Below are 72,089 nucleotides of genomic sequence, written 5' to 3'. Positions count from 1 at the left end.
TTTATCGAACAAATTTTGAAAATCTAAACCATCTTTGAATCTTCTGGTTCTGGATAGCAATATGGTCGGACCCAAAAGCATGGTTTTTAAAATCAAACCAGACCAGATGGTTGGGCCAAAAATGGGAATAGATCAGATGATCGGTTCCATTTTATCCCACAATGGTTATTTCATTAAAAACTATTAATTTAATTAGCAAATCATTGACTGGTTGCGTTTTCAAAATCACTTTTTATTTAAAAAAAATTAAATTTTTATTTTTTGTCAGAATAGGCTGTCCCCACGTGTTCCTCTTCTTTGGGTAGGTTTGAACCTACAAGATTTGGTCATATATATATATATATCAAATGTCATTATTTTTTACTCATTACAGTCTTATTAACATCTGCGTCTCACAACGTTTCACAGCTCCTGTTATTTCTGATATTAGATATTTTCAATACACCGTGAGGATATAATATGAGACGTTGTGGGGCGCAGATTTGAATACATCAGTTTGAACCTATAAGATTTTACACTTTCCAAACTAAGCTTGTCATCGCACCAACTCATTGGTAACATCTCTGTATTTGTTGAAATTGTGGCAAATCCACATTATCCACAATAAATCATCTCTCACTTTCATTTATTTCTCATTAATAATGATTGATTTTACTTCTATAGCCCATAGCACAGCTACCAAGTTCAGCAAGTATACTCTTGTCCAATGAGTTACTCGCAATTTGGTCATCTAAGATGACTTTCACCCAAGCCTCAGCCAATTAACTGGTGTACCTTTCCCACACCATTATGAAAGAACACCCTCATATATATATTTAATTCGATATTTTATGGGGTCTGATCTAGTTGACTTAAGGCCTGTTTATTTGTATTGATGTTTGATTTTTGGAAAGCAAGTTGTCTTTGACAAAAGTACTATGAAAAGTTATGATTTTTTGTTTTTTTTTTTCTGAATATATATCTATGATATATATTCTGAAAAATGATAATTAATAATTTTATCCCTCGCAATATTATGATAAGTAATAATTGCTTTGTAAAGGTGAAGTGATTGGAGAAAGAATAAAAAAAATGAATTTATTTGTGAAGAAAATTACTAAAATACCCCATCCGCTAATAACTAGTCAATAATAATGTATATTTACATATTTATCAAATATTTATTTATAATTAATAAAAAATAATAATTAAATATTTATATGTGATTAAATATAACAATTACATAGTTAAATAAATAGATATAATTAAATAATAAAAATAATATAATTAATTATCTATTTTGTATGCAATAAAAATAATAATTAAATATACATATTTAATTAAACAATTAACTATAATAATTATGTAATAAATATAATAAAGTATAGAAAAATATAATGATTACATATTAAATATAATAAACTATAATAAAGTACAATAACTATATATTAAATGTAATAAAATATAGTAAAATATAAGTATTTTTTAAGCGAATAAGTATATCCCACATGCATCATTAATTGAAAGAAAAGACTATTGATCCACCACCCTTCAAAGGCAGTTTTAGCAAATAGTGATGAGGCTCAATTATCTCTGAAGCACGTGGCATGTAAGTCAATTCTGTTGATCAGGTGATGTGATCCTGAAGGAATCAGAGACAATAAACTATTCGTAACAAAAGTTGTTCGCCACATCACATAAGTTGCCACCTCAGACCTTGGTCAGGTTGGTAAATGCTTGACGAAAGGTCAGCCCTCCTACCAAGGTCCCTGGTCTGCTTCGACCGGGGTCTATACACCGTGTAAGGCTATGCCCTCCTCGACCCTTACTAAGGTGATGCTGCCCACGTGATGCTAAGGTGTTATACAATGATTCAAAAGTACGACATCACATGGCACGTTATGTAATTTTGTTGTATGACATGGGTGTTAAATAGTGACATTTTGTGTAATTTGTTCCCACAATAGGGTGTGGATGTGTTGGTATATTGCATAACTTTGAGAAACAAATAAGGGATAAAAAATAGTAATTTAACTCATTTAAATTTTAGACTTTTTAAGTTTTTGGTTGAATATTAGGGGTTCGATTATCAAGGCGCTGAAAAGAGATTAATTAGAGAACTAAACAAACAATATGAGCGCCTACTGTTTTTTAATTTTTTAGAAATTAGCAAAAATTGAATGACACGTTGAATGACTTTTGATTGATTGGTTACATAGTCTGTTGTACTGATGTTCACCCTGATTGATTACGTAGCCCATAGGGCTACACAACGGGTGTATCCAGCCATCCCCTATTTTTCTATTTATGTTAAGCATTATTAGGAGAATCAGAATGAGGGCTCAAATCACAAATGATAACCAATTGATGGTAAGTTGGTAACCAGGGGTGGGGGTTAGAGGATGGGCCACCCGCTGTTATATAACCCCTCAAACAACTTAAAAAAAAATGCTAAAATCTTATTTTATGGATACTATCCTGACTAATAAAAAAAGTATAAAATTGGATAACTACCAATTGAGAGAAACTCCAATACGAGTAGGGTATAGAGCTGATGTGGATTGGTGACTGGACAAGAGTGAATCCAAAAGATCCCCAACAGGATTGCTGGATGTTGCAGGACTAGCAGCACTGTGGAGTTCCTACCTTCCCATTTCTAAATTAAAACTGGATGGGCCTTATAAAGTCATTAACACCTGACCCACTTAAACCACTAAAGGAAAACCCTATCAAAATTTAAAATAATATTTCCATTAACACACTGGAGTCAACAACTTATATCACATCTCCATTAATGGATGATGATGATGATCAATGTTGCTGCCAACACACTGCCAATGCCCCCTGCTCATCCAACAAATTTGAACAGCAAATATAACATCCAAAACTGCATAAAGTTTGAAAAGAGTACAAATATAAATATTTAGATTGCAAAACTTTGTATTTTATATTATTTTTTATGTATTTGTGTTGTACATATTTATATTTATATTCTTAGACTTAATTGAATGTAAAACCTTACATTTTGTATGTATTTATACTCTATATATTATTTCTTCAAAACTGAACCTAAGTACAAACACAAATATATAGAATGTAAAACCTTATATTTTGTATTATTTGATATATATTTTAACATACATATTTATATTTATATTCTTACCAAATTAACCCTAATAGCCCACGAATAGATGCAATTTGAGATCAAGTTTAATAATTCCTTTTCTTCATATTGCATGACAAACATTACAGGGGAACTCATGGGTTAGGGAAAAACGCAGGTTGATCTTACCATGGAGAGCCTGTGATTATACAGGTTTGATCCCGCCATTCCTTTTTGAGGATGCCAAGTGAACCATTCAACCCATCCACTATTTTTAATATTTTATTTTGTACAATTTTTTACTTGGATGAATTGATGTTTGAATTGGACAGCTGAACCATTCAACCCATGAGCCAATGTTACCTGGTGATGTGAGTTATACCTAAGGGGGTGCTTGACAACATGGTTAGTTTTGTTTTCAAAAAAGGAAACAACTATCACATCAGTAAAATTATACTATTTTATCAAAATTAATCGATCAATGCTATCAAGTTTCCAATTACAAACTAGAGAGAGAATTTTATGCAAATACAGTGGCTATGGTGGTGGTACATGTCTGAAGACTTAGATTGAAGGGCCCATTTGGGAGGGGCTGAGCTGAATATTCAATTAAGCTGGTCCAACTGTTTAGAGTGCTCCGAATAAATTGTTCACAGAGATTAGAGTTGATGGCCTTTCAAATAACTGATGGAGTGACGGACAACTAATTTACTCTCCAAAATTTTCATCAAATGTATATCCATATGAAGCCCACCTTAAAAAGTCAGATGCCATTGTGCATCAAGTTCATCCTTTCCAAACGGGCACTTGGGGCTTAGGGCCATTTGAAAACAGCTGAATTGGCTGAATTACTGATATATTACTTTGCCTTTTAGCAAATAAAAGTCATTAGTAGGTTGTGATGTCTTTGAATGATGCACTGATTGCTAGGGCTTATATCTAAATACTTTATTTTGTGATTATTTATCTACTAAAAAAAGGCGTCCATCAAGTTAAGAATGTATTTTGCCATAAATAAACAAGCTTGTTTTGATTCACAGGAATAGGGGTCTGGAATCGGAATTGGAATGGGCTATTCTGATTCCAACTGTTTGGTTGAGCAGAATCGGAATTCTATTTCCATTTCTGCTGGAATGGCATTCCCCCATTTAAGGGAATGACCATTCCTTACAGTTCTATTGGAAATAAAATTTCATTCTTATTTATTCCAATTCTCATTCTTATTTCTGTCTGAATAAAAAAAACTATGGGAATGGACTATTCTAATTCCAACTGCAAATCAAATAGAGACACAGCCAATGGAAAATATTTTCAAACTGAAAAAAGGATGATAGCCGGAGTTTGTCTATGATCATAGTTACAGGTTTCTCCTAGAACCCAATAATCACAATAACACATGCTCCACCGAAAAAAAAAAACATGAATGAGCTGGCTCTATGGTTACTTGTAACCCTGATACGCGGAGTTGGTGGTTGATCATTGGTGATTCCCATACAGATATTACTGAAATCATAATACGAAAATAAGCAACTTCATTGAATATTTTAATCCATGTACTACGGAGTCAATGATAATACCTACTCACCTGAATTTTTACATTTCGACCTAAAGAAAGTTTCTCATTTGGCTGTTTAAAAGTTTTTTAATCTCAAAATTGCCTTATTCTTATCTAAGAAGTTGAAAACACTTCTCGTAGCTCTGATTTAATGGTTAAACACTTTGGTTCCTACTTTCTTCTCCTATGTTGGTGACGAAATAGAGAATATCTTCTTCTCCAATGATGGCATAAGAACTACAAAAGATACTTTTTATCAAAAAGTATGGACAGGCTTAATACAGATTTCTGATTTTCACTGCAGAGCTATAAATATTTAAAATGTCAAAAACCCCCATTTTATACATCAATGCCTACCGTGAATTAACATCAATTCTGAGCTGACACCTACCCAATTATACTTTGGGCCTAGAAATTCTGACCCTGGGCTGAACCGTCATTTTTCCTACTTTTTATTGCCAGAGATTTTTCCATATCCAGCAAAGACATACCGGAAAGTGATATAGGGTTCTCATGAAATTGGGTCTGACAATGTTTTTGGATTTATTAGGGTTAAAGAGAAAATGGACAAAGAGTAGAGAGAATGGGAATTATCTTGCCCATTTTTGTCATTTTGATATTTTAATTTCTAATCCCATGAATTACAAAAAGGGCATTTTGGTAATTTAATGCCTTCCAAAATTTGACTTAACGGTGAGGGAGTCTTTGTTTCAAAGTGAAAGTTTAGGGGGTCCTTATTGCAAATAAAAGTTCTGAGAGGTATTTGTCACTAATCTTTGTAATTCGCCCAAAAATTTATCCAATTGAATATATTTTTGGTGAAAGAATCTTCACATTACTAACGTTACCTAATACGTGACCAATAAGAAAAAGAGGAGCAAATTAATTTTTAATTGTTGTTAGTTATAATTTATAAATACGCACGCTGTATTGAGAGATGATAGGCAAAGCAAGTTGAAGGCGTGGACTACTGTTTTCAATCCTGAACTCCTTCTCTAGTGTCTATCTGGTTGCCTGTAGCAGTCAAGCAGAGGGAGAGAGAGAGAGACAGGGAGGGGGAGGAGAGGGGAAAAAAAAAAAAGAAAAACAGAGAGAAAAGAAAGAAAAAAAGAGTTCTCACTCTCTCTTTCTCAGCAACGCACATTCACAGTGGATGGCTGCTTTTGCGGTGAACCGTACAATTGTTGCAGCATGGGTGGTGTTTTGGGGTGTTATGATGGTGTGTCAGGTAGGTGCTGCAGAGAGGCTCTTAAGAGGTGTTGATCAACAGGTTTTGGTTGAGAAGGAGATTAGAGAAGATGGGTATATGGTCAGGCTCATTAATTTACTCCGACAGAACGAAAACTCTACTTATCACCATGTTTGGCCGGTACTCTCTCTCTCTCTCAGTCTCTCTGCTTGACTGTAATTATGCTGTTGATAACTGATGAGTTAATAGGATTTTAGATACTCTGTTCTAGTTTTTCTAGGAGATCCATTGAAGAAATTCTTCTTCTGTAGTACTATTTATTAATTATTTTTTCATTAATGCTTTCTGGGTTTGCTGTATAGGAAATGAAGCTTGAGTGGAGATTGGTACTGGGTTCAATAATCGGATTCTTCGGAGCAGCACTTGGCAGCGTTGGAGGCGTCGGCGGTGGTGGGATTTTCGTGCCGATGCTCACCTTGATCATCGGCTTCGACGCAAAGTCCTCTACTGCAATTTCCAAATGTCCGTATTCATTTGTTTTTTCTCTCCCCCGTATCCCCAATTTTCCATACATAAATAAAACTGATTAAGAGGAAACTGCCCCCACCACTTTTGACCACACTTCCATCACCTACCCACGAGAACCCTATCCGCACCTACCCACATATTACTATAAGCTGTACATTGAGAACATCTTTTATATTTGCGCGTTATCATTTATGTTCGCAATATACAGTTATAGTATCTTGTGAGTAGGTGTGAATAAGGAGTTCACATCTCCGCCCCACAACGTATTGGGAAGATCTCCCAATAATAATATCACTCCTGATGATAGATGTTCCCAATGCGCATGCATAGGGAGAATATGCTGTGGGACGTTATGGGACGGAAATGTAAACTCGTGAATAAAATTCTTGTGGGTATGATCCGGGTTGTCTCTTTCTGCAAATATTCATAAACTAATGAAGTTGCTAACATTACATAATTTTGATTTACAAGCAAAAGTTTTCGTAGACAAGGTGCTTTGATGCATTTCCGATGGATCTTTAGTCATTACTTCGTCTTCCTAGTCCTCATTGTCATCTAAACCTTATCCCAACTACATGGGTGGGCCGGTAGGGTACATTCTGATCTATTGTTAAATTATGAGTGTCCAAATCATTTTTTCTTCTTTTATTTTTTTGATAGTTAGAATGAAAGTTAAAATCATTTCTATTACTTTAACCCATGTCCTTGTTCCGTCAAAACTTACAATAAATCGATTCTTTTTTGTTTTTACGGTGTATTTTTAGTAAATTTTTATGTATATTATAGATGATTCTATGCACGTGACAAAATTATATTTGGTGGTGTTTGACAACATGTTTACTTTTGTTTTTGAACATAATGTTGTAGAACACCCTTTAGTCTACTTTCTTTCATCACCTCTGTTTCCAGTTCTTTTAATCTTTTCAACTAGCAATAAATTGCTTTTTCTTATTGCTGTTTTTTTTTATATATATATATATATAACTTTTGGATTGTAAATGGTCATCCTTATAAAGATTCCATTCAGCCACCCAGAAATGGATACAAGTGTGAGAACATCTTCAATTTCAGAATTTGGGTTTAAAATTTCTGTATTTGATTGATGATTGAATGAAATTGTTATTTGTTGTGGTTTAGCTGGAAAATGCCAAGCCTCGTTTAGTTTATGCGGATTACTAGAGAGGTGAAAACACATATACAGTCCTAGATTTCATTTTAATTTGATTCAGTATCTAATTTTTTTTTTTACTTTCTACAATCAACTTTTGCAGGTATGATAATGGGTGCGGCAGGGTCAGCAGTGTACTACAATCTGAGGATCCGGCACCCAACGCTGGATTTGCCCGTCATCGATTTTGACCTCGCCTTGCTCTTTCAGCCGATGCTCATGCTAGGCATCAGCATTGGGGTTGCCTTCAATGTCATCTTTGCTGAATGGATGGTTACTCTTCTGCTTATCATCCTGTTTCTGGGTAAAAAGAAAAAAAATATATCAATTTCAGCTTCTTTTGGAAGCGTCTTCCTTCTTGCTTACAGAATAGCATAACTCGATCTGATTCTTTCTTGGGTTCTTGACATACGTAGCAGAAGATTAGAAAACGATACATAATTTTAATTCAGTGGGATTCAATCTCCCAGATAATTACAGCGGGCTAATTCTCGAACAGCCCAGAGATGATTTGTTAAATAGCAGTCAATACAATTTATATGTACGTACGTGGGTATGGTTGAACTCTGCCGAGGTCGGTGTCTGAATTTCGGTCTATAATTATGGTGATAGGTACTTCAACTAAAGCGTTATTCAAAGGCATAGAGACATGGAAGAAAGAGACAATAATGAAGAAGGCAAGCGTCTCCAGTCCCCACTTGCTATATCCCGACCTCTACAGCTCTTCCCCTTGTTGGACTTTGTTAATTGATGGTTTTCTTTTTTGTTGACTTCCAGGAGGCAGCTAGATTGTTGGAGCCAGAGACTAAACCAACTGGTGAGTTGCCAAAAGTCCCTTCCTTCAAGCAAAATCTCATAAATTTCCCTGTGAATGCTAAATATATGGCAAAAGAATTGTATAATGTGAAAAATGCCCACTCCCCAGAATATCCAAAGAAATTTTGAAATAATACGGATAATGACATTTTCTTTCTTAACCAAAGATATCCCAGAAATTCAAGGATGGCGTTTTTGTTTTTTTGACAAAGTGAAAGAACAAGTCTATGGAAGACATCAGCCACCAGAAACTCACCTAATCCTGGATGCCCAACCATATTTCAGAACATCTATATCCACCATTTCATTAGTCAGTATTCAATGCCTATAAGAAAATTCCCAAAATCCTCCTAAAAACTAGGATCATGTAGGCAGGACATGAAAGATACGACTGCATGATGCTGTTAATGTAGCGGGTCTGGTTCTGGTAAGGACTAAGGATAGGCCAAATCCTGATCTATCAAATACACGTACAGACCAGTTCTGAACCAGACCATATGGGGTCTGTAATCGGCACCATCAAGTCTGGCCTGATAAGATCCGATTTCGGTTCAGCACAACCAAAACCAATCCTGACCCATTTATACTTGGGACACATAATGCAGACCTAGACCATATATAATGGGCTCGTATTGGTTTTGATCTGCGACATATTGACAACCCTAATGAGTTCCAAGGATAAGGACAATCATCTTAGATCAGTAACTTACTAACTTAATTATGTTTTGAACTTCAGATGGTCCTGGGCTGGATTACAAACCACTACCCGGCGGTCCATCTTCAGCGCTGGATGACCAGGTAATTCTGCTAAGTGTATATGAAAGTTATTTGCAGATTTGATCAATTTCTGAAAACTCTCAAGTTAGACTTTATTATTGTTGCCATCAATGTCCAGGTTCCCGTGATGGACAACATTTACTGGAAAGAACTTACTCTGCTTGTCTCTGTATGGGTGGCCATTCTTGCTGTGCAGATAGTTAAGGTTAGTTGCTTTGCTCATGGATGTAATATACCAAGAAATCCACTGTTTGAGTCTTGAATGCATTGCACTGCTGCCTAGTGACATGGAAATAACGTTTATCCTCTGGCTGAATGTCTGTGCAGACTTATGCGAAAACTTGCTCTTTTGAGTACTGGCTTCTAAACTTATTGCAGGTGAGGCCTCTGAGCTGAAAATGATCATTCACAAACATAATATGGAACCAAAAAATTAGCAAGTAGCAGATCTTATACTAGAAGTAATGTTTTCACTTGGCTACAAAAGTTGATAAACAATCTAAAATTTGGAGCATTACCTCCAATAAAGTTCTATTTTGAAAGCTCTTCTAGCCCTGGAGTATCTTTGTTCTCACCAAAATGCTCCAGCATTCAAGTCATGCGCTAATCCACCTGTTCTATGTTTGTCTTTTACCTAGAGCCTCTTTCTGAAAGGAAAATGCTCTTTTTGAGTAGTCAAAATGAGACAATTTACCTTATATTGGTCTGATCAAGTATTCCTCTTAAGGTTCAGGTACTTCAACCAGTTTGTTTCAATACGATTATTTCATGTTTTGAAGGTACCTATTGCTGTCTCTGTGTCGCTCTATGAAGCTGTATGCTTATACAAAGGAAAGAGGGTAATTGCATCAAAGGGAAAGGAAGTAACAAATTTGAAAGTGCACCTACTTTTCTTTTACTGCTTGTGTGGGATTGTAGCCGGTGTAGTTGGCGGATTGCTTGGTCTTGGAGGAGGCTTCATCCTGGGACCCCTTTTTCTTGAACTAGGGATTCCTCCTCAGGTATGCCCATACACCAATTACTGTTAAAAAGGAAAAATAGATTTCCCACATGACAAGCTTTTAGAATTGACCAAAATTGATTACAATAAGAATTTAAGAATAAGACCCTTCTGCTTGGAGGGGGGGATTCTGTATCAGACAAAGCCAAATTCCAAAAGTAATGCTAATCAATAGCATTACTGTTCCTTAGGGTTTCTCAGCAAAATTTTTGGGAGAAATTCAATTATCTTACTTTCCTTGCAGGTTTGCCATTTTGGGAGAAATTAGATTCTCCCAAAATTTGCAACTCTCACCTCTGATGATATATTTGTATGTTATTCTGTCTGAAAACAAAACCTTATTTAGAGATATGGTTGTCTTGTAGAAAATTTATCTATTTCGTATTTTGAAGCAGCAAGAGGTACTGTATTATGATTTGGCAAGATTAGCCAAATTGGTCACAGATTTCCCTGTAGCAAAGGATATATCATACTTCTGGTATTGTTTCATAAAGCTTTTTTTCCTCCCCTCTTCTTGCAGGTAGCAAGCAGTACATCAACCTTTGTAATGGTTTTCTCATCATCCATGTCAGTTATACAGTATTACCTTCTAAAACGTTTTCCAGTCCCGTATGGTAAGTAGCAACAACCAGCTTCCTTGACAAAAGATTGGAAAGATATAACATCATCTTTTGTTTTCAGTAGAAGAAAAAGAAAATAGAATATAATACATTAACTAAATTAAAATATGATTCATATGAATAGTTGTACAAAGTTACAAGACTTGAAAACCTTCATGATTTCGAAGTGGAGTTCCAAAAAAAACTAAGTTCTAGGTTGGAGGAATCTGAGAAAGACATTAATTCCACTTACTGCCTAAAGTTAACATAGAATTACCTCCTATTACTACTACCTTGGATAACATTGAAAGTGAATTTCACTTGCTGTTGCAGCTGCTTATTTTGTTCTAATTGCAACCGTTGCTGCATTCACTGGTCAGCATGTGGTGAGAAAGTTAATAAGGCTATTCGGTCGTGCATCTTTGATCATCTTCATACTAGCTTTAACCATCTTTGTGAGTGCAATTGGCTTAGGTAAGTAGCTAGTTGAATGGAAAATCTCAACCTACAAGCTTAAAAGCAAAGGGCTTCATCAATCTGTTTTCTACATTGCAGGTGGTGTGGGCATAGCGGATATGGTTGAGAAGCTTGAGCATAATGAATATATGGGGTTTGAAAGTCTTTGTCAATAGTCAAAGGGACTATACCATCAACAGCCAAGGATTTCTCAGCGCATGATAGCCATATCTCTTCATATGTCCCGTCTGCCAACTAGTTATCCATTTATTTTCAAGCAGAGAAGCACATGTTTATTATGACTATGAATATTGTATTCTGTTCCTGTAGAAATGGATGCCGAGACCTGATGGTCAAAGCTCCATGTCTGCCACCCCTCTCTCACAATTTTCATTCTGTACAGGACTTGCCAATTTCATACGACCGACAAAGTTTGCTTATGCAATTAAATGAGTAAAATCGTATTGTATTATGTCATTGTTTATGTTGTTAAAGGCACTTGCCGAACACTTCTTGCTTAATAACAGAAAGAATGCAAAGCAGTATATCAGCCCTACAGTTAACTTTGTACTGGAGTTCTGCCCAATTGATAATAGCTGTCCATGCTTCCATGCATACTCCTATAAATCTCAAGATACACTGCCATTGTTAATGTTAAGCTTATTTTTTTATTTTTTATTTTTATCTTGTCTTGTTTTTGGTTCCATGCCTTTCGTTTGCTGATTCGATTTTGTTTCTGTATATGCTCAGTCACTGAACATTTTCAGGAATTTTTCACAGGCATCTTATCTTTCTTTTTTTTTGATGCGTGTGTCCTCATAAATGCTGACAGGCTATTTGGCTCTCACATGAAAAGAAACCATTTCCTCATGGTTTTCAACCGAAATGGAGCTCCATATTATCATTTAATATTGATTCATTTTTGGTTTGAACTTTTTTTATCAATATTTCTGGTTTTAACTTTTAAGAAAGTAGAGATAAGTTCATCCCAATCAATTGAACCACATATACAATGGTTCATCTTTGTTATAGAATGCCTATCTGTGTCGATGGTAGATACTTGGGGGGATTATGTTTATGATTGTGTTCATTTATCAACTGTTTCTAATCTTGAACTGATTTGCTTATTCGAACATGTCTGCACTGAGGTTTCAACCTTCAATCTTTCATACACCGATCTAAATAAGCTATGGGTTATCTTAATCCAATAATTGTTATGGCTATTACCGAAAAACAAAAGGGGAAGAAAAAGATTGATTGTGATTGCTGATTACTTACCTTTATAAACAATATATGCCAATTAATAATTCCTAAATTCAGGCATCTGGATTGGACTAGGTAAAACGAGAAAAATAGTCAAGTGAAGAAGGATAGATGAGTAATTCTATACCGAATTTCACTACCATTTTGCATAAAATCTTTGATCAGCCCATAACAGCATCTATTTTTCTTCTCTCCTTCAAATCCAAACATTGCGGAAACACATTCGATTCTTCAATGATGATGCACAATTTGGCCGGTCTTAGCTGTCGATGATCTTGCCTCTGAACTGAGTAACAGGGACCTGAAACGGAAGGAGAAGGGAAGCTCCGGGGAGAACCCGGCGTAAGGGCTCCGAAGCTCAAGTTAGAATCCTTCAAAGGCAAGATAAACCAGATAGCGCGAAAGTTAGCATACCTCGTTCCTGGGGGGTAGAAGCCTTTTATAACCACCTCGCGCACTCACTTCCAGGCTTCCATCAGGTCGGGCATGATTACTTCTGAACTCCTGCCAGTTCGGGTGTCATTTCCTCTAGTCGGACAGAACCGCCACTGTTCCTTTTGTCGGAGCCGTCTTTGCGGCAAGTAACGACGGTTGCAGGTGGCGGTGGCAGGAAGCCGTTTGAAATGCGGCTGTCAGGCGTCAGATCCCAAATTAGTCAGGTACGTCGCTCTTGGACACGGACGTCCTTGGTGTCGGGTACGTTTGGCTGGCCTGGTGCTCTGGGAGTGAAGTGTTGGAGTGGCGAGCGAGGTGCCTTGAGTTCGGTTTGGAGTGTTCCGAGCTGCCATGGGCCAGCTCGGGTCAGCTTTGTGAGGCTCGGGGCCCAGTATAGTTCGTGCTCCTTGTAGGGAGCTCGGGTTCTCAGTAGGGAGCTCGGACCCTTAACAGGGAGCTCGCTCTTAACAGGGAGCTCGGGCTCCTAGTAGGGAGCTCGGACTTAGGGAGCTCGGGTTCTTAGGGAGCTCGCTCTTAACAGGGAGCTCGGGCTCCTAGTGGGGAGCTCGGACTTAGGGAGCTCGCTCTTTACAGGGAGCTCGGGCTCCTAGTAGGGAGCTCGGGCTAAGTACAGCGGTCTGGAGCTTTGGGCTCGGTAGTGGGCTTGGACTTGCTTCCGATGTTCGCTTTGGGCGCTCTACTGCCCCGAGCTGCTTGCCTTCGCCACGTGTCGGGCGATCACGAAGTCGGGCCAAATTTCCCTTCAGAAGAGATCTTCTTCTTTCCCCGAGCAATGGTATCCGGCACCGCTCACAGAGGAGTATAAGGACAAGAACAATGGATATTTAATTCACTCTGATGATTTTATTCATAGACGGGGTTGTTTATATAACTCAAACCGTTATAGCTAGTAGTGGATGATAACCGAATTGATCCTCTGCCACTGGGAATATTCTTCCATGCAATGCATGTGACCCTCATGCAGGGTAGTGCTCGGGTGGCGGGTGCCCTTGCTGGGTTGTATTCGGAGTCGGGTCAGCAGGTCCGGGATCCGTATCAACTCCCCACCCCTAGAACTCATCTTGTCCTCAAGATGGGTGTCGGGTATCGTTTCCGTGTGCCCTTGCTGGGTTGTATTCGGAGTCGGGTCAGCAGGGTTCGGGATCCATATCAACTCCCCACCCCTAGAACTCATCTTGTCCTCAAGATGGGTGTCGGGGTATCGTTTCAGAAAATCAGTCCAGAGCTCCCATGTGGCATCTGTTGGAGGAGTATTGGATTAGGAGTTCTGTTGCAGCTTGATTTCCCTTCTTGATGATGCGCTGATCTAGTACCGCTATTGGGCTGGGTAGGAGAGTGCCTTCAGTTGTCAAAGGCGGCAAGGTGGCCATGGGGTGTATATGGGCCCCCAGTTTCTTCTTCAACCAAGAAACATGAAAGACTGGGTGTAATTTATATCCTGCTGGTAGGTCTAGACGATAAGCTACTGGGCCTATCTTGTCCAGAACTTGGAATGGTCCAAAGAACCGAGCTGATAGCTTCTGGGATTTCCTTGTAGCTATGCTGCTTTGGCGGTATGGTTGCAAGCATAGATAGACCCAGTCTCCGACTTCAAATACCCTCTCCGTTCGATGCTGGTCTGCAAAACGCTTCATCCTTTCTTGGGCTTGCCTCAAGTTGTCTTTGAGCTTAGTTAGGATGACCTCCCTCTCCCTTAATTCTTCATCCACTGATTGTACCTTAGTGGTGTCAGGCACATATGATAATAGTGTTGGAGGGGGATACCTATAAACAATTTTGAATGGAGAACTTTTAGCTGAGGAATAGTGTGTGGTATTGTACCACCATTCAGCTAAAGAGAGCCATTTGGTATAGCGATAGGGAAGAAAGCTGGTAAAACACCGGAGGTATGTCTCAAGGGTCTGGTTCAGGACCTTGGTCTGCCCATCGGTTTGGGGGTGGTAAGCTGAACTCATACAGAGCTTGGTCCCCTGAAGCTTGAAGAACTCCTTCCAGAACTGGCTAGTGAAGGTTGGGTCTCGATCACTTACGATCGATATTGGCATCCCATGCAGCTTGAATACCCCGTTTATGAATGCTTGAGCGACATCCTAGGCTGTATATGGGTGGGACAAAGGGAGAAAGTGCCCACACTTACTCAGCCTGTCCACTATCACCATGATCACTGATTTGTGATTTGAAGTTGGAAGGCCTTCAATGAAATCCATGGATATTTCAGCCCACACCTTTTCAGGGATAGGAAGAGGTTGGAGTAGTCCCGGGGTTGGGAGGTTCTCGGCCTTGTGTCATTGACAAAGATCACATTCTCGGACCCACACCCACACCTCCTTCCCGTAGCCCTTCCAAAAACAGATCCGCCTGAGGCGTTGCAATGTGTTCTGGTACCCCGAGTGCCCACCTGTAGGGGAACAATGGGCTTCTTCAAAGAGTTTGGTTTTGAACTGGGAATTTGAGCTTAGCATCACCCGCCCATTCTTCCAAATGAGCCCATGCTTTACTTCATACCTTGGGCCTGGCTTGTCTCCTCTAAGTATGGCCTCCTTGAGCACTTGTAGGTCTGGATCAGCGGTCACCTCTTCTCTAAGTGCTTCAATCCAGCTAGGAATTGGTTTTGAGAGGGCATGCAAAGTTTCGGTGTGGCACCTTGAGAGAGCATCCACAATAAGGTTCTCTCTCCCCTTCTTGTACAGTACTTGAAAATCAAAGCCCATTAATTTATTTATGAGTTTTTGCTGGGATGGAGTATGGGTTTTTTGTTCTATTAGATATACTAAGCTGCGGTGGTTAGTCCGGATAGTGAATTTCTTTCCCAACAGATATGGCCTCCATTTTTGAGTGGCCATCACCACAACTAGGAGTTCCTTGTCATAGGTCGAGAGTGAGAGGGCCCAATCCTATAGAGCTTTGCTGAAATAGGACAAGGGTCGACCATTCTGGGAGAGTACCGCTCCAACCCCGTTTCCTTATGCATCACACTCAATGGTGAAAGGAACTGAGAAGTCTAGAAGAGACAGTAGGGGGGCTATGGTCATTGTTGTCTTCAATTTCTAGAAAGCCAAATCAGCCTCTACCGCCCAAGCCCGGCCTCCCTTCTTGAGCAATTGGGTAAGTGGCCTTGCTAGGAGCCCATACCCCTTAATAAACTTGCGATAGTAACTTGTAAGGCCCCAAAACCCCCTTAATTCTTTTTGTGTCTTGGGCTTGGGCCAGTTCTGAATGCTTTGTATCTTATCTGGGTCCATGCCTACCTCGTCAGCTGAAATGATGTGTCCCAGGTACTCAACCCGATCTGTGGCAAACCTGCACTTCTTCATTCTGGCATACAATTTATTTTTTCTCAAAACCCCCAAGGTTAGTCTTAAGTGAGTTATGTGTTCAGTGGTGGATCTGTTGTAAACTAATATATCATCAAAAAATACCAGAACAAATTTTTGAATGTACTCATGAAAAATCTCATTCATTAACACTTGGAAGGTTGAGAGGGCGTTACTAAGAACAAACGGCATCACTAGAAACTCATAATGCCCTTCGTGAGTTCTGAAAGCGGTCTTATGCTCATCACCGTATTTGATTCGAATCTGGTGGTAACTAAACCTCAAGTCCAGCTTAGTGAAAATACATGCTCCTTGCAGCTCATCAATCAGTTCATCAACTACCAAAATGGGGAACCTGTCGGGAATGGTCACTCTATTCAAAGCCCGGTAATCCACACACAATCTCCAAGGCCCATCCTTCTTCCTAACCAGAAGCACTAGGGTAGAATATGGGCTAGTGTTGGGGCGGATTATACCCTCACGGAACATCTTCTTAATAAGTCCCTCAATTTCGTTCTTCTGGAAATGGGGGGTACCTGTATGGACAAACATCTATGGGGCCAGTCCCTTCTTCAAGGTTAATAGCATGTTCATAACCTCTGGTTGGGGGTAGTCCTACCAGTTCTTCAAATACATCAGAAAACTCAGTTAGTATTTTATCAATCTTCATACATGGGCTGTTGATTTCTTGTGTTACCATTTGGCCCACCATCTGTAGTAAGTAGACCTGATGGGCCTTACTAACGGCCCACTAAATGGAATCAGTCTCTTGGGTCTCTTGCTGTTCTGTTCCCTTGAGGATATGTGTACCTAGCTTATCTGAAAACTGAAGGCTCATTGTATTAAAGTCCCTTTGGACCGGGCCCAGTGTTTTAAGCCAATGAGTTCCCAGTACCGTATCATACCCCGTTAGAGCTAGGAGGAAGAAATCGTAGTAATGGTGGTGCCTTGGACTTGTATAGCCACCCCCAGGCAGACACCGTTCCCAGTGAGCTTCTAACCATTGACAACTACAACCTCAAATGCCTGATCCGAGGTAGGTGTGATATTGGCTTTTTGGGCCAGACGTGGGTCTAAAAAGTTGTGGGTCGACCCACTATCCACCAGAATGTGCAAGGGATGTTTACCCATCCAATCCAACAATCTCATAGTCTGGGGAGAATTGCTCCTGATTAATGCTTGTAGAGAAATTTCGGGTGTTACCTCATAGTCGCCTCTGTCCACCGATTAGCCGAGTTCATCATCTGTGACTTATGATTCCTCCTCCTGTGGCCCCACGATCCAAAACAGTTTGGGGTTCTTATAATGGTGCTAGGGGTGGTAGAGTTCATCATAGTGGAAGCACAGTCCCTTGGCCCACCTTTTTCTATCTTTTGCGGGAGTTATCTTCTTGATCTTCGGCACCTTGGTAGTGGTCGAATTGGGTACAGGATCCTTGGATTTCTGGAACTTCGCCCGACCGAGCCTCCTCCTCGCATTGCTCTCCTCTTCCTCGAGAAGAGCCAACCGTATGGCCCAGGATAGTGTGACAGGCTCAAATTTTTTGACACCCGCTCTGAGGTCGACTCAGAGTCCTACCACAAAACAACCCACGAGAAACTCCTCCGATAGCCCCTTCACGCGGCTTGACAGTCTCTGAAAATCCTCAAGATATTCTTGAACTCCGGTCACCTGGGTGAGCTTGGCCAACCTACCAGCACAGTTCAATCCCATGGGACCATTGAACCTCCCGTCCATAGCCTCAAAAAACTATCTCCAAGTGGGTAAGGGATGGAGATCCCGAAACCAGCAATACCATTCAGATGCCTTACCTTCAAAACTCAAACATTTCATGGCTATCCACTATTCCTCCGACACCTCTTGAATCTCAAAGTATTGACGGATCTGAAGGAGCCATCCGTCCAGGTTCATTCCGTTAAACCGGGGAAGGTCCAGCTTGAGTCTCCTCTAGAATCTGACGTGAGAGCTGCTACCCCCGTCATTTTCACCGCCCTAGGTCTACAAAGCCTCTGGAACACTCCGTCTAGAACCCCCTTCACTTGAGGTAGGAAGGTTGAGCTTTTGAATGACCTCGTCCAACCTCCTCCCAAAGTCCTCCTGGTTCCTTTCAAGGTTGCTGAGTCGAAGTTCCATGTCCCCCATTTCTGGTTGTCGAGGATTCGGTGGCTCTGATACCAAATTGGTATCGGTCTCTTCTCTGATGAGAGAAGAGAACTTCTTTCCCTGAGAAATGGTGCCTGACACCGCTCACAGAGGAGTATAAGGACAAGAACAATGGATATTTAATTCACTTTGATGATTTTATTCATAGACAGGGTGTTTATATAACCCAAACCGTTACAGCTAGTAGTGGACAATAACCAAATTGATCCTCTACCATTGGGAATATTCTTCCATGCAAGGTGGCAAGTTGCATGCGCATGACCCTCATGCAGGGTAGTGCTCGGGTGGCGGGTGCCCTTGCTGGGTTGTATTCGGAGCCGGGTCAGTAGGGTCCGGGATCGATATCAACATCTCTCTTCATCTCGTTCACCAAGTAATCAATCTTCGGCCTCAAGTCATTCTCAATGCTGTAACCAAAGATCGCTATGCACAAACTCAGCTCATCTGAAAACCCTAAGATCTTCAAGAACCTAAACTTTTGAACAAGCCTGTTAGTGCGAGTATTCAACAGATGAGCAGTGACGGTACTCAACAAATTGAGCTTCTTTAATCCTAATTTCCTGATAAAGAAAAGTGACGGAATAGGGTTTATTTGTTGTTGGAGATGATTACCAGGGCTTTCAGATTTCGGATGCAAGGAACCGAGGAGAGGAGGAAAGTGGAGGAAGTTGAGACTTGAGAGCTGATGATGCGCGATCTGGCCGGTCTTAGATGTCGATGATCTTGCCTCTGAACTGAGTAACAGGGACCTGAAATGGAAGGAGAAGAGAAGCTCCGGGGAGAACCCGACGTAAGGGCTCCGAAGCTCAAGTTAGAACCCTTCAAAGGCAAGAATAACCAGATAGCGCGAAAGTTAGCATACCTCGTTCCTGGGGGGTAGAAGCCTTTTATAACCACCTTGCGCACTCACTTCCAGGCCTCCGTCAGGTCGGGCATGATTACTTCTGAACTCCTGCCAGTTCGGGTGTCATTTCCTCTGGCCGGACAGAACCGCCACTGTTCCTTTTGTCGGAGCCGTCTCTGCTGCTAGTGACGACGGTTGCAGGTGGCAGGAAGCCGTTTGAAATGCGGCTGTCAGGCGTCAGATCCCAAATTAGTCAGGTGCGTCACCCTTGGATACGGACGTCCTTGGTGTCGGATACGTTTGGCTGGCCTGGTGCTTTGGAAGTGAAGTGTTGGAGTGGCAAGCGAGGTGCCTTGAGTTCGGTTTGGAGTGTTCCGAGCTGCCATGGGCCAGCTCGGATCAGCTTTGTGAGGCTTGGGGCCCAGTATAGTTCGTGCTCCTTGCAGGGAGCTCGGGTTCTCGGTAGGGAGCTCGCTCTTAATAGGGAGCTCGACTCCCAGTAGGGAGCTTGTTCTTAATAGGGAGCTCGGATTCTTAGGGAGCTCGGACCCTTAACAGGGAGCTCGCTCTTAACAGGAAGCTCGGGCTCCTAGTAGGGAGCTCGGATTTTAGGGAGCTCGGACCCTTAACAGGGAGCTCGCTCTTAACAGGGAGCTCGGGCTCCTAGTAGGGAGCTCGGACTTAGGGAGCTCGGGTTTTAGGGAGCTCGGACCTTTGACAGGGAGCTCGCTCTTAACAGGGAGCTCGGGTTCTTAGGGAGCTCGGGCTCCTAGTACCGAGCTCGGGCTTAGGGAGCTCGGGTTTTAGGGAGCTCGAACCTTTGACAGGGAGCTCGCTCTTAACAAGGAGCTCAAATTCTTACTTAGGGAGCTCGGGCTCCTAGTACCGAGCTCGGACTCAGGGAGCTCGGGTTTTAGGGAGCTCGGACCTTTGACAGGGAGCTCGCTCTTAACAAGGAGCTCGGACTAAGTACAACGGTCTGGAGTTCGGGCTCGGTAGTGAGTTTTGGACTTGCTTCCAATGTTCGCTTTGGGTGCTCTACTGTCCCGAGCTACTTGCCTTTGCCACGTGTCGGGCGATCGCGAGGTCGGGCCAAATTTCCCTTCATCAAGAGCTATTGCTATTTCTGCTCTTTGTTAGCGGGAAATATAACTAACTGTGCGTAACGGGATCCTGATTCCTGATATCACTCCGAGGGTCGAAGATTTCGTAATTAGGGGAACTTGTTGAGATGAGATCCCTACTACAACAAATGGTACAACAAAGTTTGCTAGACCACCGTAGCCGTAGGTCCGATCCACCCTCACTCTTACAAAAGACAAAACCGACCATTGATGGATCGACTCATTGTGTTGAGGCCCGTTTGGTTGGGCTTCCCATTACAAAATAATATGCCTTAATCTAAAAATTTTACCCTTAGGCCCCACTCGCTTTTCAGTTAGTTACTTACCTAGGTAAAATGTATTTACCCGGATAAATGTTTCCTAGGAAAGACTTACTCGGACAAGTACATTTACTCATGTTCTTTTATTTCCCATGTAAATAAGGCAATGACCATTTTAATCATAAAAATCTAATATTAAAAGGGGCATTTTGTCTCATTCAAGTGTTGACAATTTGGCACATCAAAAAACAATGTTGGCAATTTTCCCCCTAAGGGGGCATTCATTTTCTCCCTAATGGGATTTTTGGTTCCCATTGACCAAGAATCCCATATTCTTTTTTCAGATTTATGTGAGAATCAGGGAAAATTTATTTTCCTTGGTATCACTTATACCCATCTCCTAGGTGGATAAATAACTTTCCCACCTAGGGCAAAAGTTGCCAGCACTTGAATGGGACAAAAATACCCCTTTTAATAATGAATTTTTATGGCTAAAATGGTCATTATCTTATTTACATGAGAAATAAAAGAACATGGATAAATGCACTTACCCGAGTAAGTATTTCCTAGGAAAAACTTAGCCAAGTAATTGCACTTACCTGGATAAATAACTTACTGAAAAGCAAATGGGGCTTGAGTGGAAAAGGTATTTACCCACCTAGAAGATGAGGAAAATAAACTTTCAATTATCCTTACATAAATATGAAAAAATAACATGAATTTCTTTGTCAATAGGATGGGAATCAAAATCCCATTGACCAACTTTTCTCCTCTCAAAATCCAGAAAAAGATTTCCTCGTAATTTTAATTTTAAGAGAATTGGACTCAAGTGCAAGTTTAAAATACTAAAATGTGTATTACCAAAAAAAAAAAAAAAACTAAAATATGGTATTTAAAAGTTCAGGCCCCTCTAAGTATCACTATCCTAAGTTCAGGATACCCTACATCAACCTTGCTATATAGTTGCATGATCAAGAAGGGCAAAGAGAAGAAATTAAGGTTGGCTTCGAGAAATAAATAAAGAAAGAAAGGTTTTGATGCATGCAACTCGGTGACTCACTCTATAGTCTACACAGAATCAACAACGTAGGACTGGGCCACCTCCAAACTGTATCTGATATTGAACCGGGTCCGGCAAACCGGACAGGTGAGACTCCTCGTCAACCAAGGGTCGACACACTCCACATGGAATACATGGGTGCAACCTGGAAGAACCCGACACTGCTCTCCAGGTCTAATTCCCTCCAAACAAATTGCGCAACCGGAGCTCTGGCTCTGGCTCCGTCTCCATCCATGGCCGTGGCCGGAACAAGGGATCTTCTGTAGCTCATCCAGAGATATGCCAGAATTCTTACATCCTGCTTTGCGTGGAGCTCCGGTATTGATTCTGCCTTCTACACCATTTATCCTATTTCCATCACCGAGAGACTCGAGGACGATCACCAGGTAAGATATCAATACATAGATGACGAGGAGAGCGATGACACCAATTGGAGAAAGAGGGGAAGGAGGAGGAGAAGGTTGAGAAGGAGAGCTGAAAGTGAACACCATCTTCCGGCGCTTCGCTTAGATCATTAGATGTCTGTTTGCAGTTTGCTTATGATAGGTATTACTTATATACATGACAGGTGGCAATGGTCCCGGTCCCGGTCCCACCAATTGAGTTGGACTCTGGAGAGCCAATATTCTATTTCAATATATTGTTGAGTGGCAAATAGGCAATGTCTCCATTCTCCACAGTCCACACCCTGACATGTGAGTCATGTTGACCCATTTATTAATAATATGCTGACCCATTTGTTTATAACATGCGGTTTGGCGGGTCGGACTACAGTTGTCACTAGCATGGGGTTCCATAGTCCGTACTCGGTCAGTCATGTGGACATGACGCCCAATGAGGGCGAAGAAGCCATTTTCCCACGTGAAGTTTCCTTGGGAATGACAATACCCTCCCCATCCTCACTGCGTCGGGTCATGGATCCGAACCAATGAAACCGATTATAATAGTTTTGGTTCTTTGATTTTATCCCATTAATAGTTAAGTCGGTTCTGGTTTTTTGTCGTTATAAATCGATTATTTTATTAAATATATATATATATATATATTTTTTAATTTTTATCATTTGAAATGATAAATTTAATAAATGATAAATAAGATAATATTAGTTAAAAATATTTAATTTAATAATATATAAATAATTTAATTTTTTTATTATTTTTAGTATGATTATATTATCAAAAAATGAATATTTAAATAAATAAATATAGTTTTTTTAAGTATAATTAGATCTGAATCTGAAATAATTGGGATGGTTTTAGGTATGTAATTTTGTCCGGATTAAGAATTGGTTTGAAACTGATAGCCCTATTTTCACTCTCCCTTGTACCATGGGTCATGGGCATACAAAATACCTCATATTCACTCATTGCGGATTAGCGAGTCAAGTCAACACAACTCTACGTTTTATAAATGTAGTACTCCACCGATAATCTGCCATTCTCCTTTGCTATTTTTCCCTAGGATTAGTTCTGAGGTACTGGATAATCCTCCATTGAAGGTTTGAACCAGGTATGCAGGTTAGTGGCTTGATAACCACGTCGCTGGATTCTTGATGGCTTGGGAAGGCATCTAACATAGGTACGTTGCTTCACTTTCACATACAGAAAACAAATCAAATCTTATTTCCATCCGTACGTGTAGTGTAAAGGAAGGACAGACATTTGAATATCAGGCTCAGTTTGGAAGGAGTATAAATACAAATAAGAGTATATTTGGTTCATAGTTGGAATTGGAATCGGAATTAGAATCGAAATTCTGCAGAATTGGAATAGGAATGGTCCATTCCTATAGTTTGTTTGATATAAACATGAATGGGAATGAGATTTCATTCTCAAGGGAGGGACAAAGAATGATCATTCCCTCAAATGGGGGAATGCCATTCCAGTAGGAATGATAATGAGATTTCGATTCCGTTTAATCAAACAGTTGGAATTGGAATAAGCCATTCCAATTCTGATTCCAAACCCCTATTCCTGCAAATCAAACGGAGCCTAAATAGAGTGCAAAACCTTGTATCTTTGTATTATTTTGTATGTATTTATATTATATATATTTTTATTTGTACTCTTTCCAAATTAAGCCTAGAACACCTAAGACAGGGCAACGAAATCAACTAGTAATTGCACAAAGCAAATTATTAAGCAAACTTTTGTTTTGTACATTTTACTCTACTTCCTTCCATCTTCCTCGATGTCTAAAAATAAGATCAAGAGAGAAAAATATGGCTAAACAGCTGGTAATCTCAAATTCAAGTAAAACAAAACCATTGAAAGTAGGGAATGAAAAACCATTCAGGCCTCTTGTATCCAAAAGTTTCATGTAGCTTGATGGCTATTTAGCAGGCTGACGGAAATAATTAATGATAATGCCCCATGCCAATAAGATTGTGGGTTCTATCATCTATGTATTTTTATGATCGGTGTAGGGCTTTATTATTGCACTTGGGATCTGTTACCCACTAGTTGTTCCCACATCATCATCACCACCATGTAGTGGGAACATCTTCCCATGAATGACAAAAGAGATATAGGAAGTAGAGACAACTTGTGGGTAGCAAATCGAAGCTCTTACTATTGGTTCTACAGATTATTAAACAGCTATTGCCTTCAGCTTATTCACAGAATCGCAATTTGGAAATGTCTAGTTTACCAATAACCAATCCAGAGGTCTGTAACCCAGCCCAGGCTCATATTTCAGGCCTAGTGTCTGAGCTGGGTCAGGCCAGATACCGACCAAGACCGGGTCGGGTAGGCACACACTATAGGTACATTGATTAATACAAAGTGCAGAATATTTAATTTTTGCTCATTCAATGTGATTACAATGCTGTGCCTATTAGATTTGGACGAGTCCGGACTGAGCCTTTAGCCTATGTTTAACATAGGTGCTAAGCCTGGGCCATGCTTACCAAACATATTCCCAGTTGAATTCTCTTTATACAAAATAAGTTCCAACATCCTATCACACATCTCAATTCTCATGTATCATAGTCCCACTTTTATGGTGGATTCCAGTCTCATAATGAGATATGCGGTGTCAGATGTTATTGATAGGGTGTTGGAACTTATTTTGTTGGCAGATGATCCCAGCTCCTCTAATGCCTGGAATCAAGTGATCATCTATATATGCAAAACTTTTCTTTACTTGAAGCTTGAAGCTCTGGATGAAGACAGGCGGAGAGAAAAACAACATTCAAACCAGAAAAGAGAATGTTATCGAGGGAATTAACATGAAAATCTAATTTGCTTGGGCCTCTTATTGTTAAAACTCTAAGGTCTGAACTTCACTGCTACTGATTTTTGTGCGCAGACTTCACAAAACTCGACAGACCAACAACAGCTTTATCAGTGGGGAACTCTTTGGCGAAATCTCTTTTACAAATGGGGCACGTCTGATCTCTGATCAAATAAGGATCAACGCAGAGGTAATGAAACACATGCTTACACCTGGGCATGGCACGGACCCACTCCGATGGCCGGAAGCCCTCCATGCAGATTGCGCAGACAGATCTTTTAGCACCAACTTCAACTTGATAGCGTACAAGCTCAGTTCCCTGCGGCAATGGAGATGCCGGTGATGGCCCTACACCACGCCGAGACGCCTCCAAATCTTCTTCCTCTGCTTCTCGTCCCGTCTCGATATTCTTCCGTCCATCACTTACGCGTTTAACCTTGGTATTATTTCTTCTGCACAGAGCTGCTGCAATAATTATTATAGGCAAACCTACGGTGATGAAGACTACTGCTAGGTCGGAGTTTTTCTTGAGTTGGGGGGAATGAGGTGCAGGTAGAGGCGCCGGAGGAAGCGAGTCTGAAGGGAGAGGGGGAAGGAAGATGGGAGAGGACATATTGTGGGGGGTTTCAAAGTATTAGAGGTTAGATCGTCATGAGCATTAAAAAAGGAGAAGATTGTGGAGGGATTCTTGTCGCTTTGATTCCTTCAGCAGCTGTAAAACATGAATGGCAACTTAGGATCACGTTCTTCATTTGGGAATTGGGAGATCTCTTAGCATCTTCAGTTAACGTTGGATTAATTCCGTTTGGATATTCATGCTACAATAAGCTACAACAACAGCAATGTTTCCTTTTTTTTGGTATGCAGCATATTTGAATTTTTCTAATTCTATATTTCTGTTTTTAAAATTTAAACGATTTGTTTTATTCTATGATACCGAAAAGAATTTTGATCAATCAAAGAATCACTATGAATTTTGATTAAGATCATCTCTTTCATGATACCAGTTTATCGGCTGTGAGCTTTTGGCATTATTTTATACATCTATAGACCTGTTCACGAGTCGGGCATTATAGATTTTCCTTTTCATACTTTAAAAAAAAAAGCCACGCCTTACAAAAAGCTAGAAAAGTGCTTCTCCAATAAGTACTTATTCAAAAAGCGTTTCTAGAGAGTACTGTTGCGCTACATTCTGATTGAGGGCTGTATTATATGATGAGAGTTACCACTTGCCAATATGCATGAGCGTTCAATTTGAATGAAACCAAAGCCTAAATTGGATGAGAAAGCACTTTTCTGTCGTGAAATCATAATCTGGTTAACACCCATAAGCGCACAATGTAAGCAAGTCTAAATTAGAATCAGCCCTCTTACATTAGTACATGTCTCTCTTTCTCTTTCTTACAAAAGAGAAGAATGACGAATATCAATTGACAAACAAAAGCCATTCAATATATATATATATATATAAATGATTAATCAACAATGACAAGAAATTAAAAACCAAGAGTAGTAATTAATAACCACAAAACAAAGAACCGCAACTGAAGCTACTATTGTCTAGTCAGTCTTTATCTGGAAGCTCACCAACTAATTAATATAAGCTGCTTAGGCATTTAACTAAACTTCTTGGATATATAGCCTTGCAAAGGTTATTTGGTTTCGTCATTCTCTTCTCCTCCTTTCTTGTTGCTGTCATTCTCTTCTCCTCCTTTCTCGTTGTTGTCATTCTCTCCTTCTTCTCCTTTCTCTTCGTCTTTGTTAACATTGTTGTCGACATTGGAATTGGTACGTCCATCCTCGCGAGGTCGACATGCCAAGGAGCCAAAAAGACCCACAAGAACTATCAAAACACATATAATAGCCCACAAACCTACTCCATGGGTAAGAGAAGAAAGGGAGGAGGATATATCAGTCGACATGGTGCAGAGAGCAGTGTGAACTGTGAACTGTAATGGCGATGGAGAGAGAGAGAGAGAGGCTGGAAGACTCAATTACAGTGTAGACGGAGATAACACCAGCATCTGTATATAAAACTCAGGGGATGCCAAAAAAAGGAAAGAAGGGGATACTGTAAATAACGTTTCTTTTTTTGTTTTGCACCTTTTTTTTTTTTTTTGAAACAATATATATAAAAGAAGAGGTTTCTTAATAGATGTTTGTGTATCAAAATATGTTAAGCGGTTCAGTGGGAATATGGAAACTACCCCTCTACGCAATACGTGAATTTTCCTAAACCGAACCCCCCTTTAATATACAATTCGAGTCACAGCTTCCCAATTGCAAAATACTCCCCAAGTGCATGATAGGTATAAGTGCCTATCTATTCTGTTTGATTTTTCTTTATTACTGTGGTTCATTGCACTTGGGATTTCTTATTCACTCTCTATCCGTCGTGAATTGGAGCCACACATCTCTATTATGAATTAAGAGATGTATGGCTGCAATTCACAGCGGATAGAGAGTGGGTAAGAAATCTGGGCTCATTTAATTGATCCAACTAACATCACAGCTAGGGGTGTTTCCTAACCGACCCAGTACAAAATATTCGAACCAAACCCAATTTAAATTAATCGGTTATGATTCCGTTTTTTTTTTTATTTTTTAATGCAAATTTCATGTAAACAAAAAATAAATTTATCTTTTCGTAAATTAAAAAAAGAATTAATATTTCACCACCACTAAAACAAAGATTTATTAAAACATTTCAACAATATTTTCTAACTACAACCTAATAACTAATGTTTATTATAAAAACAACTCAATCTTTGATACTCACAACTTCTAAAAAACCAGTCGCAAATAATTGGAAAATAGGTAGATTCGTTTGGTTAACCGAACGTAGGTTAATTGAAACTGAACCGAAGAACTGAATGTCGGAAAAATACAAACCAAAACCGAACCGACTGATTTAGATTATCGGTTTTTCAAGATCAAACATAATTCGATTCAATGAAAAAAAGGCTATTATTTGAACATTAAAACATCAGGGGAGTAGCAAATAATGATACCGGATCTCCTACCACAAGAACTCTACGCACAAGGCACTACAGCCATGTATGGGGAACATCTCCCCATGTGCGGCTGAAATGGGTAGAGTTCTTGACATGCGGAGCATGGATTTCCTCCTCAAAAATTGATACTCGCACCCATCACACAGCCCGATCTCCGAGCCTCGACATCCTTATCTTCGGATGTTTGCATCCCTCTACCGCTCTACGTCTACTAAAAGGCATACAACAGCAGACGAAGTCTCCCAATAGCTGAGCATCATTTTGTACCTTCAAATTCAGCTAACTTCATGGTAGAGATGATTTTTCCCTTTTGATTTATACTGTTATTGCTTTTGTTCTGATGATTCATTGTTTGATGACCTTTTGTGCAAAACTTTCGTATTGTACATGGAAAAACTAGACAGATGGGGAGTGTGCTGTGTGCATGTGGGTGGGGGAGGAGTTTTTTTTACTGAACTCATTTTTCAAACATTTCGTCGATCAGGTGGGGTCAGTGCAATCAGCAATGAACAGGAAATAATGAGGCAAAACAAAGGTTTTAAAAATTTAAATAAGTCACGTGACTCACATTAATATAGAAGGTGGTTTAAAGTGCAATGGAGTCAAGCCAAAAGGTATATTCAATGGAGTATATCCTATTTGAAAAATTTTCAATATATTGAGTCAATTAGCATGTGTTTTATTTCGCAAGTGTTTCATGATAGGCGTTTATCAAAACGTCATCATGTCATTACCAAATCAACATTTAGCCTATCATAGTGATCCATACGCATAAATACTCACAAAAGCTAACATTAATTTATGTACATGCTCACCATTAAAAAAAACTTCATTTTAACATTTCCTCCAATTAGTCATTTATTCACTGTTTTACTGATATGACGCCTAATAACACCCAGTGGCGCCTATTTTTCATAGACGGTTAAGATTATTACTTTTATTGGTCTTAAAAACAAATCAAATACAAACTTTTAGTTAATAAACGAAAACTCTACCAAACAGACTTAATGAAAACTCAAGGCATGTATGCTTGTCCTTTAGAGTTAGTTTGAAAGGAGTACAAATGCAAATATGTAAAGAACAAAACCTTATATTTTGTATGCATTTGCACTGTACATATTTGCATTTATACTCTTTCCAAACTGAGCCTTAGCCTGCACTGGCTGCACCTAACAATACTACCGTTGCAAAAACGTTCCAGCTACTAGCATTAACGGGAAGGAACAATTGACAGAGGGAAGTATTCGTTCAAGAGATCCTTCTAGATAAAGAAATCTTGTGAATTTGAAGATACAGTTGCCTAAGCTAAAAAGAACAAGCAAAAGAAAAGTTAGAGAGAGAAACGTAATGGATAATTTACTGGAGACGGGCCATTTCCATAAACCACAAGTCATTTCGAAGCAATTGCTAGACCACTTTCTACTTGCTCAATTGCAAATTTCAACAGAGACAAGAAACAAACTGACATTACAAAGAGATACAACACGATGGCCCCTTTCAGTTCTCTAAATACAAATCGTTTGTTTTTCTTTTTTTGTTTCTATTTTTTCATGTTTTTTCCTTCTCCTTTCTAGTCTCTTCTCCTGGCCTCCTTTCTCCTAATCGCAATGTTTTACTCAAAATGAATTAAAAGAAGAAAGTTGGAACGAATTACATGTTTCAAGGCGTAGAGACACTGCAGCACCTGATCAAAGAGTCAAGATTGTCCCATGAATATTCCTGTTAGGAATTGAGAAGTGGATGAAAGAACATGACTTGCAGCAGTGCAACACAATCCACGTAAACCAGAGTTTTGTAACCTTTCTGCTTGGAAAACTCAGATCTCTCTCCTGTCGCCTCCAAAAGCCCAAATCTGCCAACAAAAAAGAAATATTCAGAGCAAAACGTGTGAGGAAATTGCGGTTGATTTTAAACAAAAATTGTATCTGCTAAACATTTGCTGATCTATATCAAGGTTTTTGGCCACTGTGCCTCACGTCTGCTTTTACGTATGATGATATGAACGTACAGAGCTTAAATGATTCATCGAAGGAGAATCAATGTGAACCTTATTACTTCATTTTATGGTTATTACGCATTCAAAATGAGATATGGCCATCAAATAAAGAAGATTAGAAGACAGAATAACACACTGCTTAAACGTAGGAAGAATGGGTGCTTTGTTTTATGCATACCACAAACATCATGAAATAGAATTAACAGGTTTGTAGAGAATCTAACCTTCAGGTTCTTATCCCAACTTCCTGTACACAAGGCACTTCCATCAGCTGACAAACCTAAACAGGTGATCCGGCCCTCATGAGAGTTTTGCAAAGATCTCAAATTTAGAACCACCTGAGATAGGGACATAAAGTAGTTTTAAGAGAATTTTCACCAAAGTTTAGCATAGCACTGAATAAATTCCCAATGTTGGTAAAAACATTGAATGTAAATACAAATTGGAGTTGCAAGATTCACAAAACTCAAGTTGAAAATGACCAATATCCCATGACACGGGATGTTTCGAATTCTTGAAGAGGACTCTAGTCAGTCCTACCAGAAGCAAGGGTGTTCAAGAAAGTACCTCCATGGCCACCTTCTCATAGGCTGACTACATGGCAGTATTTATATGTAGAGCCATACATGCCGATGCAATGGTGCAACAACAGAACACACCTATGTTTTTGGTTGCCTACAGGATTTTCCACAATTTATTTAGGCTTAGTTTGGAAGGAGTACAAACACAAATATATACAGTACAAATACATACAAAATACAAAGTTTTGCAATCTACGTATTTGTATTTGTACTTTTTCCAAACTGAGCCTTGCGTCCAAAGAGAGATCATTTCAAATAGAAATTCTTGATGCATTTCAAGTAGATAGCTCAACAATTCTTTTGGTGCTTGATCCGTTGTACAAATATGTAAAAGTGCAAACACAAACATGCACTGTTCATGAAAATGTAAAGTTGGTTAAGTTTTGTATTGATAAATTTTTTATTCTTACCAAATGGTTTTGCTTGTGATGGGTACAAACGCAAATTCCAAAACTGGAATCCACCTTTTTTACATTGACCAATTTTGAGAAACTTTACTCCCATTTTGAATGCAAACATGTCTTGGAATTCATAATTGGGTTCAGCATCTGCACTCTTACCAAAAAACAGCCTTGGGGGCAAAAACTTTTGCTCCAATGTAGAAATACCTGTCAAACTTGAGTTCACTTTGGTTTTGGACAAACCATAGGACTGATGGGAGTAGACCCAGACTACATCCCCAATCAAAACAGGCCACTTTATTTTATGCACAATCTCCCATGCTAGCGCACTCTCATGTTCTAAGAGAATTTAAACTTCACCATTCACCATTGATCAGCAGAAAAGGGATTTTATTAATGAAAGTTTAGGAATTACAAGAGCTGGGGTGTAAATTCCATACCAAGTCACCAAAAATTACAGATTTGCCCAAACATTTGCCGTCTCATAGCCCCTTGTTTGGCCAGAGAATCTGCCATTCCATTTGCTGCTCTTCTTACCCACTTAAAGGAAACATTTAGTTCTCTTGTTAGGCTTCACCATTTACCATATTCTAAGAGAACCTTTAAGTTTTACACATAGCAAGATCTTGGAAGAACATACAACAAGACCAAGTAGCTTGTTTTGATTGGGATACGTAGCCTGGAGGTACACCCTTGATGTAGCCAAAGTAAACTCCTAGAATTCAGACATTTAAGTCTGACAAGCTAATGTGTCTACACCATTGTATGAAAATCAAACTACTAAAATACTAGATAAACCATGGTTATCGAACAGCCGTTGACCTGGACAGTTGGACCATTTGGCCCGGGAACCGTCCAGGCAACCAGTTCTGTCTTAACCCAAACCCGGTCCCTGGCCAAAAACCGTTGAACCAGTCAATGACCCATTGACCCGGGCGGTCGAACCGCCAATCCGTTGACCCATTCAACGGTTTTTGGCCATTTTATTTTTAATTATTTCCTTTTTTTAATTTTTTTGTCAAAACGGGCTGTCCATTCGAACCGGATGGTCGAACCATCAACCCAGAAACCGGTGGCCAGAATGGTTCCATTTCTGGGCCGTTTCTTTTTAACCATGAGATAAACATCAGTTTACAGAAAGTAAAAGAATTCAGACATTTAAGTCTGACAAGCAAGGTTCAAAGTATTGATACGATATGCCCCAAATTGGGCGTATTGTATTGTATCGTTGGCTTCTCAATACACCTGTTTACAGGTGCTTTTGGGAAATCAATTTTTTATTGATTAAATTATATAAAAGTATGTATAAAAATGATTATTTGAAAAAACTAAAAAAAAAAAAAACGTGTGGCTTAAAAAGTATCGATACACCCCTGCTGATACAGTTGGTTGTATCTATTATGATTCGGCCTGCCCTTGAGTTCTGTTAGTCTGATAACAGCCAAGAAGAGAGAAGAAGAAAGAAGAAAGAAAGAGAGAGAAAAGAGGAGAAAAGGAGAGAAGAAAAGGCTGGTTCGAATGAGAGAAAAATTACCTCTCCCATTTGGCCAGACATGTTTTATATTACTAACATAATGGAAAAGACACATGTGCCCTTACTTAAGTAAGGGACACTAGTTCTAATATAATATTACAGATCAGCAACCTCAACATAAGTATAAAGACAGAAATACCCCTACATACTTGACACTAACAGTATCAATACTTTGGACCTTGCTGACAAGTTCATGTGCGTAAACCATTGTATGAAAATCAAAGTACTAAAATACTAGATAAACATCAATTTACAGAGTAAAAGAGATAAAAGGAAAAACAAAATCATAATACGCTTCAATAGCCACACTGGCTACACCATGTGTGTAGCCTTGGGCTACAAGTGTCTTGTGTGTCTTGTATGCACAAGATACAGTGGCGAGTTTTTATTGGTGGATGTAGCCCGAGGCTACACCATTCCATGTATACAATTCCAGCAGCAGTAGAAAAGATGCCCATTTTTATGGACAAATTTCACTGCTTATTTGTCTCCCTTGAACTTCGCCTTTAACTATAAATTCTCCCCTATATTTTAACTATTTAAAAATTTACCCAATAAACATAATTAATTATTTATACAAACTTCACTTCCTCCCCAAACGCATACCCAAAATTACAAATTATTCCCTACGCTTCAATTTTCTACATTTGCAGCTAGCAAGTTGAATGTTTTAATCAAAATCTATGAATATTTGATGAATACCAAGATAAAAGTTCAGACGTTAGACTTTTCAATAATCATTTCAACTTAAGAACTAAGAAGGTTTATTAAATACACCATTCATTCGTTCTTAAAATTTAAAATGAAATAGTTTTAAACTAGGTCAAATGTTTTTTATCAGTTATGTACCAAAAAAAAAGTTTTTTTATCAGTTAAACTATAACACATTTAAATATTTAATATTACTATAAATTCAATTATATGTTAAAGTCCAAATCACAACTAGAAGCACATTTTACATGTAACTATTTTAGGCAATTTTCTTACATAAAATATTTTCTGAAACAAATTAGAGTTGCCCAAAAGGTAATCGTTAATGTATTTTGCTTATTTTACTGGTTTTATTGGGGCAAAAAAAAAACCCACCAAAATGCTAAATCTGTTTAGGTTTTGTAAGGGATATTTTGAAACAAACTTCAATTTATAGGTACATATTAGACAATTAACTTAAAAGGAAATGAAACTTATCCTTGTTAGTAGAAAATGAAATTTATCCTTGTTGGTTTACTTGTTTTTACCAGTTCTCGTTAGGAGCAAAGATGTCAATAAGTTTCAAATTCTTTTACAAAGATGCCAATAACTATTTATTGGGCACAAAATATAAGTAGTGAAAGTGCATAGAAGAAATTATAATTTTAGGTAAAATATAGGGGAGAAAGATGAAATTTACCCTTTTTGGGAGGGGGGAAGGTGAGGGATTTGGGTGTTAGCCTCTTGTAAAAACTGGTAACAATATGGTCAGAAGGATTAAACTTAATACATATAACTAACTTACATACCTTTGCCACTAGGGTGTCCCATACATAACAATCATTATTTGAGTATGCAGCAAACAGAAGCCTGCCTGATATTGAGAAGGCAATAGAGGTCACATGAGGAACCTCACCATCAGCAGCAGCATGCTGCTGATGGTAGACTTGAAGCTGGTGCCCAGTTCTCATGTCAAATAACCTGCATGTTCCATCACCTGAGCCGGTTCCAAATCTTTGTCCATCTGGGAAGAACTTCACAGTGTTAACATCTCCTTCATGGCCATGAAATGTGCGCACTGCTCGACTTGCAATACGGGTGTCCCACAACCGGGCAGTTGCATCACATGAACCAGAAACAAACATCTTTGAGTTGGATCCATTGATTGATACACTGATGAATGAAAGGAAGAAAAAAAGAAATTAGTCTACTTGAAACATTCAGCACATGCTTGCATAAACAATCTAGACAATGACCACACAAGTCAGAATGAGTTGCCACATATGAAGTTGACAAAAAAGGGAACCCCTTTGGACTTCAAATCATTTCTCAAAAGATTCATCTTCTAGTATTTTCTGTCATACCCTACTAAAAATATTACCTATAATGATATAGTGGCAAGAAAATATAGAACAGAAAGATAACCAGTGCAAAACCTCATTAGCTGACAGCAACTGACAAGCCTTTTAGGAATAAAGAGCAACAAATGAGTCATACTAGAACTCTTCATCGCTGTCCCTAACACCAGTCCAAATCCCTTCTGTTCAAGGATAAAATTAAGGAAGTCAGTTGCAAGCCTTCTCCAAATCTATCATGTTACAAGAAATCCATCTACCCAAATTCTCCTTTCCTCCAAATGCCATCTATAGTCTATTGAGCTTCCACAAGAGCTCCTGAATGGTAATTATTGCAGAAATCAAGGATAATGCGGGGAAAGGACCATTTAAACAAATAAAGAATGTTAGAGAATCAATGTCCATACTTACACGAAGCTGCAAGGTATCTTCCCTTCACTCCTTCTGTCAATCCACTTCCTTCTCCAGAAGTTTCTTCTTAAATCCTCTTATATTTTCATCCTTATAGTATTTTGTTTTAGGTTCTAATATTCTCTATTTGGTTGGTGTTTCCCCCTAAAACCACTAAGATCCTTAATTGTTGAGTGAGTTCTTTGGTTGAATCAGGGAAACCAGTTACCTGCCGTGGATCATTACTACACATTAGCAGAAAAAGTAGAAAGCATTCTAACTTCCTTTTTTTTCTTCACAGAAGACTGAATTCCATCCCTCTAGTTAAATGGATTACATAACAAGACATGTAATGCATTCTATCATACATCTAGCAACAAAGGCTTGGAGCTATTGAAGCCTAATCAACCTTGAGGTCTTTTTCAATGTCACTGGTTCACAAGATGAGGAATGAAGCCTCAGTGGTACTTTTATTATCAGGGGCCAGCTTCTTAAGTATGTCCTATGTTAGCTGAAGTCTGCTGATGGAATTATGAATTATCCTGTATTGGTGAGTGAGTTCCCTAACATCCTAGAGTGGTTCTAGGGTTCCTACACTCTTTCTCTTTCTAATTCTCTCTTAGGCTAATGCATTTTTCGTTTCTATTTGTTTTTTTCCTTTTATGTTTTTGGTGCTATTTTTTGCTTATTGGAAAGAACAAAGTGAATCAATCTGCAGTAATTGGTCTGCATTACAGCTGTAGAAAGGAGTACTGAATGTACTAACTATTTCCAGCACTTCAGTTGAATTAAACCCTATAAAAGTCACATCTAGGAAATTGCCCATCCTAGAATTCAAAAAGAACTGCATGAGGAATTTTGACTGACCGGATTGCACCACCATATATTTAAACTTGAAAGTTTATTCCAACAGGTTAGGTTAGTTCACACTAATTCCTTAGTTCTGCCAATCCCTTTATTTTCTCTCTCTAAAGTCTTGCTCAACTCAACAAAGCCTTACCTCAACAAGCTCTTTTCCTACTAAAAGTAATTTTTCATCTTCTAGCTATCTTATACATTTATCAAATGCTCAGGTTAAATATATTATAGAAGTGTCTATGCGATATCTAATGTCATATCAGATGCAAATCATTTTTTGCAATAAAGATAAACTTTTAAAATAGAAAATGTAAATAAATGCATCTGGGCATCAAATAAGCGCATTCTAAACGAGACAATAAAAATTTTATTTTTGACGCTTTAATTGAAAATTAAAAGAAAATGAAAGTAACAAGTCATAATTAATCAGCCTTCCATTTACAGATTCACATTGTAAGAAAGGAAATTCTGACTAACAGCCAAATCCCAATTTGAACTAGACTTTGAAGCAAGTTGATTAAGAAAACATCAAAGTTTATGGGAACTTTATAGAGCTCTAATGTCCTCTCATTAAACAGTTCCCTAAAGTTTGTTCAACTACAGGTAGCTATACTAGTTTAAAGGTTACAATTTCATTGTTCAAGTACTAAGAATGAAAAGAAAAGAAAAAAAAAAAAGGAGACCCATCCTCCCAAAAAAAGGAAAATGAAAAGGTTAATTGTTCTACAAAAGTCAAAGAAGGTTATTGGATTTGAATATTATCAAAGCAAGGTTCAAAATATCGATACAGGTAGGGGCGTAGCGTATCGGCATGTATCTTTGTTCGCCTTTTTTTTTTTACTTTTTCTTTGAAACTGGTTCAGAGGGGTCAGTTTAAGGCCGGTTTACCCCCTGAACTAGGCCAAACCCCGAAACACCCCCTGTATGGGGCCTGATACGATATGTATCGACCGATACACCTCGATACATTGAGATATTTTGATCCTTGCATCAAAGTATATCCAAACACCAAATAATGGCATGAAGTCAATTCCAAGAACAAAGAATAGAATTTCTATAAATTCAGGATTTCATTTGGAAGGAAAAAAGAGCATTGTATATCTATGTATATATATTATTAAAAAATAATATACATAGATACATATACATATATATAGAATATCAAAACAATCAATTATGAGAGGATCTTTATCAACTAAAAAATAAAATACATCTTCCACAGAAAATAGTGGGCATTTAGGAGACATGTGTGACAGAACAGGCACAATAAAGCGAGGCTGCATCTTCTATCACAAATAGTGGGCATTTGCATGTGCAAGAGGGGAGAGATAGAGAATGTGGGGAGTGATGTCAACAAATGGACTAAAATGTAGAGATGGTTTCTGTATTGAAATAAGGTCAAGGCAAGTACTGATATTAGAGAGAGAGAGATTCATATTCTTCAACTCAGTGGACATGATCTTTATACACACCTTAGTACATCAGCTGTGTGCCCTGATGGAAATTCACCTCCAAACACAGAAAGCCTCTGGCCTGTGGTAACATCCCACAAAACACACGTTTGATCACCAGAACTGGTTATTAGGTGAGTATCTTCATCTGGAACATACTGACATGAAGATACATAACCCTTGTGCCCGCTTAACATCCTTGATACTGGTAAATTCCCATCCTTGTCAACTGGAGAGTTTAGATTGAAGATAGAGCAGACACTATCAAGACCACCACATGCAACAGACTGACCATTTGGAGAAAAGGCACATGTCATGACCCATGCACATGGTAACTTAATAGCATGAGTTTTCTGGCTCGTTAGAGCATTCCACACAATTAACCTCCCATCTTGTGATGCACTGACAATTCGATTCTTTTCAGGAGTCCAGTCCAATGAATAAACCTGGCAGATTTCTTAGAAAATTTATTAATTCTTTTTGAGACTAATTAGTAGATTAATGTTACTACAGATATCTAAGAGAGCATTTATGGCCGCAATCAGTAGCTTCTGATGTCCAGACAAAGAAAGTAAAGCAAAAGATGCAGTTGCAGCAGTTATGGAAGTTGTAGAATAAGAAAATGACAAAAATGGTGGCAATTTTTAAAATGCATGAAGACCCAAAAAATCCAGCACAGATACAAGTTCTACATGTCTGTTGCAGCTCTGATGTTATTGGTACTTTCCATCATGAAATAAAACATCCAAAAACCAGCATAGATCATAAAATAAAATAACTACACCACTATGACTCCACTCAAGATACAGGAATGCCCCCAACACTGGTAAAAAAAAATGTAAACAGTATGGCAATAAAAAGAACTAAAAGGTTCACCAAGAGAAAATTTCAATCCAACCAAAAGTCTTGCAGACCTGAAGCTCCGCTAGTTCCATCTCTTAATGCTCCATTCTCTACTGTCCTAATTCTTGATAAATGATTAACTATATAAAGAAGGGCAACTGGACTGATCCTAAAATAGCAATATTCAAGTAGGGTGATAACTTAAAAAGGAAGAATGAAGTTTTAAGTTATGATAGTGATTAGTACAACCTCATCCTCACACCAGATAAGTCTGTTGCAAAAACAAATCCAACAGGAAACCACTAGGGGTGGATTCAAGCCGAGCCGAATAGTACCAGGTTCGAGCTCGGCTCAAGACTGTTCTACAAGGCTCGAGCTCGGTTCGAGCCAGAACATTGAGCTCGAGCTCGGCTCGAGTCAAAAATTCATAAGCTCGAGCTCGAATTTGAGAAAAAAATATTTTATAAAAATAAAAATTAGATATATAAATTTATTTTATATTTAAAAAATTAAGAATTATAATAATTAATAATTATAACATTTTTATTATATATATATTATTTTCTACAATTTTATTTTATATATATATATATATATATTCGAGCCGGCTCGCGAGCCTCACGAGCCAAGCTCTAGTAGGCTCAAGCTTGGCTCGTTTAATAATCGAGCCACTGAATTGGGCTCGAGCAGCTCGTGAAAAGCTTGGCTCGTTGCCAAGCCTAGGAACCACTAATATATTCCATTTCTTATGTAAATTTTGTATCCACTATTCAAGTAGGGCGATAACTTGAGAAAGGAGAATGAAGTTTGAAGTTATGATAGTAATTGATACATCCCCGTCCTCACACCAAGATAAGTCTGTTGCAAAGACATCCAAAAGGAAACTGCTATATATTTCATTTCTTACGTAAATTTTGTATCCAATTTTACAGCACAGTATCCATGCAAAACCCACGAGTATAACTAGAACCTACATTAAAATCAATTGCAGCTGCAGGAAAGTAAATCCAAAAGTAAATACAACAACAATAAAAAAAATGCATGAAGATAATCCCTAAAAACGAATGAAAATAACAATTTTGTCAAAAATCAAAATGACACGAAGAGGACATTTTGCAAATATCCTTCCAGCCAGAAGTGTCATTCATTATTAGAACTTGTGAGGCTTAAATTTCGTGCTCTTTTAAGAAAAATATAAAATTAAAAAGAGGAAAAGCATAGAAGCATGCACAAGGGTAGTATATCATGTAGAAAGAACATTTAAATGAATAGAAGATCAAATAAAAAGAACCATAATACTACTAGGAGCTCTAGAGAAGGTCGTGCATTCTTACAGTCCATTCAATAACAATTAAAAAGTTTTAAATGCAGAAGAGTACCTCTAAACAATTTTTAATTTTAACACAAATAGCCATACATGCATTTAAACACAACACAAAAGGCATCTCAACCATGCAGAGAATAAGATGGTTTGGGCATGTAATGAAAAGACCATATACAGTACCAGTGAAAGCAGTGATCTGTTACAAATTGAAGGGCCTAAAAGTAGGAGTGAGAAAAAAAAACGAAAAACCAAACCGACCGAAACCGAACTGAAAAATTGGTTAACCGAACCGGTCGGTTCAGTTTCGGTTTGGTATTTTTAACAAACCTAAGGTACTGGTTCAGTTTCGGTTAACCAATATAGAAAACCAGTGGTGAACCGAACCGACCAGTATACATATATTTCTATATATTTTATATATTATATATATTATAAATTAATAAATATGAATTATATATAAATATATATTATTTACTATTTAAAATATAATATTGTTATATATATTTATAATTTTTTATTATATATTTTTATAATATATTGTAAAAATCAAAAAACCGAAAAACCGATGGTTAACCGATTGGCTTCGATTTGGTTTCGGTTACCGGTTTTAGTACTGGTTCGGTTCAAAGAAGCCCCACGGTTCGGTTAACCTAACCGTGAGCACCCCTACCTAAAAGAACTGGGGGCAGACAGATAAGGACATGGGCTAAAGTGAGAAATGATTTAAGGCCCCATAATTTAACAATGGACATGATATGAAACAGAACAGAATGGTGGAACAGGATTCGTGTAGCCAACCACTTATAGACAGGACGGAAGGCATCTCATGAGGAATGTACCTCATAGGCTTATACTCTCAGGCACCTAACTTTTAGGTTGAGCAGCATCAAGGCTAGTTTCTTGAGTCTCGGCGTCAAGGCATAAGGCTCATGTGACTTTTAGAGAGACAGAGCATTCGAAGGGGAAAAACCACCCTTCCATTCTTCTAGACTATAAAGAAGTTTTCGGGGAAAAAATTTAATTGAACTCATGAACTCAAAAGAGAAATATCTCAAAGAAAGTTAACGTATTTGAATATGTAATATTAAAACCTCAATCACATTTGTTGGATCTGAAACATAGTATTCGTTCTATATTTTTGACGTCTTCTTTTGGCATTGAGTAATCTAATACACAACAAAACTGAAAAAGTTTCCAAATGTTTTCACTCGATTCGCCAAGCATTTCAACTAGTCGCATCCATTGGATTCTCCTGACTATGCAATTTATCATTCCACATGGCATCCATTAAGCGTAGGAACGAGGCAGTTAGACGGGAGCATATATCAATGAAGGATCTTTAATTACCAATACATGTCCAGTAAATAAGAACAGAAAAGTCTTACCTTCCCCGTGTGCCCCTGCAATATCCTACAACAGACCAGATCGGTAGGGCCAAAACTAACTGGTGTTCGTCCCTGCGACCTGGCATACCCGGCAACTGTAAAACCAGAACATAGAAAACGGATCTAAGAACACGAAACACAAAGAGTTTCTTGAAAAAAAAAAAGACAAAAAAAAGTTCGGACAGTGGCTGTAGCAGCTTGAACTACCATCAGTGTCGAGAAGAAGAGTTCTTTTCTGCTTCAACCGTTCTCTGAGTGCATTGACAGTGGCTGTAGCAGCTATATGCCGCTCCTTCAATTCGGCAACAGACATCTCAAACCCTAGAGCGAATCGGACGATAAAAATCAATACCTGCTCGCCATTAAAGGTCCTTTTCGGGACCAATCCAAACCCTAATTCCCATTTCTTCCCGTAATTCAAGCGTGAAACGAAGACAATTGGATGTTTTGACAACGGATCAATGAAGTTAAAAAGGGGAAGAAGAAGGACGACCCTGTTTCAGCTCAGCAGAACAAATGTAGTGGGTAAAGAGAAAAAAAGAGAGATTGGAGAAGAAGGCGTCAAGCGTCAAACGTCAAACATGGTGAGTTGGTGACCTCCAACAGGGTTCAAACGCCAGGGGCTGAGTGGGCAGCGGGTTAGTTGGATTCCACCGGGCCCACGTGTACCACGGCTCATGCTCAAAAGTCTGCAAAGTTGTAAGTTACTTGACGTGTCTGCTGACTATTTCCACGTGCAGACGCTTTAGAGAAACGAAGAAGTACGGATACATACGATGCAAAATTCTGAATTCCAACCCCCTATTACTAGTCGATTCGTACTGAATCAGGGAAAAAAAATAGGCGAGATGAAAGTTGATGTCAGAGACGTAATCCTACGTGGCATGCCTGGACAGCAGAAATACCGGAAGAACAAAGAGAGGGGAGAGATAGAGTGTTGCTTGTTGTATAAGTTGGAATGGTGGGAAATCAATCTCTGACCGTCCACTAAAAGCTTACAGCAGTACCAAATTTTGAGTATGTTTCGAGTTTGTGTCAGCACGTGATGCTAATCAGCTAATGACTTTGGAGAGACTTTAGAGCTGCTTTGATGCCATCACATCATACTTTCCAGTTTCCATCATATGCGGACTAGTTTTGATAACATCATCTTCCACCGCACATCTTATACATGTCCCACTTGTGTAACGGGCCCAGTTTCATAGTAAAATGTACGGTGTCAAATGTATTTTGTTAAAAAAGGAGATCCCAACTCCTAAAACGTACCCTATATTTTTGTATTTGACTAATACACACCCAATTGTATAAAATCACTTTACTTAAATCCACCTTTGTAAAAAACCGTTATGAGAATCATCTCTTTACATCCTAAAATCAATGAAAATCCAAAAATGCCCCACTGAATAGTCTCTCGTTTGTTTGAGTTGCCAATTTGGCGAATTGATGGGTAAACCGTAAATATAAACTGTTGATCAAACGGATATTAGGGTCAAAAACATCGATTTTTACTTCCATCGAATAAACCTTCAGATTTAATACAACTCTACTTTAATCTTTTAAAATATAAAAAATTAATGTAAATATAGCATATTGAATTTATTATATAAATTAATATATAATATAATATAATATATAAAATATATACTTTTATAATTTTAATTAGTATTCTGTCCTTTGGGCCTAGTGTCACTTTGGTCCATAAACTTTAAAATGCTACAATTCAGTACCCGAACTTTCAAAGCATGGCAATCCAGTACTTGTCGTTAACTTACTGTTAATCAGCCGATAAGTTACATTTGAAAAAGACCCAAATGCCCTTTGAATGTCATCTAATTTTCTTTATCAACCATCCAAACATTGACAAAAAATTAACAGTCCAAAATCCTTGCCTCTTCTATTCAAGAAAGTTGGGGTCACTAGAATGCCCACTCAAATATGACCACAACTTTCTTGAATGGAAGAGGCAAGCATTTGGGACTATTAATTTTTTGTCAACGTTTAAATGGTTGAAAAACAAAATTAAATGACACTTGAAGGGCATCTGTATCTTTTTCAAATGCCACTTAACGGCTAGTTAAACAATTAATTAATAGGAGCCCAGATCTCTTGACCACGAGAAGCCTAGCCACGTTTATCGCAGGCAAACGTGGAGAACATATGTTCCCAATTCACGGGAGGTGGTGTATTGTGGATAGGTGTGGACAGGATATCTGAAGTCAATTAATAGTAGGTATTGGATTGTCACGTTTTAAAAGTTCGGATACTGAATTGTCGCATTTTAAAATTTGGGGATAAAAGTGGCACTAGCCCCAAAGTACAAGGTACTAATTGGAATTTTCCCTTTTAATTATAACTATATAAAATTTATATATTAAATCTAATTATTGGAAATTTCCCTTTTAATTATAATATAATCAAATTCAAATATTAATCGGATCGAATGGAATAAAATCCAAATCAAATCCAATTATTGACTGAATCCATATTTCAAAATCCAGGTTTTCCGATATCATTGGTAGGCCTGTACGTCACCCTGTATTTTTTAAGTATAAGCAACTTTAAAGAATTGATCAAATGCCAAGAAATAATCCAGATGTGCTGTGAGGTCAGCGTGAGATGCACTTTTAGGAGCAAATGCCTGACCATCGACAAATCCAAAGACTACGAATGGCAGAGGGCAAATGGGCCCATAATTTGCCACCCGTAGGACCTTCCACCTTAACAGGAAATCGCAATCCCTTGCAGCCTTACATTGAGAATATATCTTCATAAAAAATATAAAAGTATAAAGATATTCCCAATGCAGGGTGTAAAAGGCTATGCAAATGGTGTGAGTAGGAAGCCACCTTCCATCACATACAGAGGAAGTCCTTCGCCGAGGTTGCCCAGTAACCGGATTTGCAGAAAATATTTGGAAGCATGGTTTTCAAAATCAGACCAGACCGAACGGTCAGACCGAAAAAGCTGAGAACCAGTCAAGTGACCAGTTTCAATTTTTTCAAAACCAGAAATTTGCCCAAAATCATTAATTTTGATCAACAAACCACTGACCCAAGCAATTAACCATTCAAACCATTCGAACGGTTTTAACCGTTTTTTTTTTTTGTCAGAATGGGCTAACCGTTCAATTCTTCCAACCTAATAACCGAACCCCTAACCGATTCGGTCTCCGAATCGGTTTTAAAAACCATGTTTAGAAGTACGAAAAGAAGGATCAATGTAAGATGCCACCACAGACCCTTGTGTCCGAGTTACGACTTGTGACGGCTCTTCTCCAGCCAAAACCCCAACCCGTATCAATTAGCAAAAAAGAATGGATCGACAAAAAAAGAATTAGTTAAATTAATAAAAAGTCTACTTTACCCGACCCAGCCTATAACCAGTTCCTCTTGTTGGCAAATTTAGGCTCAATTTGGAATGAGTACAAATGCAAATATGTACAATGTAAATACATACAAAATAATACAAAATATAAGATTTTGCCCTTAAATACATACAAAATACAAGATTTTTCCCTCTACATATTTGTATTTGTACTCATTCCAAACTAAGCAAATTAAGCCTTAAGGATCCACTTGGTTCACGGAAACAGATATTTAGAATGAGAATCAGAATAAATCATTATGTTGGTTGGATGGAATCAGAATCCCATTCCCCTTCCCTTTCGGCCCTTCCTGGTTGATAGCACTCCCCCATTTGAGAGATAGTCATTTTCCCCTCTGGGAATGAAATCCTATGCCAACTGATTCTAATTTTGACGATTCTGAATACAATTCAGAGAGATTTTGATTCAAATTCCAACTGCAAACCAAACAAACCCTTAATATCATTACAGATTTGATCGAGTCAGCCTCAACCGAACCCCACTCTAACCCCGATCAAGAATAAGTTTTATTGGGCTGGCAGGCCCATGGAAAATGTAAACATCTGCAAATCCTGAAATGACTTTAATTTAGCCAAAAATTATTTCAAAGTTGAACTCATTGATAGCACCAGTTTCCTTCTTTTTTTTTATTTTCTTCTGATTTTATTAACCACGCCAAAGCCAGTCAGCTCCAAAACTCAACCTGTAGGTTTTGATATCCCGAATGACAGTATCTGGATCTCCAAATATACAAGTGTATTATCACGATTCCCAAAATCTGTAGATGCTCCACGGGATTGAAGTATAAGCCTTATTGAACTCGACCAACATCTACTACATCTTTGGTAGAATAGTAGATGGATGAGCAAGAACTCGTGATTTCGCCTGTGAAAAAGAAAACGTTTTTATATATATACCACAGCCAGAACGATACAAAGTGAAAATCAGGATTTGTCAGGTAGAATACACAGGGTGCTACTGCATCATAAAAATTAATATAATCTATGTCATGTGCAAATGCATGTCTATTGTCAGTAGATGCCTGTGAAGCGACTAGCATCGCATCTGTGGAATGAGATAAGGTGGTAGACACACAACAATTTAGATAATTTTTCATGATCAGTTATGGAAATGTTGCAGATATGATCATTTGTCATATAGGAAAACGGCCAATGACAAACAAGGGAACTTCCCTTGGTTAGACCCACATGAAGGGGAGAGGGAAGACATATCAATGTGGTAACTTCTGACCTCCCACATGTCACAGTTTTACCTATGGATAACAAGATCATTTGTCCTAGAATTGGCAACCTTAGCTTCCCTAACAATCATGTAATTGATTGGTTCCAGCATGCAAGTTCACCCACCATCCTCATAGCATTCAACATGATGCTGGGGTGCAATTTCATACCTCTAGATATTTGTTTAGCATCTTCGTGGTGCTGAAATTAAAGCCTTCAACCGGCTCTCCTTTTATACGAGATGCATTAAGTTGCTTTCTAACTTGAGAAGCAAGTGACTGCATTTTAAGACATAGAAAAACAAATCTCATCATGAAAAAGAACCATAGAGATGGAAACTGCTGGCAATATAGCATCAAGAAAAGCACCATACCTTGCCCAACTCCACCCCCCACTGGTCGAATGAATTGATCCCCCATATAAAACCCTCCACAGCAATTCTGTGTTCATAGATTGCTAATAGCTGAAAACACACACACAAAAAAAAAAAAGGTTGATAAGAGCATTAACAGAAAGAAAGAAGTTTTTTCTCTTTTCATTCTGGGTGAAATGATGTTCTCAGTGCATAAATCCAGGGGCAAAGACACGGTGTTTTGTTGCTTATTACAGAAAGATGCCCCTCTGACAAAGGCAATCCCAAAAAGTAGCACCTACGCTTAGTGGGGTTAATATCAACAGCCAAGACCATTTTCAACTAAGATAAACAAATGGTCACTCAAGGACTGTGTCTAGCTAGAATGTAATTTAGTGCATTTGATTATCTGACATCGTATATTTTCAGAGGTCAAAAGCAATGCATCCGCCCTATCTCACCTGAAAGACAATCCTGTTACCAAGTGTGTGCCCTTTTCACAAGTGGTATTACTTGTAATTTTAGTTTCTGTAGAAACCTCAGAAATTCTGAAATCAATGACATGATATTAATGAATAACTTAAAAAGAGATTTTACCTGGACTGGATGTGGGTGATTGTGACAGAAACATTTGGGTACTTGAATCTCAGCTATGTGAGGTTGGTGACTTGGTTCCTTACAGATATACGCTACTGTTTGATCACCTCATTTTGCATTAGGCCTGTTGATTCCTTTTGTGTCTTTGAGGTGTCTTTGGTTTCAGCCTCTAGCATGTTCTTTTTTTCCAGAAATTTTATTGATAGGTTCTTTTTTTCTTCTTTTTTCTAATAAATTCTAGGTATTCATCAAAAGAAATAGAAAAGTAACAAAGATATTTAAGTTTCTTATTCTGACTACCAAAGCCATGATAATTTGGAATTTACACCATTCAAGAAAATGGACAGCATTCCCTTTGTAAGAATTACCAATTTATAAACCTTACCATCAACACTATTGTAGCATTTCCCAAGTAAATATCAGCGCACCTCTAGAGGTACAGGATATAATCACTAGTGTTTCCAAGCCACCTTGAACCTTCCATCTGTTTTCAAGTAGCCGTTATCTAGTGTTTTAAACCCCACAATATGTCTATGCTTCCATATTTTCATGTAAATAGGATGTGTATGTGGAAACAAATGATTGTTCTGCAACAGCAGAGGGAAGAGACTCGTCTGGACTGCTGGATTATGGGCATACATGATGATTGAGTTGAAAAGCTAAGTTATGTGGGTATAATAAAGTGAGTGGAGCATTGATCCAAATTCAGGATGGACAATTTGTGTTTGTTTTCTATATAGAGTGCTAATATGGCATACAAACGATGTTAACTGAAAATTCTCGTAATATATTTTTCTTCAATGATAAACATAAACATTCTCCTTGCTTTGAAAAAAAAAAAGCCTACGTTGTCACACTTGGATGATGATAAGCTAGTAAAACGAGAAGGATTTTGAACAAACTGAAACATCCAGTAACTCATTGAATCAAACATTTTTCCACAAACTGAAACATCCAGTAAATCATTGAATCAAACATTTTTCCGTGCCTCAGGAGGTTCACAACATGACAGAATGAAATTATCATACTTGAGTGGGCATGCATTTAGTCTTTTTAGTAAGGTAATCTATGAAAACAACCTTTTCAGATACAATTTCTATAGGACCATTGCCAATAACACCACTACTAATTTCAGTGGGCCAAGAAATGAAATCAAGGAAATTCTCCTGAAAGCAACAGATGTGAAATGGAGAGTTCTACCCTCTTCTACAGATGGACATGCAATGGAAAGAGATTTCCCATTCGGAAAATGTACAATTTTCACTTGCAGTCAGAATGATATCCCCTTAATCTCATTGCAGTCAAAACAAAACTAGTAAAGTAAAACATCCAGTACAAATAGGAGAATTTGTTCACTATAGAAGAAAAAATTCAAACATGGAAAGAAGTTCAAACTTCTTCAACAAAAACTCGGCACATTGACAAGAGAAATTATTACAATTAAGAGAACTAAACTGAAAAGTAAAATTGCAAAAAGAACTGCAGAAATACCTGTCCAATATTATAAGCATTCAAAGAGGGAAGTAAAAGGCTCAGGGATGGCCGGTTGCCAGAGAAAGTCTGCAGAAACAAGACATGAGCTAATACTGAATGTTAAAAGGAACATGTCAGAATTTGAAAATTAAAACAGGAACCAGGAGAAAATCACCTTGTGAGGAATAAGATGTTGAGGCACGTTCTCATTTAATAACTGCTCTGGGGTCTATAAAGCAAAATAAATTAGGTTAGATATTCAGGCAGACAGATAATGGAATTGTGGAATATGACATCGTAAAGTCCATGGTTCAGCCATAAATATCATTCTGAAGAAATGGTTGATATACTTATGAGAAAATTTTCCTTCCAAGAAGAAACATCAGGTGACTCATGAAAAAAGAAAAATTAAATGTAGAAAATTAATTTAGATAGTACTACAAAGTTTAAACAACTATGAAGTTTGAATATGTCACAAAGTTTTTACAAGAATTAAGACTATCATTTTCCAAAGATAGTCTAGCCACCAAGAATAGAAGAATATAGATTAGCAGATCTCCACCAGAAACAAGATTAGAGATTCACACTACAGCAAAAGGCCTACCTTCCCATATGCAAGGGCATCTGGTTGTGCAAAAAAGTTAGACATGAGCTCATCATGATTACTCACCAGCTCCCCTACATTGAGATCAAGAACAAGAGAAATAAAGTGATTCGAAATGACCATTGCAAATCAAAGGTACAGAAGACAGGCTCTCCCTAAAAAGCTACCAAAAAATTAACTCCCCTACCAGGAGTCATTTAGAATACCTTTCAAGTAGACAGGTTGTTGACTCTTCACAACACCAATGAAATCACAAGGAATAACCCGTCCCTGGAAATTCCAGCAGAACATGCTTGTAGATATAATCAATAATTACTTGGAAGATTATTTCAAGTAGCCAACCCCATATGGTTGGGACAAGGCTTAGCTAAATTGTGTCAAATGGTTGGCACAAGGCCTAACATGTGATCATAACAGAGAAAATTTCCACATGTGGTACCAATCAAAACAAGAAAACATTTGCCACGTATAGTGTAGAAAGCAATCAAAGGTTTTTGAAGATAACAATGAATAATCATTTGAAGATTATTTCAAGCCTAGCATATAGAAACATTTGCCACTTACAGTGTGGAAACCAAGGGGCCCTTGTTTAGTGCAATAAGTAAAATCTTGGGATGATAAGAATGAGAATGTAGTACAAGTTTCAAAGTAGCCACTTTGTGCAAAAAATGCCAATGGTTAGGCCCATACCTAGTCCACCCCTCCAAAGGATGCTAATGCAAAAAATGCTAATTTGGCCGGGGGCCAAATTAGGCAATGGCCCTTAATAGAAGCATTTAAGGGTTCTACATGGAAACTGAGAAGGCTCAAATAATTGGGCTAAGGCTTTGCTTAATCATATAAAATATTCTACTTGGCATGTGACTAATGTTGAATTTTTATAATACATTTCCAAGGGATAAATAGAATGAATCTGTAAATGCATCAAGCAAGGCTATTCCAAAGCCATTTATCAAATTACAAATTTCACAAAATAGAAAAAGGCTCCCAAAGTCCAAGTAACTACTTTCAGAAAGAAGTATCATTGGTCGAAATTCAACAAGGCAATGTGAACATGCATCTCTGTTCCCAAACCCTGTGGCACCAACTACCACGAAGTTAACTACAATGAACCCCAAATAGTCCTAATTTAGCTAAAGGGATATTTATATATATGCATTTAAGACGACCATGTACCACTCCTAATTCTCGGGCAATAAAAATCAGCCTCATAGAGAGAGAGAAAAAAAAGCAAGGTTAACTAGACATGTTTTCAAAGTCACTGAATTTCGTAATATCTGTCTTTATTGTGGTTGTGCTTCTCTTTTCAATTTTATCTACTTTCTCTTTTTCTCCTTTCTTTTTATTATCCTGTAGGGTGGAGCTTGATTTCCTAAAAATCCAAATTTATGGAGAAAGTTTGAAATTGCCTATAACATCCCATAGATGCAGAAATGGTGCCAATGCACTTGACCCATATGAAAAAACAGGTGAGAAATGATGAACCAAATGAAAAGAAAATGCAATCAACTAAAAGACTCAAATTACTCAGTTGAACAATCACAGTTCAGACTGCCAATCACACACACACACATATAGCCATGGTTATCCTGATATCTGTATATATCTAGTATACCCATGTTGGAAATGACATGTATCTGGTGTGACACTGGGCCACTGGCTACTGCAATGACACTCCTAGAATATACCTTATTGTGGGAAGATTTCTTATATTTTAACACTTTATACAAGGAATTCCAAAGGACATGGGTAGTAGTAAGAAATTATTTAAGCACTTTAACAGTGGATATGGCTTTAAATAGAACGGATTGGCAAAACAGGATTCATGTAGCTAGCCCCATATAGTTGGGATAAGGTATGGATGATGATGATGATACTAGGAATTCCAAAGATGTCCAGATATGTCAAGAATACATTGACAAGTATTTAAAAATGACATTTAGAATAAAAAAACAAATACAAAAGCACGGCACTACTATACCAAATGGAATGGAACACCCATTTTCCATATTCATGTCCTGCTCAAGAAAAAGAGAATCAGATCCACATGTCCATGTTTGAGCATCTTTAGTGTTGGTTAAACCTCAACAAAGCATGGTTCAAGGATTTGGTACATTTTTACTAAACTAATTATTTGCATATCTAGATAAGCAGAATGCAAACTCTACGCCCAGGTTGTGATTGTAGTGTTCATAGAACCAGGACAGGACTGGATAGTCCAACCAAAAAAACGTGAACTGGTCCACCAGAGAGTTTGGTCAGGCTCTAAAATCCAGCCAACTGGCCATTCCAACCAGGAAATTGGTGAGCCGGTCCCAGTTTCATAAAACTGGCTGGTTTTTATTCAGTTTTTTAAACTTCTATCCTAACTTCTGGAGGCCATAACTTTGCGCTCAGTTGTTCAATTGGGTGATCTTTTTTTTATTTTGGGTAATTTTTCGCGATCTATGTATTCCAAGACACCAAAAGCCCCACTATTTGTGCCAAAAGAATGCCTTTTTTGGCCTCAAGTCTTAACTTTTAGCATAAAAAATTAAAACTAAAATAAAAATATATATTTTATGCAGAATATAAGCACGTATTTTGAATATATGTATATATTATATGATAATGTATATTACCCACACACACACAAGGATGACATGTCAACAGGTTGACCAGCTTGACCCAGCTGGTTGAACCGATGAACCACAACATAGAGAGGAAAATGGTTCTACCTCCAGGTCAATTCATTGAGCATTGGTAAGATTTGGTACCACACCTACACAATGCATGGAAAGACAGGCTCTATGTCATCTTTTGGGTAGGCTAAAATAAGGGAATGCAGCATGGTGTGAGTTCTGAGGTCCAACCTGCTCAACAGGTAACCTGGGGTCATCCAACCATATGTATCATATTAAAGTCATAACAACTTCAAAAACCATTTCCTGGTTGTAGGGATAGCATTGCCTTTTAGATAGAGGGTAATAATGAGCTGCCATTTTATACGTAAGTTAATTATGTTAAGATAGGATCCCAAATACCTGATGAATTAGCTGGTAAAAGCTATGCTGACCATTTGTTCCTGGCTCACCAAAATCAATTTCACCTGCCTCATATGGAAGGTGCACTCCATCAATTGATACACCCTTCCCATTACTCTCCATGCTAACCTACATTCATGTAGATTTAGTGATTAAGAGAGAGAGAGAGAGATTGCAAATAGAAACTTTGAAATGAAATCCAAATAGGGAATTAGAACGTATACCTGTTGAATATGTGGTGCAAATTTCTCTAGGGCTTGAGAATATGGTAAGATTGCCTGAATGCACATTAAAATATTTTGTTGTTATGAGGTGACCACCACAAAACTATTTCCAGAAACATATGCATATAATTGCAGTTAATAGTGTATATTGATCATCTCATAAATACTCACTCTTGCAGGATATCCAAGAAACGAAACATTCCAAACACTCAACAAACCTAATAGCACCTGACCCCAATGAAACCAATACAATGTTATTAAATAGGTCAAAACCAAAGACAGAAAACAACAAGAGAGCATGCAAGGCATCCCATCTGATGGATTGCCGAAAAGAAATTAGCAAACCAAGAGCTCTTGATGGAGTACAAAAGTCCAAGACCCAACCCGATATCCAAAGATTATTTCAGATTTGGATTTCAAACCCTACATGCATTTAATAATCAAATTGGATGTGTATCTAACCCAATTCAAGTAAGATCCGAGTCCAATTACATTTTATATAAAATGTAAAAGTAATTAGGGTTAGGATTATTAATAATCGAATCAGAGGTACAACCAGGGCAAATTGACAGCCACAAGCAGATGCATTGTTTGGGTCTAATGTTAGATGATCCCAACTCAGATATCTAGTCAAAGAATTAAGCCAAATTGACAGCCACGAGCAACTGATCTGTTAAACACTTTCTTCTACTATTAACCATATGCAAATAAAGTTTCCAAAACAATGCAATAGATAAGGTGGTTAGGATTGACTGGCAGCATTCTTTCGGAGGTACAACCAGGCCTGACCCACTGCCTATGTATTTACGGCTAACAGTATGCAATTGATGGATTGTGCTCGATCTGCCAATTAGACAACACAAATTTCTTCATTCTGAAAAAAAAAAACAAACAAAGCAAAATAGATCTGTCAGGCCCTTACAGGTATGTTTTTCTCAAATGGTGCTGAATGGAAATGTTGATCGATGCTTGAAGCTCCTTTTAGAAACCTTTAAGAAAGGGGAAAGTAAGATTTTAAGCAATTACATAGCAGAATCACGTGAAAGTATACAAAAGCTATAACAGCACAACGATCATAATAGATTGTAAACAGATAACACAGGGAATCATAGATGCAATCACCATACTTCTCAACAACTGAGAACCCATATTGGAGAGACAAAGGCAGCACACCAACAGCACTGCAAACTGCAATAAGAAGAATACTATCAAAAAAGGCCCACAAGGTAGGCAAAGAATTTCATTAGACCCAAACTTCAAGTAAACAATAAAATGCCATGAACATGTAATAAACATGTTTACCACTATATCGGCCTCCAACCCAGTCCCAGAAGGCAAAAGCATTGTTAGGGTCTATTCCGAACTTCTCAACAAGCTGCACAATAGCAGTAAGTAGCAAATTTACAGATAAGATAGAAAATATTTGACTAAAGACAATCACGTTCAACGCATTAAACATTACCCTTCAAAAGGAAAAGAGGAAACAAAGAACAGAAAACAATGTAATAAGGGTGATGATATTTGAAAACATGATATGGATAGTCAAGTTTATTCAAGGAACAAAAAGACTGCAATTACTTGCCCATACATACAAGCACTAGGAAATATATATGTAGACATACACAAGAAGCAGTGAAAAGAATCTAGAACCAGAAACATTGCAGATCTGATGCAAGAGAATATGGTGGGCTATGAGGCTTGTCATCAGTCAGACTAACAAGGATCTAACAAGTATGTTGGTATTTGAAATATCTACATGACAATTAACAGAACATATTGTCCAACATGTGCTGGACATGGCACCACCATGTAAAACATGGCTTCAAAATATGAAGTATACCTGATACCTAGTTCACAATTCTTGGTACAACCTCGACAATTGTCTATAGGGAATCTGGGCCATTCTTGTATTATGGTGTTTATATAAGAATAAATGGAGAGATGTTTTATATTATTCAAGGCTTGCAGGTAAAGGAAATGTTATTCAAACAAATGCATGTACCACTGGATGGGCAATGTTATGCACCACTCAACTCTTTTATGTACATGCTGGACCAAAAAAAACTCTTATGCAAATGCACGTATCATACCACTCAACTGCCTACCACCGGATGGGCAATGCTACATATGTAGTGGCTAGTATATTAGTGGATTGGTAGTTTCTGGTAATGGGGTGTCTTGACAGTAAATCTGATTGAAGGTTACAGCAAAGAGAAGAGAAAAGAAGAGAAGAGGAGAGAAAAGAAGAGAAGAAGAGAAGAAGGAAGGAAGAAGAAGTGTTGAGGCAATGGAACAGTACTGGCGACGCCAGCTTCATTATAATATATAGGGCGAAAAAATAAGAAGGGAAATGACCCTTGTGCCCCTACTAAGTGATAGTACAATAATAGATCAAAATAAAAAAAGGCTTTAATCAGCCAAACAGACCCTAACAAACATAAAATCAATTCTTTTAACACTTTCAACACTCCCCCTCAAGTTGGAGCATAGATGTCAATCATGCCCAACTTGTCACACAAATCATTATGCCGCACATGATGAAGGCCTTTGGTGAAGATGTCTGCAAGTTGTTCTTCTGAGCTGACATATGGGGTGCACACTTCTCCACTTACAAGTTTCTCTCTAATAAAATGCTTGTCCACTTCAATGTGTTTCGTCCTATCATGGAGGACTGGATTAGCTGCAATGTTGATAGTCGCCTTATTGTCGCAATAGAGTGACATAGGGTTGCTAACTATAAAACCCAGTTCTCCTAACAGATTTCTTATCCACATGATTTCAGCAACTCCATGAGACATAGCTCTGTATTCTGCTTCAGCACTAGACCTAGCCACCACACTTTGCTTCTTACTTCTCCATGTGACTAGGTTTCTCCCTACAAAGGCACAATATCCACTGGTAGACTTTCGGTCATCAACTGCCCCTGCCCAATCAGCATCAATATATACCTCCACCTTTAAATGTCCATGTTTCTGGAACAGCAAACCAGCTCCAGGAAACTTCTTGAGGTATCTGAGGATCCTCTCTGCAGCTTCAAGGTGAGTTGTCTTAGGATTGTGCATGAACTGATAAGGACACCCACTGCATAAGCAATATCAGGCCTGGTCATAGACAAATACAAGAGTCTCCCTACAAGTCTCTGAAACCTCTTCACATCTTTCAAGAACTCTCCCTGACTGTCTCCCAGATGATGGTTATGTTCAATTGGTGAGTCAATTGGTCTCACCCCCAATTTGCCTGTATCTTCTAGTAGATCTAGTACATATTTCTGTTGGAAAATAAAGATGCCCTTGTGAGAGCGGGCAACTTCAATTCCAAGGAAGTAACATAAGGGGCCTAGATCTTTCACCTCAAATTGAGTGGCTAAGAACTTTTTTAGTCTCTGTATTTCAGCCTCCCAATCTCCTGTGATCACTATGTCATCCACATACACAATTAGAGCTGCAATTTTTCCTTCACCTTTCTTTAGAAATAGTGTGTGATGCATTGTTTGAACCCCATCTGCTGAATTGCTGAGTGGAACTTACTAAAACAAGCCCGAGGAGATTGTTTCAGCCCATATAAAGATTTTTTTTAACCTGCACACTTTCTGTTCACTGGCTTTAGCACAAAAACCTGGAGGTTGGGTCATGTACACTTCCTCTTCTAAGCCACCATTCAAAAAAGCATTTTTGATGTCCAATTGGTGCAGCTCCCAGTCAAGATTTGCCGCTAGTGAAAGGAGAATTCTGATAGATTTCATCTTGGCTACTGGGGCAAAAGTCTCTGCATAGTCCACTCCATATACTTGTGTAAAACCTTTTGCCACCAGTTTGGCCTTGTACCTTTCAACAGTTCCATCAGCATTGTGTTTCACTGTGAACACCCACTTGCACCCCACTGGTTCCTTCCCTTCAGGAAGATCCACCAACTCCCAAGTGCCATTTTTGTGTAATGCATCAATCTCTTCCTTCATTGCATCTGTCAATTCAGGTTTGGATAAAGCTTCTGCCACATTCTTAGGAACGGGGATACTGTCAACAGAGGAGAGGAATGCACGATATGAAAATGAAATATCATAGGACACAAAGTGAGAGATAGGATGGTTAGTGGTACAAGATCTAACATCCTTTCTCTTAGCAATAGGAACATCAAGATCATTTATGATAGGGGAATCAACATTGAGAGGAGCAAGCATATCAATAGAAGCAAGTGTACCTAGCTGATGGGAAGGATCAACCTCTGATGAAGCCGATGATGTTGGTTGCATAGTGTCAGGTTCCACGGCTCTTGAACTCTACTGGCTTTTGTGGCGGCGAAGAAAGACACGGAATGGAGGGTAAGGTAGAGGAGGTAGTTGAGTCTGAGCCTGTTTCTCCTCAACCCTACTCTCCCCCTGAGGAGAAACCGAGAAGAAAGGTTGATTCTCAAATAATGACACATCTATTGAGACATAGTATTTACAAGAAACGGGATCATAGCAACAGTACCCCTTTTGAGATAGAGGGTAACCAAGGAAGACACAAGGAATAGCACAAGGATCAAGTTTACCCCGAGTAGGTGACAAGTTATGAACAAAGCAACAACACCCAAAAACACGCATTGGAATGGGGAACAACAGAGTTGTAGTAAACAAAAGCTAATGTGGAGCCTTATACTCTAGTAACCGAGAGGGAATACGGTTGATGATGTACGTAGCACACAGAACAGCATCCATCCAAAAGCGCTTTGGAACATTCATATGGATTAACAAGCCACGATCTACTTCAAGAAGATGACGGTTTTTTCTTTTAGCAACACCGCTTTGTTGAGGTGTCCTAGCACAAGAGATTCGTTGAAATGATCCACTCGAAGCAAAGAATTCTGTGAGATCACTATGGAAGTATTCCTTTGCATTGTCCGATTGGAAAATATGAATTTCAATTTGGAACTAAGTGAACACCATGCGTTGAAAGTCTTTCACAATTTTAGGCACTTCCTCTCTAGACCGCATAGGGTAAACCCAGGTGTATCTAGAGTAATCATCGATCAAGGTAATGAAGTACTTATATCCAGCCTCAGTAGGTAGAGTAACAGGGCCCCAAACATCAGAATAAACAATATGAAACGGAAATTCAAATCTTTTATTTCTCAAAGGAAAAGAGCTTCTACAATGTTTACTCAATTGACATATCTAACACTACAACTGACTCACCGACACAACTTTGGAAACATAACTTTTAACGACTCAAAAGAAAGATGACCAAGATGACTATGCCATAAATAGACTTGACTCTCACTGGACGAACTCAAAGACTCTGTAGCCACAAGACCAACTTTATTCTCCAACACGTAGAGGCCATCCACCATGCTTCCTCTACCAATCGTCTTCCCCGAGGCCAAATCCTGAAACACACATGAAGACGAAAAGAAAGTAACGGACCAGTTCAAGGAGTGAGTAATACTACTAATGGAAAGCAGATTTATAGGTAGCTTAGGAACATGTACATTAGAAAGGGTAAGGCCGAGTGGGAGAGATATGGTTCCTTGGCCGGCTATGGTGGAGAAAGAGCCATCAGCTAATCTCACCTTATCTCTCCTAGAGAGAAGATTGTATGCCTGAAATAAATTTGACTTACTGGTCATGTGGTTTGAGGCTCCAGAGTCAATTACCCAAGGGGAATCAGAGGTACGAGATGACACATGGAAGGCAGTGGCAGTGTTACCTGAAGCAAATGCAAAAGAGGTAGAAAGAGTAGGACCAGTATCCATCTGGCGAAGAGTCCTACCATATAACTCCAAATGGTCACGAAAGGAGTTGATGATCTCTTCCTTAGGGTCAGAACTGGGATGCCTTTCCTGAGTTACCATGGGACCAGTCTCTTGAGATGCCATATTAGCTGGGTTATACCTTTTCTGATTCTGCTGACTTGGTTTCTTGCCCTGATCAGTTGTTGACTTCTTACCCAAATCCTGTGCCCATTTAGGTTTTCCATGGAGATCCCATCAGGTATCTATGGTGTGTCTTGCCTTCTGGCAGTGAGTGCACCAAAGCTTACTCTTATCATTTGTTCTCTTCTGAGAGTCACCCTTATTAGAACCACCTCCAACATTAGTTTCTGAACTTCCCCGGACAGCTAGAGCAACTGGCTCCCCATCTGTAGAATTCATCACATTTCTTCTACTTTCTTTTGACTGAACCAAGGCATAAACCTCCTGAGCTGATGGCAAGTCTTTACTTCCCAAGATCTGCACCCTGATGAACTCATATGAAGGATTCAGCCCCAAGAGGAAGGCAAATACCCGTTGTAGAGATACAAGTGATTTGTATGCCTTTGCATCCTCATCACACTTCCAGTTAACATTCTGATAGTGATCAAGCTCTTTCCATATCGATGTCAGATCCGAATAGTACACCGAGAGACTCCTTTCTCCCTACTTACAAGTGGACGATTCAGCTTGCAGTTGGTATATCTTGGCATAGTGTCTCTGCTCTGAATAGGTGGACTTTGCTTGTTCCCATATTTCACAAGCAGTTTCAGCCCACATAAAAGTTTTTCTCACCTGTGGCAGCATGGAAACTAAGAGCCAAGACATCACCATACTATTTTCTTGGTTCCATCTATCATATTCAGCACTTCCGCACTTCGGTTCCTTCACTTTCTCATTGATGTATCCTATTTTTCCCCTAGCAGTGATGTAGAGTTTTATTCCCCTACACCATTCAAGGTAATTCAGACCATCAAAGGGAATGACAGCCATGGGGAAACTCATATCCATTCCCCCACTTACCCCATTTTGATTTTCAAAAATCCCTGAAGTAACAGAATTCTCAGAAGACATGGTCAACACAGAATTTTTTTATCAAAAAACTTCAACTTAGGATCCCTCCTTATATCAAAACAAAAAAACTCCACACACAACAAGTGATTAGTCCACCCACACTGCAGTTTTTGGACTTAATTTGAGCACAAGACCAGTACCAATTTCCAAAATAAACAAGATGACAGATATGATTTTCAGACCTGTATGGAGTAGCAGTCCCAACTTACTAGTTTTCTCAGCAGGTCTACAAGCAATAATCACAAGGGGAGATCCTTACACACAAGGCATCAAGCCAACAAGTAGAGAAAACAGGTCATACGTGACCTACAATAGCCTTTCACAGGTACAGGATCACACGATCCAAAACAAGCAGAGGAAAAACCTCACAAGGATGTGCTAACATTCAGTGGATCAGGTCCATTCGTTTTCCTCTTAGTACACGACCAAGGGAAGAGAAGAAAAGAAAAGAAAAAAAATGGGGTGGTACCAGTTGCAGGTCTGATTCGAACAACCCAGATGTACTCCTCTGTTCCACCCAGATTCAGCAGCTTGGAGAAGACACTTGATTGCCCAGATTCAATGGCCACGCTCTGATACCATCTTGACAATAAATCTGATTGAACGTTACAGCAAAGAGAAGAGAAAAGAAGAGAAGAGGAGAGAAGAGAAGAAGTAAGAAGAAGTGTTGAGGCAATGGAACAGTACTGGCGGCACCAGCTTCATTATAATATATAGGGCGAAAAAATAAGGAAAATGACCCTTGTGCCCCTACTAAGTGATAGTACAATAATAGATTAAAATAAAAAAAGGTTTTAATCAGCCAAACAGATCCTAACAAACATAAAATCAATTATTTTAACACTTTCAACAGGGTGTATGTGTTTTGGTGGATTTAGGGTGCAGTTAGTTGTTTAGTTTCTTGAATTCTATGAATTGATTATATTGTTATGTTATGAATAAAGAAGGATTTTGTTATAGGGGGCCAAGAACCGTTTTTAGTGTTTAAGGAGGTCTGACCCCCTCAAAGTGGCCTTCTCTTTTTCTCTAAACATTATATTTTCTGTTAGCTCAAGAAAGCACGTATCAGGCACATGTTCAACCCCACAGATATACGCACTATACCCAACCTTGTATTGGAGTTTTACCCAATTGATAGTAGTTATCCATACTTCTTAACTATAAAATATTAAAAAAAAAAAAAAAAGTCCACAGCAGAGGTTCTGTTTTTACACATTGCAAGGTCTTTTTCCACGAGTGAAGGATGAACAGAAGAATGTGGAGACTGGAGACACCTTCAGCTGCGTTTGGAAATGGTGTAAATGTGTGTGTGTGTGTGTGTGTGTGTGTGTGTGTGTGTATACACACACACACACACACACTACAAATCATGACACCTCCGGTTCAGGTGCATGCAAAGTGGGACTGAGTGTCCAAGTTTTCACTTTATTTGACACTCTTCTCGTTTGGCAACTAACAATGCAAAACATGGGTGCTTCTCTCAATGGAAGAAGAGCATGAATTTACTTGGTTAAAATCAAAGTAGTCTTTCACCCAAGATCAAAGTAAACTCTGACAAGTTTGCAAGTTTATTTTGATCTTAAGGTTATTTTCACATTGTTTCCAAAGGCATGCAAATCAGGACCGGGGTGCAATAATGCACCCAACTGGCATTTACATCATTTCCAAACACAGCCTTCTGAGCTCCAAAATACATTGCTAAGTGAAGGTCCCTAAGTTGTTGTTGGGGAAGTTGAATGGATGACCAATTAGCAAATCCATTCTGGATAGTTACATATGCATGTATTTGCTTATGCATTTAATCACATATATGTTTATGTGGAAATATACAAATATGTAATCAAAATAAAACATTTATTATCCTTGCTTGACCTACCATGGACAAAGCAAGGTCTATTTTTTCCCACCAGACAAAAAAAAAGAATAACACTTGGGAAGAGGATCCTTATAAAGTACAAACATCATTTATCAATGTGGATGAAAACTTTTTTTCTAGACTCCAAATTTCTAAGATATGAAAGGGAATTTGCCAAGGAACAATCCTTTCATCCATCAGTAAGAAATCTACAAACTTAGGATGAGACAACTGGTTGCAAAAATAAGTGATAAAAGAAAACAAACTTTTCTTCTTATCACAAACCTTAGCATCCAGAACCATCATTAAGGGCCTAGGCTTCACATATAAGGATCACGATTCAAAAAATTCTGCCAAAGAACCTACTTGAGTTGCATTTCAAGAAAACTTTGTCCATGTTTTGCAAAAACTGAGTTGGGGTTTTAACCACCTGATACCTCCTTTTAACCTCCTATATAATATTATCTATAAAATATTTAAAAATTTACAAAAAAAGAAAAAAGTGTTACCCACCTCTTTTTACATTACTAATAATTAATAAATTAGTAATAGAAAGCAGCCATATATTTTTATTGTTACCACATAAATTTCATTTGCAGGTTTAAGCTCAAATTCAGTGCATATATTAGTTAATAAATAATTGTATCACTTTATAAATTGATATACATATATAATATGCAAATGCTCAACAATGCTCCAAATACTTGCAACCTTCAAAATTGGCATGCCAAGTATTTACTCTGGTTCAATGCTCTAGTGCCTAGGCACTAACAGACAACAGAATCAGTAATATCATTGTCCTCGAGAAGATCCATAATAGGTCTTACTCCAGCTAAAGAGTGTAGAACTGATTATTTGACAATTATATACTAGGACATGAATTATAAATTATGCCTATGGGAAGAATAAATAAATTATTTCTCAAACTCTACCATGACAAAAAGCTATGATCAGAACATGGAAAAATATACGACCAATCAAAAGGCTACAAGGAAAAGAAAAACAAATAAGGAACATGGAAATACCGTAAGGTTTGTACTGACAGCCACCATATGCTTTGCAACTGCTTGAGGTCTGACATGGTAGAACAAATAAATGAATCGTGTGCAAAAGAAAATTATCAGAACCAAATTCCCAAAAGACTAAGTTAGGTTAGTTCACAGACCCAAGGGCAGCTGAAATCCACTCCCTCAGTGTTCGGGCATTCAACATGGTTTCAGCTGTTGTAAAAGTCTTTGAAACCACCACAACTGCAAAAATAAATAGCTAGGATATGAAACGCAGAAAACACTTCAAATGAAAAGTGCCAAAATGCCAGGAAAAAAAAACAAAACATGCAGTTTACCTAATGTGGTTTCAGGATTCAACCCTGTGATACTTTTGGCAACATCAATTGGATCAGCATTTGCAAGACTGCAGCAAAATGTTAATATAGGATAAGGTAGACTACAAAATGGAGAGAGTTACTCATTAAAAAACATAACATTGGGCTATCAACAAATCTAGACTGATTTTACAATACCACCCATCAAAACTGAAGAACTTTTTCTAGAACACCTAACACAATTCCCCCAAGTGTCTAGAAAAATTTTAGATTTAGTGCAGAGAATCTCTTCTACGCAGCATTCATCAGATCATAGACCCAAAGTAGGGGTGGACACAAACCGAGCTTTTCACGAGCTATTCGAGCTCAGCTCATGAAAAGCTCGATTCAAGCTGATCTCAAGCCCAATAATATAGGCTCGTTTACTAATCAAGCAAAGCTTGAGTCCAATGAAGCTCAGCTCATTGAGCCAAGCCAAGCTCAAACATATGAGCTTTCAAGTCGACCCAAATTTGAGCTCCTGTTTCTAGCTCAAGTTGAGCTCAAGCCCAAACTCAAGTCTCATGTTTTTCTGCCAAACCAAGCTCAAATATCCAGATATTTGGCTTGACTCAGCTCAAACCCACCCCTACTCCATAGTAAACATATACCCTAGGTAAAAGACTCAAGGAATCAAACATCTTCATAAACAATTAATGCATCAAGAATAATTGAATTCATGGATCTTTCTTACAATCGCAACTGACGTCCTTTTGAACATTGTATAGCTTCTGGGTCTGCGTGCAGAACAACTTCAAACATTGGAAAACAGAAACAACTTCCAAATCTACAATAGAAGCAAGACTATATTGTAGGTGGCAAACATATAGCCAATATGGTATCAACTCACCTGTTTGAAGAGCAGTGTGAACAAATAGAGGACCCAAGAAGCTTCCACCAATACCAACAGCAACAACATCCTTCAATGGTTTTCCTGTAACTCCAGCCTGATTACCATTTTTTATCAGCCTTTACTTGATATTTAAGCACCATAACTAATACAATATTTCTTTCCTTATAGAGTTATAAATCCTTCATGTACACTTTTTACCTATAACTAATACAATATTTGTTAATTTCCTTACAAAAAGAATAATAAAGTTAATACCCAGGAGCCACTTCGGACTCTTTCAGAGAAATCGCTGATCTTGTCCAAGACTTTCCAAACATCAGGAACCACATTCTTCCCATCACTGTATATTACTTTATCCTTTGAAGCACGTAGAGCTACATGAAGGACAGATCTATTCTCAGTGCTGTTTATCTGAAGAAACCAACCAAAAATTCAGATGCGAAGTTCAAATGGTTATCTTGTCATAAGAAGTAGCCATAAAACAAGTATACAAGATTAAACTATTGAGATGGATGCAGGGCAAGACTACAAAGGTATTCCTAGAAATGGGTTCACTCTTAGTAACCTAGGGGTAAGGGGTAATCCCAATGGGTGATGAGAGAAGATGAAATTTATCTATGACAATTTGAACATGTCTGAAGACAACCACTAACTACAACAGTGAGGAGCAATTTAATGCAAGTTGAGGGTTCTATAACCATACAACAGTGAGAAGCAATTAATGCAAGTTAAGGGTTCAAAATGAGTCAGGAGAAACCAAGGAAATGGTTGAAACAATAATAAAGGACTTAAATATTCAAAGCTTAACAGAACACACAACCTCAACAGAGTGAATATCAAACAAAACCCTGTAGCCAACTCCAAATAGCTAGATTAAGATTCTGCCAAGTTGAGTTGACTTCAGTATCTAGTCATATGAACTGCAGCAGTATTTTAATTCTGCCATAAAATAACTATTTAAGTTTCCTGAAATGCAAGTCTTACATCAGCATTTAAGACCAATTGGCACAGTGTATGTGCTTTAGGACATGATATTTACTTACATGCTCTCCACCGTACATGCTATTAATCTTTTGCTTGAGATGTGCTGCCTCTGCAAGTCTGAAGAGCTTCTCCATGGTCTCCTGAGTGGCACACTGCCTTGAGTAGTCCAATAGCAACCCATCGAATTCACTAGAAATACATAGCAAGATAATATATTAGAAAATATGCACTAATCCCAAAACAGGAAACAAAAAGAAAGAAAACATATAAAACTTCAGATGTTCAATTTCTTGTAAGCTATGCTATCTAATTCAAACAGAAGATAGTCTCTAAGAGTAAAACTGAGAATCATACAGCATCATTGACTTGCAGCGTTCAGAGTCACTCATCAAATCACGTAAATGTGTCTTCTTGATATCCTCAACATGGGCCTGCATTGTAATACAAGTTTCATCGGAAATACTATATGGTAGCTATAAAATGCACCATTCTTAAAAAGAACAGCATGTAATTTAGTATACCTTTAAGTCCCTCCAAGGTTCTGTCTCACAAATGAGTGTTCGTGAAGCCATCTGCAGTCATGGGAGATTGTTTAATATGGTATCACCGTAGTTGAGATTATTTAATATGAGTGTTCCAGGTGTAGTTGAGAATAGACGTGGTTGTTGCACAGACAGGTAAAAATAGATGCATTGGTGCTTCATGAAATCATTCATTTCTTATGAACCTAACCATCTAAGAACCAAAACGGAATAGAAAGTTAAGAAATGAAAGTGCTATGGTTTTTGGCATAAAACTTTAAAAAAAGTGACAAATTAAGAACAGTATAAACGTTACTTCTTTCTCCTTTGGGTAGATCACTGGGGAAACAAGAGTTATACAAGATAAGGTGGCACGTTCTCAGAAAGCCTCCTCAAAAATAAACCTATTCAACATATTGACTCATTTTCATCATAATTAATAACCGCCGTACCCTGAATGCTTTCTGGAAGCACATGCAAAATCTTTATTTTGTTCTGATTTTTCTTGCCACATGCCACATATCCAATATAGATCTTATCCTCTATGGAATTTAGTTGTTCCTCTAAGGCATCCAATGACCAGTTGTATATCTCCTACTAGCCACACTTCTTTGGCACCTAAGCCCTTTTCCCATAGAAGAGTCTGCCTTGCCAAGGATGCTTCAACCAGATCAATGGTATTTTCCTTCTTCTTAGTTGGTCAAGGTGGTCATGGATCAAGCACCTGATTAAACCTTCATCTTCCTTATTAACAAGCGACTCAAAATTCAAAACTGAGTTTGACAGTGAGACAGTCTGGAGGGATTCATCTTACAATTGTTACGATCTTTTTACTCCTGTTCTTAATTCCTATCAAATGACTTTCCAGCAAGTCCTTTCCCACCGCTTCTATCTATTCCATTAAGATTTTGTGGGCTTTCTCCGCAATCTGAGTTGAGTTAGGGTCCTCATTTCTGAATATCCATCCATTTCAACTTAGCCACATTGCCCATGTGAAGAAGACTAGCTTCTAGCCTTCCCCATCATTCTTTTTTTTTCCTTTCAGTCTCATTCCCCAAGTTAGGAATGGATTCCCCGTCCTCTCTTAAGTCCTAAGTGCTGATGCTCCATTGATTGCTATATTTAATGAGCTAGGAAAGTTTTATGATATATTAACCATAATGAATTTTTATTTTTTTGGTTGGGGTGAGGACTGAGGAGAAAGAGGAGGAAGAGTTGAGCTGCTAATAAATTATTGAATCAACATGGCAGGATAATACAAAGAAAAATAAAATGGCACTGAACAACAAAAAACTGGTTAGAACGTCCAAGCAAATGGAACGAGTTCTTTGAAGCAGATTATCGATCCAAATAACCTGAAAAATAATTCCGAGCTCTTGCAAAACCTCGACACAGATAAACACTACAAATGCCAATGAGTTTACAAGCAACAATTCATGATAATCCAGGACTGACGATCATCTGTGAACTTTGATAAAGATATCATGTAAACAAATCAAGCAAGCACTTGGAAATGAAAAACTGAATACATTACCGCTCTATCTGAACCCGAAATCAAAATAATTGCAGATGAGATTAGGGGTTTGGCCACTGAACAAAACCGCTCGCTGCGCGCTTAGTTTCCCTTGTTTCCTCCTTTTATATATTTCTATTTCTATTCTCTATCTGTGGGCGAGTGTTGCCGATCAAGCCATGAAGCTGACATTGCACTTTATTACTGCAACACCACGTGTCAAGCGAAATGGTATGAGACAAAGTCACAAAGACTGAGAGAAGGAAGTGGGCAGGGATTGTTTCCACGTTTCAGCGTGATGTCTTGCAATGTTTTAAAAACCCTGCGTTTAGACATTAGAGGCCGAACTAGAGTTGAAAATCGTTGAAAAGCGAGCACGGCGCAGCACGAATTGGGCCGTGCCAGCCTGCCAGGCCCGGCACGAACCCACGTATCGTGTTAAATATTCATGTTTTTATTAATGTTTTATTTTTTTAATTTCTGTCATTTTTCTGTACCATTTTTAAAACTGAGATGGTAAAACTTTTAGTCAAAATGACTGATTTTATTTTTTCTTTTTACCCTTACAATTTTTGTTTTTCCAGTATTTAATTTAACTATCATAATTCATGAGGTTGTTCATTAAACTTTTTTCAACGATAAAAAATGAGAATGCAAATGTTTGTATCTTAATTTTACTTTTCATCTTTATCTTTAACAATTTTTGTTTTTCAATATTCTTTTTTGATCATTCAAGTATTTAATCTTATCATAAATGGCCGCATACATTCTCGGTGGTAACCTTGTTGCTATCTACTATTTTCATTTAACTCATTGCAATCGTCCATAAATTCTCATAAATTATAAATAAGACACATAAGGACAGCTAAATGGTGGTTGGAGATCCCATAACCAATAATTTATCATTATTTATGTTTTTGCTGAAATCATATATCAATTAATTATTATATAAATTCACCCTGGTATTTAGAATAAAAATTAAAAATTCATGAACCTCACTTAGGATAACATAGTGCATGTGAAATCATCTAAACACCAAACCTTAAAAATAACACAAAAGACACCTCTTATTAAATTAATACTAATTTTAGTTAGATAATATTAATACTATTATGGGCTTAATATTAATTTAGTACTAAAAAATAAGAATGTTGCAATTGGTTTGGTCAAAACACCATGATTTTACTTTCCAACTTTACCCCCAACTTTCTATTTTTTCCCATTGTAGATATTGTCATTGCAAAATAATTATGAAAAACATAAGATGGAAAAAATAATATAAATTGCAAAAAAGTAAAGAAATACATAGAATTTACAAAAAAAAATGAGAATGTTGCAATTGGTTTGCTCAAAACATGCTTATATTACTTTCTAACTTTACCCTAAACTTTCTATTCTTTTCTAATTGTATATATTGTCATTGCAAAATAATTGTGAAAAAAACACAAATAATGAAGAAAACAATATAAATTAAAAAAAAAACAAAGAAACATAGAGAAAGTTTACAAAAAAATATATATAGAAAATCATAAAAATTGAAGAAAAAGCATAAATTACAAAATACAAAGAAAATCCATAAATTACAAAAAAATACACAAAAATTGTAGAATAAAATAAGAATTTATATCTATTACCATATATAAAAAATGAGAATGATTCAGTTAGTGTGGTCAAAAGACCATGATTTTTCATACCAATTCTACCCCTTAGTTTTTTGGTTTTTCCAACATATCCCAATTCTATATGAGGGTGCATGATAGTTGTTGGCCAAAAAAAAAACATTGTCTTTTCTAAAAAGCCATTGAGTGGGCACCAGACCCATCAACCTATTAATGACCCATTTTGGGTTTAATCCAACCCATTAATTTTTCACATAATACATAAATTCTCAAAAAATATAACTATAAAAAATACATGATATACAAATAAAGATAGAAAATGAAGAAAATAATATAAATTACTAAAAAATGTAGAAAATCATAAAAATTGATGAAAATAACATAAATTACAACAAACAAAAAAAACCATAAATTATAGAAAAATGACTAAAAATTATAGAATAAAAGAAGAATTTATAGAAAAATATAAAAAAATGAAAAAATATAACAAAAATTACACAAAAATATAGAAATTTCATTCCATGGGCCCTACACATGTTTGTTAGCTGGACCCATGTCTTATAAGGGAATTTGGCCACTGAGACTGTATGTTATCATGTGTACAGTTGTTAGGTAGGGTCTACAACTCATGCCCTCGGTCATATGTAACATTGTGACACATTATGAATCGTCTGATTGTTTTATTCTTGGACAAATGTGCGGAGGTGCTCAACATGCCTAGAAGGTGTTTGCATACATGTTACTCTAGTGGTTGGTTGATAAATTTTGCGTCCAACTAATTTATTTATCTCCTCTTGGTTAAAAAGTATGAAGAAAATGTTTTTAGGCTTAAATGTAAGTTTTTCATAGTCATCTTAGATAATGACTTCTGCTATTCAATAGTTAATTGAGTAAATTAGTTAACACAACAGCTTAGTTTACTTCTAACCATTAATAGTAAGTATTTTCATAAGTTTTAGGTTATCACAAAATAGGAGATCGGTTAAGAGTGGCATCTCCAATTCTCATAAATTTTGTGTTTCATTGGGATGAACTATATCTGTATATAATGTCATTGAATGTAATTTTATCATTGATTTGGTGCATTAATGTTTCGATTTAATGCATTTGCAACCAACATTTCATAATTATAAAACTCAAATCTTAGCATTTTGTGATGATAGTCTTTTTTTATGTATTATATAATTGTCTTAGAACTTAAACGGTATATGAACTTTTATCTATGCCCGAGATGTAAAAGCATAGTCAAACATCACCATCAATATCAAATACCCCGTGCATCACACGGGCCATTCCACTAGTATTTAGCAAAAAACAAAAACAAAAAAAAAAGTCAAGCAGGCATGTGGGTTAGCCTGGCCCGCTACTAAAGGTGTCAATGGACCAGTTTTGGATTGGACCTTGCCCAGTCCAAAATCAATTTGGACGGATTGGACGGACCAACAAGATATATTGGATTGGACCAATCCAGTCCAAAAAATTTATTAGATTGGATTGGACCAAGTTCATCCGCAATAAAATTTATATTGGATTGGGTTGAATTAAGCCAATATCTAGTCCATTGATATAAGATAAGAATATATGTGTCAATGGACCGGGTTTGGATTGAAACCAATCTAAATCAAAAATGAATTTGAACATATTGGATGGTCTAGACATTGAATTGGATCGGTCCAAATTGGTCAAAAGCATTCATTGGACCGGATTGGACCTGGTCCATTTATAATGGACTCACATTGGATTGGATCAGGTTGGACCAAATCCAGTCCAATTGACACCCCTACCCGCTACAGTGTGAACCCCCCACAATAGTGAATTAGTGAGTGGGTCGTCACAGATCTACGCTAAAGCACTTTTTCAATTTTTTTCCTTTGGCTTTCTTTGGCAAATAAGTCTACTATTATTAACTATGAGTTGATTTGAAAAGTTGGATTATTAACCCACTATCTAGATAGGAAAATAACTTTGCTTTTAAATTAGTTTTAAATTATATATTTAATCTACATTATATAAATATTTTTTACTTATTACACTAAATTTTTGTTTGATATAATTAATATATAACATTAGAGATTTATATATTTCTTATAATTTTTGTACTCTTTTGATTATTTGTTTTTTTACTTTTTAATGATTTGTTATTTAACTATGTCATCGGTTAATTTATTTGACCCAGACAAATAACCCACAACCCAAAAACAACAATAGTTTTTTTTTTTAAAAAAAAGGAAAATAGTTTGCTTTTTAGGTTTACTTGTTATGTATAATATTTATTTTTGTTCAATATAATGAATGTATAATATTGTAGATGTACCTGGTATTTTATTTTTTATAAATATATAACATTAGATATATGCCCAAAATTTTATCTAGTTTTTTTAATTGTTATGATTATTTTTATTTTCTATTTTAAAATTTTTATTATTTGACTATGACATCATTTCATTTTTAGGTTGATTTTAGATTTGGCATTCAATTTTCATCATTAATAAGAATACTTCTTATATTTCATACTTATTTTTGTTTAGTATAATGAATATACAATATTAGAGATATGCTTAATTATTTTTGTTTTTCTATAATTTATTTATTTTAATTTTTTATTATTAAATTATGGCATTGTTGATTAACCCATTTAATCCCAAATGGTTGAATTGCTTACCCATCACCAGGAGGAAAAGCAAATGATTTTGTTTTCAAATAATTTTTCAAAATATTTATTTTATAGTAATAAAGTTGATATTGTGGATTTAATTAGTGGAATTTAATGATGTGAAAAATACTTGATCAATATAGGATTAGTGAGAGAACATAAGTTAGATATGAGATTTAATGAGAGTGAATAGAAAATTAGTTTTATTTCAAATTGATTTTGAATTGTATATTCCATTTCCATCATTAATGAAAATAATTATTATTTGCCATACTTATTATCGTTTAATATATCAAATATATGATGTATGGTTTAATTTCTTACCACCACCTAGATAAAAACACTATTTTTTTCCATGTAGATTTTAAAAGTATAAGTTTTTATGTTATTGAAATTATTAATTTATTATGTATGCAATTAATTAGTGGAATTTAGTAATGAGAATAAATATATGATTCAACGAGGGAGAATGGGAGTTAATACCTTAAATTTGTGATTTATGAGAGGGAATTTAATGCATCAAATAATAGCATTTAAATTACATTTTCTACCATCACAATAGAGGGATCATATTTCAAAAAATAGGGTATTTTAGTCAAGAAAAACCCCAAGAATTTAGAGGTTATTCATACTTTTTATAATAGTATAGATGTAGATATAGATATATCAGATCTGGTTTTGCATTATTCTTTTGTAATTGTGATTTGTACTTTTACGTGATGTAAAGTTAATACTTTTTGTCTTACTTACATTTATTGTCAATGCAAATTCATGCGTACAGATGTAAATTTTTCACCATTTGCCTTTTATCTCAAATTTCTCCCATATAAAGTAAGGATTGCTTATCTTGCTTTCTACCTCACTCCCAAACAAAGGCGGTTGGATCTGCTCCTCACATAGAACGCCTAATATCGATCTTACAACATGCCCTGGCCACACATCAAGAACATTTCCTATCTTTATATTTTGTCTTTATATTTAGGGAAATTGTCCAAAACCAACCATCACCTTCTATGAATTCTTTTAAAGTCATCATAACTTTTCAAAATCATCCAAAACTCATAATGTCAGTGAGATAATAACTTGACTAACGGACATCATTAATTTACTATTTTACCCTACATTATATACCAAAATTACCCCATCATTCTTCAACCCAAAGAAAAAGTAAAAAGAAATTGTCCAAAATTATCTGGGCTGGAACTAGATTTGAACAGGATTTTCGAGCAGGCTGCGGCGGCCGAAGCAGTTGCTTCCGATGGTGTCGCTGTTTCTACTGCTGCACCTGCACTCCAGGGTTTGTATTAGTGCTCGCTCTCCGCTTGCATTCATCTCCACTATTCCTCACATTCAACGTAGTGGTTTGTTTGAAAGGGCGACATCTAATGAAGTCGATACTACAAACCCAGGTTGGTGTAAAGTGCGCTCTGTGAGAAATAGATCCCAATTCCAAACAAAGTAAAGTCTAAAACAAAAAAAAAAAAGAATTTATGCATCTTATTTGCACTCCCATGCATTTTTACCAATGCAAGCAGACTTTTTTTTTGTTGTCCAAATCTTGCCAGGGGATTGCAGTTACATGGATTTGATATTGCATGCCAATATTCTAATGAATTCCATATGGTTCATGAATACAACCGATGCTCTAAAAGATAGAGCCATGGTTTCAAAACTAGTAAAATCCCCATTTTTTAAATACTATGGCTCAATTTGGATGGAGTACAAAACCTTGTAATTTATATTATTTTGTATGTATTTAATATATAATTGTATATGGTTTTTAATATATTATATTTTTTCAACATGTTATATATCATTCTTAATATATATATATATGTACACATTAACATATTATATTATATTTTTAATATATTATATGTTATTAATAACATATCTATACTATATAAGAGTGTGAATGTAGTGTAAAAGTTCTTTTGGATTAAAATTACCCTTAATTTCTTTGTTTGATAATGAGTATAACAATCATTTTATTATAGCTTTAATGTAAACTTTTATATCTACTAAAATGCCCATATTTGTGTATTTAATCCATCTCTAATTGTAAGGGTTCAAAATGTAACTTCAATTATTACTTTCCGCCTCATTTAATCTCCTCTAATTAAGTCTTATACTTAAGGTATTAAATCATATTTTCTCTTATTAAATCTTATATTTTAAGTTATTTTTCACAAATAAATGCTACTAATTAGATCTATGCTGATATTTTTAATAGTATAAATCCATATATTTTAAAATTGACTCAAAATAAAACCATCCTTTTATCCAAGTGGTGGTTAAGCAATTCAACCATCTGAATCAAATTGATCAATCTATGAAGT

The 72,089-nt window shown here is 37.4% G+C and overlaps 3 protein-coding genes and 1 long non-coding RNA gene across 7 annotated transcripts; 1 reads left to right on the top strand and 3 right to left on the bottom strand.

Moving 5' to 3' along the window:
* The first annotated feature begins 5,572 nt into the window (after positions 1 to 5,572).
* On the top strand, positions 5,573 to 11,728 carry LOC104595716 (sulfite exporter TauE/SafE family protein 3-like). Of its 2 annotated transcripts, none has more exons than XM_010256574.3 (12): positions 5,573 to 6,006; positions 6,189 to 6,348; positions 7,626 to 7,826; positions 8,135 to 8,199; positions 8,300 to 8,339; positions 9,075 to 9,136; positions 9,234 to 9,320; positions 9,443 to 9,493; positions 9,895 to 10,116; positions 10,636 to 10,729; positions 11,048 to 11,188; positions 11,270 to 11,728. In XM_010256574.3, exons 1-12 carry the CDS (start codon positions 5,791 to 5,793, stop codon positions 11,344 to 11,346), a joined length of 1,416 nt encoding a protein of 471 aa, XP_010254876.1. In that variant the 5' UTR covers positions 5,573 to 5,790; the 3' UTR covers positions 11,347 to 11,728. The 2 variants fall into 2 exon arrangements, with proteins under 2 accessions (XP_010254876.1, XP_088745262.1); XM_088889136.1 differs by lacking the exons at positions 5,573 to 6,006; positions 6,189 to 6,348 and adding exons at positions 7,225 to 7,403; positions 7,492 to 7,537.
* Positions 11,729 to 29,232: 17,504 nt separating this feature from the next.
* On the bottom strand, positions 29,233 to 41,324 carry LOC104595714 (guanine nucleotide-binding protein subunit beta-2). Of its 3 annotated transcripts, none has more exons than XM_010256573.3 (6): positions 40,918 to 41,324; positions 40,711 to 40,805; positions 37,180 to 37,604; positions 33,914 to 34,277; positions 30,123 to 30,236; positions 29,233 to 29,754 (listed from the first exon to the last, which is right to left on the bottom strand). In XM_010256573.3, the coding sequence occupies exons 1-6, from the start codon at positions 41,021 to 41,023 to the stop codon at positions 29,719 to 29,721; spliced, it is 1,140 nt and encodes a 379-aa protein (XP_010254875.1). In that variant the 5' UTR covers positions 41,024 to 41,324; the 3' UTR covers positions 29,233 to 29,718. The 3 variants fall into 3 exon arrangements, with proteins under 3 accessions (XP_010254875.1, XP_010254874.1, XP_088744024.1); XM_010256572.3 differs by having other exon boundaries at positions 40,894 to 41,315; XM_088887898.1 differs by lacking the exon at positions 29,233 to 29,754 and adding an exon at positions 30,466 to 30,573 and having other exon boundaries at positions 40,894 to 41,319.
* A 3,138-nt stretch (positions 41,325 to 44,462) lies between these two features.
* Positions 44,463 to 65,808, bottom strand: LOC104595713 (glucose-6-phosphate isomerase, cytosolic). Its single transcript, XM_010256571.3, has 23 exons — positions 65,500 to 65,808; positions 63,966 to 64,016; positions 63,799 to 63,875; positions 63,504 to 63,633; positions 62,716 to 62,871; positions 62,458 to 62,554; positions 62,302 to 62,344; positions 61,590 to 61,657; positions 61,410 to 61,494; positions 61,270 to 61,318; positions 52,891 to 52,963; positions 52,716 to 52,776; positions 52,511 to 52,577; positions 51,760 to 51,816; positions 51,589 to 51,642; positions 51,365 to 51,493; positions 48,548 to 48,611; positions 48,342 to 48,415; positions 47,913 to 47,966; positions 47,756 to 47,824; positions 45,689 to 45,778; positions 45,486 to 45,593; positions 44,463 to 44,959 (listed from the first exon to the last, which is right to left on the bottom strand). The coding sequence occupies exons 2-23, from the start codon at positions 64,014 to 64,016 to the stop codon at positions 44,909 to 44,911; spliced, it is 1,707 nt and encodes a 568-aa protein (XP_010254873.1). The 5' UTR covers positions 65,500 to 65,808; the 3' UTR covers positions 44,463 to 44,908.
* Positions 55,527 to 55,927, bottom strand: LOC148791280 (uncharacterized). The gene is made up of 2 exons (XR_016076299.1): positions 55,786 to 55,927; positions 55,527 to 55,601 (listed from the first exon to the last, which is right to left on the bottom strand). It is a non-coding gene; the product is annotated as an uncharacterized LOC148791280 (long non-coding RNA).
* Positions 65,809 to 72,089: the final 6,281 nt, after the last annotated feature.

This window comes from Nelumbo nucifera, chromosome 5 (assembly GCF_055504915.1).
Source record: "Nelumbo nucifera cultivar China Antique chromosome 5, China Antique-T2T, whole genome shotgun sequence".
NCBI lineage: Eukaryota > Viridiplantae > Streptophyta > Magnoliopsida > Proteales > Nelumbonaceae > Nelumbo > Nelumbo nucifera.
Note: the sequence above shows the minus strand (reverse complement) of the source record. Positions and strands in the feature narration are given on the sequence as shown.

What these genes read in the sequence shown, in the direction of transcription:
- LOC104595716 (XM_010256574.3), top strand. Translation starts at nt 5,791, where the DNA reads ATGGCTGCTTTTGCGGTGAACCGTACAATTGTTGCAGCATGGGTGGTG. An exon ending in CTTATCACCATGTTTGGCCG is followed by an intron (nt 6,007 to 6,188) that starts GTACTCTCTCTC and finishes TTTGCTGTATAG; the next exon opens with GAAATGAAGCTTGAGTGGAG. An exon ending in ACGTTTTCCAGTCCCGTATG is followed by an intron (nt 10,730 to 11,047) that starts GTAAGTAGCAAC and finishes TTGCTGTTGCAG; the next exon opens with CTGCTTATTTTGTTCTAATT.
- LOC104595714 (XM_010256572.3), bottom strand. Translation starts at nt 41,023, where the DNA reads ATGTCTGTTGCCGAATTGAAGGAGCGGCATATAGCTGCTACAGCCACT. An exon ending in TTCAAGCTGCTACAGCCACT is followed by an intron (nt 40,806 to 40,893) that starts GTCCGAACTTTT and finishes CTGGTTTTACAG; the next exon opens with TTGCCGGGTATGCCAGGTCG. An exon ending in CACACAGCTGATGTACTAAG is followed by an intron (nt 34,278 to 37,179) that starts GTGTGTATAAAG and finishes TTCATTCATCAG; the next exon opens with TGTATCAATCAATGGATCCA.
- LOC104595713 (XM_010256571.3), bottom strand. Translation starts at nt 64,016, where the DNA reads ATGGCTTCACGAACACTCATTTGTGAGACAGAACCTTGGAGGGACTTA. An exon ending in TCACACTGCTCTTCAAACAG is followed by an intron (nt 62,345 to 62,457) that starts GTGAGTTGATAC and finishes TTCTGCACGCAG; the next exon opens with ACCCAGAAGCTATACAATGT. An exon ending in CTGTCAGTACAAACCTTACG is followed by an intron (nt 52,964 to 61,269) that starts GTATTTCCATGT and finishes GCTATTGTGCAG; the next exon opens with CTTGTTGAGAAGTTCGGAAT.